The 72,089-nt window shown below is 36.5% G+C and overlaps 1 protein-coding gene and 1 pseudogene across 1 annotated transcript; one reads left to right on the forward strand and one right to left on the reverse strand.

Moving 5' to 3' along the window:
• Nucleotides 1-10,668: 10,668 nt before the first annotated feature.
• LOC105341949 (chymotrypsinogen A) lies at nt 10,669-43,837 on the reverse strand. Its single transcript, XM_034465239.2, has 7 exons — nt 43,684-43,837; nt 38,571-38,717; nt 29,798-29,886; nt 26,066-26,154; nt 23,612-23,880; nt 21,665-21,804; nt 10,669-10,923 (listed from the first exon to the last, which is right to left on the reverse strand). The coding sequence occupies exons 1-7, from the start codon at nt 43,745-43,747 to the stop codon at nt 10,711-10,713; spliced, it is 1,011 nt and encodes a 336-aa protein (XP_034321130.2). The 5' UTR covers nt 43,748-43,837; the 3' UTR covers nt 10,669-10,710.
• Nucleotides 43,838-71,777: 27,940 nt separating this feature from the next.
• Nucleotides 71,778-72,089, forward strand: part of LOC136275982 (transketolase-like protein 2) — a 3,148-nt pseudogene continuing 2,836 nt past the window's right edge.

Raw genomic sequence — 72,089 nt, forward strand, 5'->3', positions numbered from 1 at the left:
AAATGGAAGCATCCTCAGGTAGTGTAGATTCTAGTTTGTTCAAATCATGGTCCCCGGGGGTAGGGTAGGGCCACAGTAGGGGGATCAAGTTTTACAATGGAATATATAGAGAAAATCTTTAAACTTTCTTCTCAAAAACTATGACGCCAGGAAAGCTCAAATTAAAATGGAAGCATCCTCAGGTAGTGTAGATTCTAGTTTGTTCAAATCATGGTCCCCGGGGGTACGGTAGGGCCACAGTAGGGGGATCATGTTTTACATAGGAATATATAGAGAAAATCTTTAAACTTTCTTCTAAAAAACTATGACGCCAGGAAAGCTCAAATTGAAATGGAAGCATCCTCAGGTAGTGTAGATTCGAGTTTGTTCAAATCATGGTCCCCGGGGGTAGGGTAGGGTCACAGTAGGGGGATCAATTTTTACATAGGAATATATAGAGAAAATCTTTAAACTTTCTTCTTAAACGTTATTACGCCAGGAAAGCTTAAATTAAAATGGAAGGATCCTCAGGTAGTGTAGATTCTAGTTTGTTCAAATCATGGTCCCCGGGGGTAGGGTAGGGCCACAGTAGGGGTATCAAGTTTTACAATGGAATATATAGAGAAAATCTTTAAACTTTCTTCTCAAAAACTATGACGCCAAGAAAGCTCAAATTGAAATGTAAGCATCCTCAGGTAGTGTAGATTCTAGTTTGTTCAAATCATGGTCCCCGGGGGTAGGGTAGGGCCACAGTAGGGGGATCAAGTTTTACAATGGAATATATAGAGAAAATCTTTAAACTTTCTTCTTAAACATTATTACAACAGGAAAGATTAAATTAAAATGGAAGGATCCTCAGGTAGTGTAGATTCTAGTTTGTTCAAATCATGGTCCCCGGGGGTAGGGTAGGGCCACAGTAGGGGGATCAAGTTTTACAATGGAATATATAGAGAAAATCTTTAAACTTTCTTCTCAAAAACTATGACGCCAGGAAAGCTCAAATTAAAATGGAAGCATCCTCAGGTAGTGTAGATTCTAGTTTGTTCAAATCATGGTCCCCGGGGGTACGGTAGGGCCACAGTAGGGGGATCATGTTTTACAATGGAATATATAGAGAAAATCTTTAAACTTTCTTCTCAAAAACTATGACGCCAGGAAAGCTCAAATTGAAATGGAAGCATCCTCAGGTAGTGTAGATTCGAGTTTGTTCAAATCATGGTCCCCGGGGGTAGGGTAGGGCCACAGTAGGGGGATCAATTTTTACATAGGAATATAAAAAGAAAATCTTTAAAATCTGCTACTTAAAAACTATCAGGCCAGGAAAGCTCAAATTAAAATGGAAGCATCCTCAGGTAGTGTAGATTCAAGTTTGTTCAAATCATAGTCTCCAGGGGTAGGGTGGAGCCACAATAGGGGATCAAGTTTTACAAAGGAATATATAGAAAACAACTTTTAAAATCTTCTCAAAAACTATCAGCGCAGAAAAGCTAAAATTAAAATAAAATCATCCCAGGTAGTGTAGATTCAAGATTGTTCAAATCAAGGTCCCCAGAGGTAGCGTGGAGCCACTAGGGGGATCAAGTTTTACAAAGGAATATTTAGATAGCATCTTTCAAAATCTTCTCCTCAAAAACTATCAGGCCAGGAAAGCTCAAATTAAAATGGAAGCTTCCTCAGGTAGGGTAGATTCAAGTTTGTTCAAATCATGGCCCCCGGGGGTAGGATGGTGCCACAATAGGGGGATCAAGTTTAACATAGGAATTTATAAAGAAAATCATTAAAATCGTCTTCTCAGAAACAATCAGGGCAGAAAAGCTCAAATTAAAATGGAAGCGTCGTCAGGTAGTGTTGATTCAAGTTTGTTGAAACCATGGTCTCCGGGGGTAGGGTTGGCCACAATAGGGGGATCAAGTTTTACAATGGAATTTATAGAGATAATTTTTCAAAATCTTCTCCTCAAAAACTATCAGGCTAGAAAAGCTAAAATTAAAATGGAAGCATCCTCAGGTAGTGTAGATTCTAGTTTGTTCAAATCATGGTCCCCGGGGGTAGGGTAGGGCCACAGTAGGGGGATCAAGTTTTACAATGGAATATATAGAGAAAATCTGTAAACTTTCTTCTTAAACATTATTACGCCAGGAAAGCTCAAATTAAAATGGAAGCATCCTCAGGTAGTGTAAATTCTAGTTTGTTCAAATCATGGTCCCCGGGGGTAGGGTAGGGCCACAGTAGGGGGATCAAGTTTTACAATGGAATATAAAGAGAAAATCTTTAAACTTTCTTCTTAACCATTATTACGCCATGAAAGCTTAAGTTCAAATGGAAGCATCCTCAGGTAGTGTAGATTCTAGTTTGTTCAAATCATGGTCCCCGGGGGTAGGGTAGGGCCACAGTAGGGGGATCAAGTTTTACAATGGAATATATAGAGAAAATCTTTAAACTTTCTTCTAAAAAACTATGACGCCAGGAAAGCTCAAATTAAAATGGAAGCATCCTCAGGTAGTGTAGATTCTAGTTTGTTCAAATCATGGTCCCCGGGGGTAGGGTAGGGCCACAGTAGGGGGATCAAGTTTTACAATGGAATATATAGAGAAAATCTGTAAACTTTCTTATCAAAAACTATGACGCCAGGAAAGCTCAAATTAAAATGGAAGCATCCTCAGGTAGTTTAGATTCTAGTTTGTTCAAATCATGGTCCCCGGGGGTAGGGTAGGGCCACAGTAGGGGGATCAAGTTTTACAATGGAATATATAGAGAAAATCTTTAAACTTTCTTCTCAAAAACTATGACGCCAGGAAAGCTCAAATTAAAATGGAAGCATCCTCAGGTAGTGTAGATTCTAGTTTGTTCAAATCATGGTCCCCGGGGGTAGGGTAGGGCCACAGTAGGGGGATCAAGTTTTACAATGGAATATATAGAGAAAATCTTTAAACTTTCTTCTCAAGAACTATGACGACAGGAAAGCTCAAATTGAAATGGAAGCATCCTCAGGTAGTGTATATTCGAGTTTGTTCAAATCATGGTCCCCGGGGGTAGGGTAGGGCCACAGTAGGGGGATCAAGTTTTACAATGGAATATATAGAGAAAATCTGTAAACTTTCTTATCAAAAACTATGACGCCAGGAAAGCTCAAATTAAAATGGAAGCATCCTCAGGTAGTTTAGATTCTAGTTTGTTCAAATCATGGTCCCCGGGGGTAGGGTAGGGCCACAGTAGGGGGATCAAGTTTTACATAGGAATATATAGAGAAAATCTTTAAACTTTCTTCTCAAAAACTATGACGCCAGGAAAGCTCAAATTAAAAAGGAAGCATCCTCAGGTAGTGTAGATTCTAGTTTGTTCAAATCATGGTCCCCGGGGGTAGGGTAGGGCCACAGTAGGGGGATCAAGTTTTACAATGGAATATATAGAGAAAATCTTTAAACTTTCTTCTCAAGAACTATGACGACAGGAAAGCTCAAATTGAAATGGAAGCATCCTCAGGTAGTGTAGATTCTAGTTTGTTCAAATCATGGTCCCCGGGGGTAGGGTAGGGCCACAGTAGGGGGATCAAGTTTTACAATGGAATATATAGAGAAAATCTTTAAACTTTCTTCTTAAACATTATTACGCCAGGAAAGCTCAAATTAAAATGGAAGCATCCTCAGGTAGTGTAAATTCTTGTTTGTTCAAATCATGGTCCCCGGGGGTAGGGTAGGGCCACAGTAGGGGGATCAAGTTTTACAATGGAATATAAAGAGAAAATCTTTAAACTTTCTTCATAACCATTATTACGCCATGAAAGCTTAAGTTCAAATGGAAGCATCCTCAGGTAGTGTAGATTCTAGTTTGTTCAAATCATGGTCCCCGCGGGTAGGGTAGGGCCACAGTAGGGGGATCAAGTTTTACAATGGAATATATAGAGAAAATCTTTAAACTTTCTTCTCAAGAACTATGACGGCAGGAAAGCTCAAATTGAAATGGAAGCATCCTCAGGTAGTGTAGATTCTAGTTTGTTCAAATCATGGTCCCCGGGGGTAGGGTAGGGCCACAGTAGGGGGATCAAGTTTTACAATGGAATATATAGAGAAAATCTTTAAACTTTCTTCTTAAACATTATTACGCCAGGAAAGCTCAAATTAAAATGGAAGCATCCTCAGGTAGTGTAAATTCTAGTTTGTTCAAATCATGGTCCCCGGGGGTAGGGTAGGGCCACAGTAGGGGGATCAAGTTTTACAATGGAATATATAGAGAAAATCTTTAAACTTTCTTCTTAAACATTATTACGCCAGGAAAGCTCAAATTAAAATGGAAGCATCCTCAGGTAGTGTAAATTCTAGTTTGTTCAAATCATGGTCCCCGGGGGTACGGTAGGGCCACAGTAGGGGGATCATGTTTTACAATGGAATATATAGAGAAAATCTTTAAACTTTCTTCTCAAAAACTATGACGCCAGGAAAGCTCAAATTAAAATGGAAGCATCCTCAGGTAGTGTAGATTCTAGTTTGTTCAAATCATGGTCCCCGGGGGTACGGTAGGGCCACAGTAGGGGGATCATGTTTTACAATGGAATATATAGAGAAAATCTTTAAACTTTCTTCTCAAAAACTATGACGCCAGGAAAGCTCAAATTGAAATGGAAGCATCCTCAGGTAGTGTAGATTCGAGTTTGTTCAAATCATGGTCCCCGGGGGTAGGGTAGGGCCACAGTAGGGGGATCAATTTTTACATAGGAATATAAAAAGAAAATCTTTAAAATCTGCTACTTAAAAACTATCAGGCCAGGAAAGCTCAAATTAAAATGGAAGCATCCTCAGGTAGTGTAGATTCAAGTTTGTTCAAATCATAGTCTCCAGGGGTAGGGTGGAGCCACAATAGGGGATCAAGTTTTACAAAGGAATATATAGAAAACAACTTTTAAAATCTTCTCAAAAACTATCAGCGCAGAAAAGCTAAAATTAAAATAAAATCATCCCAGGTAGTGTAGATTCAAGATTGTTCAAATCAAGGTCCCCAGAGGTAGCGTGGAGCCACTAGGGGGATCAAGTTTTACAAAGGAATATTTAGATAGCATCTTTCAAAATCTTCTCCTCAAAAACTATCAGGCCAGGAAAGCTCAAATTAAAATGGAAGCTTCCTCAGGTAGGGTAGATTCAAGTTTGTTCAAATCATGGCCCCCGGGGGTAGGATGGTGCCACAATAGGGGGATCAAGTTTAACATAGGAATTTATAAAGAAAATCATTAAAATCGTCTTCTCAGAAACAATCAGGGCAGAAAAGCTCAAATTAAAATGGAAGCGTCGTCAGGTAGTGTTGATTCAAGTTTGTTGAAACCATGGTCTCCGGGGGTAGGGTTGGCCACAATAGGGGGATCAAGTTTTACAATGGAATTTATAGAGAACATTTTTCAAAATCTTCTCCTCAAAAACTATCAGGCTAGAAAAGCTAAAATTAAAATGGAAGCATCCTCAGGTAGTGTAGATTCTAGTTTGTTCAAATCATGGTCCCCGGGGGTAGGGTAGGGCCACAGTAGGGGGATCAAGTTTTACAATGGAATATATAGAGAAAATCTTTAAACTTTCTTCTTAAACATTATTACGCCAGGAAAGCTCAAATTAAAATGGAAGCATCCTCAGGTAGTGTAAATTCTAGTTTGTTCAAATCATGGTCCCCGGGGGTAGGGTAGGGCCACAGTAGGGGGATCAAGTTTTACAATGGAATATAAAGAGAAAATCTTTAAACTTTCTTCTTAACCATTATTACGCCATGAAAGCTTAAGTTCAAATGGAAGCATCCTCAGGTAGTGTAGATTCTAGTTTGTTCAAATCATGGTCCCCGGGGGTAGGGTAGGGCCACAGTAGGGGGATCAAGTTTTACAATGGAATATATAGAGAAAATCTTTAAACTTTCTTCTAAAAAACTATGACGCCAGGAAAGCTCAAATTAAAATGGAAGCATCCTCAGGTAGTGTAGATTCTAGTTTGTTCAAATCATGGTCCCCGGGGGTACGGTAGGGCCACAGTAGGGGGATCATGTTTTACATAGGAATATATAGAGAAAATCTTTAAACTTTCTTCTCAAAAACTATGACGCCAGGAAAGCTCAAATTGAAATGGAAGCATCCTCAGGTAGTGTAGATTCGAGTTTGTTCAAATCATGGTCCCCGGGGGTAGGGTAGGGTCACAGTAGGGGGATCAATTTTTACATAGGAATATATAGAGAAAATCTTTAAACTTTCTTCTTAAACGTTATTACGCCAGGAAAGCTTAAATTAAAATGGAAGGATCCTCAGGTAGTGTATATTCTAGTTTGTTCAAATCATGGTCCCCGGGGGTAGGGTAGGGCCACAGTAGGGGTATCAAGTTTTACAATGGAATATATAGAGAAAATCTTTAAACTTTTTTCTCAAAAACTATGACGCCAAGAAAGCTCAAATTAAAATGGAAGCATCCTCAGGTAGTGTAGATTCTAGTTTGTTCAAATCATGGTCCCCGGGGGTAGGGTAGGGCCACAGTAGGGGGATCAAGTTTTACAATGGAATATATAGAGAAAATCTTTAAACTTTCTTCTTAAACATTATTACAACAGGAAAGATTAAATTAAAATGGAAGGATCCTCAGGTAGTGTAGATTCTAGTTTGTTCAAATCATGGTCCCCGGGGGTAGGGTAGGGCCACAGTAGGGGGATCAAGTTTTACAATGGAATATATAGAGAAAATCTTTAAACTTTCTTCTCAAAAACTATGACGCCAGGAAAGCTCAAATTAAAATGGAAGCATCCTCAGGTAGTGTAGATTCTAGTTTGTTCAAATCATGGTCCCCGGGGGTACGGTAGGGCCACAGTAGGGGGATCAAGTTTTACAATGGAATATATAGAGAAAATCTTTAAACTTTCTTCTCAAAAACTATGACGCCAGGAAAGCTCAAATTGAAATGGAAGCATTCTCAGGTAGTGTAGATTCTAGTTTGTTCAAATCATGGTCCCCGGGGGTAGGGTAGGGCCACAGTAGGGGGATCATGTTTTACATAGGAATATATAGAGAAAATCTTTAAACTTTCTTCTCAAAAACTATGACGCCAGGAAAGCTCAAATTGAAATGGAAGCATCCTCAGGTAGTGTAGATTCGAGTTTGTTCAAATCATGGTCCCCGGGGGTAGGGTAGGGCCACAGTAGGGGGATCAATTTTTACATAGGAATATAAAAAGAAAATCTTTAAAATCTGCTACTTAAAAACTATCAGGCCAGGAAAGCTCAAATTAAAATGGAAGCATCCTCAGGTAGTGTAGATTCAAGTTTGTTCAAATCATAGTCTCCAGGGGTAGGGTGGAGCCACAATAGGGGATCAAGTTTTACAAAGGAATATATAGAAAACAACTTTTAAAATCTTCTCAAAAACTATCAGCGCAGAAAAGCTAAAATTAAAATAAAATCATCCCAGGTAGTGTAGATTCAAGATTGTTCAAATCAAGGTCCCCAGAGGTAGCGTGGAGCCACTAGGGGGATCAAGTTTTACAAAGGAATATTTAGATAGCATCTTTCAAAATCTTCTCCTCAAAAACTATCAGGCCAGGAAAGCTCAAATTAAAATGGAAGCTTCCTCAGGTAGGGTAGATTCAAGTTTTTTCAAATCATGGCCCCCGGGGGTAGGATGGGGCCACAATAGGGGGATCAAGTTTAACATAGGAATTTATAAAGAAAATCATTAAAATCGTCTTCTCAGAAACAATCAGGGCAGAAAAGCTCAAATTAAAATGGAAGCGTCGTCAGGTAGTGTTGATTCAAGTTTGTTGAAACCATGGTCTCCGGGGGTAGGGTTGGCCACAATAGGGGGATCAAGTTTTACAATGGAATTTATAGAGAACATTTTTCAAAATCTTCTCCTAAAAAACTATCAGGCTAGAAAAGCTAAAATTAAAATGGAAGCATCCTCAGGTAGTGTAGATTCTAGTTTGTTCAAATCATGGTCTTCGGAGGTTCTCAGGTAGTGTTGATATAAGTTTGTTTAAACCATGGTCTCCGGTATAGTGGAATTAAAAGACACGAAATCATGACCGATAATCAATATTGAAATGTAAAGTTTGATAAGTTCTGTTAAGCAACATGTACATTTACAGAAACGTTTGCTGATGAACTTCCAGCAGCTTTTTGTGGAATCGCCCAGATTATTAGTACCTCTCTCTTTTTCTTTTCTCGACTTCTTATTTGTCTTCTGTACGATTTAAATACGAATCTAGAGGCGTCTGCTTCTGAAAATGCAATTAAAACTTCATGATTTATTTTTATACCTAGCAAGTGGTAAAATGCCAAGTCTTATGGAGCTATACTCTAAAACCTGACATGGCCTGGCCTGACCTCATTGAAAGCAATGGGCTGAAACGTTAATTTCGAATTTTCAGTCATAGGTTTGAATACCACTGGAGATTTTATAATTTTTAACTTTCCAAATAACATATAAAACTTTTTTTTGCCATTTATTTTGTAAAATTTGAAAATTATTAACCGGAGAAAGTAATTTAATTATTATCCACGATAATATCGCCAGGTGTCCCAAACCACCTGGCTCTGCTTTTTATTTTATATTTTGTACCACAGTGCATTTTAATCTTAATTTTTATTTACTGTATTTGAATCTGTGTAAACCAGACCATGGCATGAGTCTTGTTTACATTAAAAAGAATTGTAAACCCTGTATCTTGCTTATTACTTTCCATCTGACACTCAAAGGAACTATTGCAAATAACAATAACCTATAGATATGCCAGAAAAGATCATGGGATATTGTAAAGTTTTGTCCTGCAGAAGCAGACAGTTTAGATATTTTTATTCATAAATAATGGTCAAATAAATAATGGCCATTTTTGGTTGAATCGGTAGTAAGCTAATCTGTTTGACGCGGGAGATGGGCACCAAAATGTTACAGCATATAATTAAGCAAATATCTGCTTTACCGACATGTTAACATTTACTTACAAAATTATTATTTTGCGCTATACTCCTACATTCAGGGCTAAACAGAAGAACACACTCACCAGGAGCAATGTTTTCACAAGATTTTTTTAATTAGTAAATTTTGAATAATCATGTTCAAAACTAAAAGGCGATATAAGGAAAAAACACCCGATTTTAACGTCATTGTGGACAGCATATGTAAGAATTTTACCATCGTAATTATGATCATATACGGAAATGAAGTAGAATAATCTTTTAAAAGGATATGTGCCAATGATTTAAATAGAATATAGGAAAATATGATGCATCTGAAATTGCAACACGCATATAATGTACATGTATTGAATTGTAGAATTTGTTAAGGAATAAATTCAGTATGATCTGAAACTTTCATCACATTCACTGCTCTCATCACTGCTCTCATCTTTCATAACCTTTTAGAATTATACAGGAAAATGATGATAAAGAATAAGGTAAGTATTTAGTTTTACTTATTTAATTTACAACATTAACTATATTTACAACACAAGGTAAAATAACAAAATAACAAATCTTAGTTATTAAAACCTTCTTAAATATTAAAACACCAGAAATTAAATAAAGTAAAAGTTAAAATAAAGAATACCAAAGATTTTCTATAAAAGATATAAACATTGATGACGTAAGGACTGGAAGTGGAATGACGTTTAAAGATTTAAAAGAATTGTAAACAGATTCAAAAGATAAAAAATCTAAATTTTAGTATATTTTGTTGAGTATGAATAAGAGAATATAGGAACATATGTTAATTTTATGAAATATACGCTATATTAGCTTATGCTTTCGGTTTAGAACAACACTTCCCCGTATATTTCAAAGTTTACACAAATCGATAGTTTTGATCAACGCTTGACCTAAAAAGAAAACCCCTGCTGGAATCCCGTGTTACTTTTGATGCAAGATGCCGTTCTGCGCAAACTTTATAAAAGTTGCGAAGGTTTCTAGAGAACTAAGTGAATACCTTTTTGATTGAAGAGAATATATGATACTAGCAGTATTTTTATAAAACTGAGATGTTTTTCCTTTACATGATATGTTTATTGTTTTGTGAAAACCGCGAGGTAGTGTTGTTATATCTCATTTTATATTACAAAAAGTGTCGAATATATACCACTATTTTATTGCAATGATAGCTATTTATTCGCAAATTTATAGGTTTTTTGTTCCGATTTTAAACACAAATTTATTCTTTTGATTTGGTGTTATTACAGTCAATTTAAAAAGCTAAATTGTCCATACGCTTTCTTAATACACCTGCAAAAATAAGCTACCGTAAATTCTTATTGCATTTTGCGTCAAGATAAATGCAAAAAAAAACCCAAAACCCAACGTAAATGTAATAATGGGGTTATTACATTTTGCGCTGTTTTTACATTTTACGTTGCTATGTCGTTCATACTTTTAATCTTCCATTCATTTAGTCCTCTACATTTTGTTTTAACAATTTGGTAATCTGTTTAAAAAGTTATTTAACTTAACTTTTTCTTTGCTATAAGTATACACTTATTTTCATCGACATCCAAAATCAATCCGAGAGCTCTTGGGGAAACTCAATCAAACCGGAAGTGCGTATCATATCTAGTAAGGTCAAGGTACCTAGTCACAAAAAGAGGTCAATCGCTACCTCTTGAGAGACAGATGGAAATCAGACACCCTAAGGTCTAGACAAACAAATGTGACAACTTCATATTATCAATAAATTATACTGGGTGAATTTGTGAATGAAAAAGTCATTTAAGTTTTATTTCAAACGCATTTTTAAGTCTATACATAATTGATTGTATCTCTCTTCCCGACGACTGGAGCTGAGGGTCCGCCATAGTACGCCAGGACTTGGTTTATCCAGTCTAGATAAGACTGTACCCGCGTGTAAACCCCTGGCTGGTAGGCCTCTGCACAGGAGTAGCCCCACGAGACGATTCCCACAATGTTCCACGTACCATCTTTCTTACAAACCATTGGTCCCCCGGAGTCTCCCTGGAAATATAAACGATACCAAAAATGTTTATGCTAAACATGTCTCAATCTCTTACGGAATATTATCAAAAACACAGATATTCTAAACACGATATTTTGTTTTATATCAAACTTACATAACTTGTTTTTGTTTCTGTTGTATACATATTTAAAAAATACTAAAATATTTTTACTATAAAGACTTGGCATTCAATGGAGAGGGAGTAAATAGAACACAAATCTGCACTCCTCTTGAATAATCAATTTAATTTCTATAAATATTGTTGAATCATATGTTCTTTGCATTAATTCTCTTAAATAATCCACAATTTCAACATCAAATTTTTTGTTTAAGGCATTCTGTTATTTTTCGAAGATTTTCATCATTATTTCCTTGAAATGTTACAATTTACAGTAAAAATAAGATGATTTTCTTTTTTAATTATCTTAAATGTTATTTCTTCAAATATTAAAAGAATAACGATCGTTAGTAGAAAACGCATAAAAATCCTTGAAAATACCAAATTCACCATTCTGTCATGAAATGATGACCCCATTTTCAGAGGATTTCAAAATGAGTGTTCAATAAAATGTACATATTCTAAAAGACAATGTCATCCCGAGGGAAACCAAATCAATGCTGTACGTAAAAAAAAAAATCAACAAATGAGTAAAACGCCTAGTAGTCCTATAACCTGACATGACAACAGGCATCGATCAGTGAATTTTTCAATAAGTGTAAAAACCTGATTATCGATAAACATTTTCTTTTGAAGTACTGTAGTACTCCACCACTAAAACAGAAACGTTAAATAACATAAAATTACCTCTATTCTATAGAGAAATATTTTGTTGTTTTATTGAATATAAACGTGAATTACAGTATTGAAAAAGATCATCTGATGATATTTTCAACCACCAATATGGAACATGTTGAGTATTGCAGTTCTCAAACAGATCCTTAACAATTGTTTATATATGGGATGTAAAGATACATCAAACTTTGTAAGGCCGAAGAATTGTCCTGGAGCCAAAGTCTTTAAAACTATTAAGAATCATCTCGCTGATTCAGAGAAGACGAATTATAAAGATTTACTCTACATATTCCTATGTAAAACTTTAACCCCCCCCATGTTGCCCCACCCTACTCCCAGGGGTCACAACTTTGAATTTACATTACCTGAGGATGGTTCCACACAAGTTTCAGCTTTCCTTGCTTATTAGTTTCTGAGAAGAAGATTTTTAAAAATTTAATCTATATTTTCCTATGTAAACTTTGACCCCCATTGTGGCCCCACCCTACCCCCGGGGTCATTTATTTCACAGCTGTGAATCTACACTACCTGAAAATGCTTCCTCACAAATTTCAGCTTTCCTGGCTGATTAGTTTCTGAGAAGAAGATTTTTGAAGATTAACTCTATACATTCTTATGTAAATCTTCAACCCCCCCCCATTGCTGCGCCACCCTACCCCCAGGGGTCATGATTTTCACAACTTTAAATCCACAATACTTGAGAATACTTCCATACAAGTTTCAGCTTTCCTGGCTGATTAGGTTTTGAGAAGAAGATTTTAAAGATTTTCTCTATATATCCCTATGTAAAACTTTGACCCCCCAATTGTAGTCCCACCCTACCTCCGCAGGTCATGGTTTTCTCAACTTTGAATCTACACTACCTAAGGATGCTTCCACACAAGTTTCAGCTTTCCTGGCTAAATAGTTTTTGGTAAGAAGATTTTTAAAGATTTACTCTATATAAGACTTTACTCTATGTAAGACTTTAACCCCCCAATTGTGGCCCAACCCTATTCCTGGGGGTGTCATTATTTTCACAACGTGCAATCTACACTACCTACTTCCAAACAAGTTTGGGCATTCCTTGCTGATTAGTATCTGAGATGTGGATTTTTAAAGATTTACTCTATATATTCCTATGTAAAACTTAGACCCTAAATTGTAACTCCACTCTACACTTAGATTTTCACAACTTTGAATCTACAGTACCCAAAGATGCTTCCACACAGGTTTGAGCTTTCCTTGCTGATTAGTTTTTGAGACGATTTCAAAAGATTTACTCTATATATCCATATGTAAAACCTTGACCCCCCCATTGTGGACCAACCCTACCCCCGGGGGTCATGATTTTCTCAACTTTGAATCTACACTACCTGAAGATGCTTCCACACAAGTTTCAGCTTTTCTGGCTGATTAGTTTTTGAGAAAAAGATTTTAAATATTTCCCCTTTATATTCCAATGTTAAACTTAAACCCCCGAATTGTGGCCCAACCCTACTCTTGGGGGTGTCATTTTTTTCACAACTTTGAATCTACACTACTTGAGAATACTTCCACACAAGTTTGAGCTTTCCTTGCTGATAAGTTTTTGACAAGAGGATTTCTAAAGATTAACTCTTTATATTCCTATGTAAAACTTCGACCCTCCATTGTGGCCCCACCCTTCACCAAGGGGTTATCATTTTCAAAACTTTGATTCTTCAGTACCTGAGGATGCTTCTATACAAGAAAAAGATTTTTAAAGATTTACTCTTTATATTCCATTGTAAAACTTCGACCCTCCATTGTCGCCCAACCCTACTCACAGGGGCCATGATTTTCACAATGTGAATGTACATTACCTGAGAATGGTTCCACACAAGTTTCAGCTTTTCTTGCTGATTAGATTTTTGAGAAAAAGAATTTTAAAGATTTACTCTATATATTCCTATGTAAAACTTAAACCCCCGAATTGTGGCCCCACCCTACTCTTAGGGATGTCATTATTTTTACAACTGTGAATCTACACTACTTGAGGATACTTCCACACAAGTTTGAGCTTTCATTGCTGATAAGTTTCTGAGAAGAGGATTTCTAAAGATTAACTCTATATATTCCTATATTAAATTTCGACCCTAAATTGTGGCCCCACCCTTCACCAATTGCAAGGGCTCATCATTTTTAAAACTTTGATTCTACAGTACCTGATGATGCTTCTATACAAGTATTAGCTTTCCTTGCTGATTAGTTTCTGAGAAAATGATTTTTTTGGTTTACTCTTTATATTCCTATGTAAAACTTCAACCCTCCATTGTTGCCCCACCCTACTCCCAGGGGTCATGATTTTCACAACTTTGAATCAACATTACCTGAGGATGCTTCCACACAAGTTTCAGCTTTCCTGCCTGATTAGTTTCTGAGAAGAAGATTTTTAAAGATTTACTCTATATATTCCTAAGTAAATCTTCGACCTTCCATTTTGGCCCGACACTATTCCCAGGGGTCATGATTTTCACAACTTTAAATCTACAGTACCTGAGGATGCTTCTATACAAGTTTCAGCTTTCCTGGCTGATTGGTTTTTGAGAAGAAGATTTTTTAAGGTTAACTCTATACATTCCTATTTAAAACTTCCATCCCCCATTGTGACCCAACCCTACCCCCGGGGTCATGATTTCCACAACTTAAAATCAACGGTACCTGAGGATACTTCCACACAAATTTGAGCTTTACTGGCTGATTAGGTTTTGAGAAGAAGATTTTTTAAGATTTACTCTATATATCCCTATGTAAAACTTCGACCCCCTTTGTGGCCCCACCCTACCCCCGCGGGTCATTATTTTCTCAACTTTAAATCTACACTACCTGAGGATGCTTCCACACAAGTTTGGGTTTTCCTTGCTGATAAGTTTCTGTGAAGAAGATTTTTAAATATTTACTCTTTATATTCCTTTGTAAAAACTTAAACCCCCCAATTGTGACTCCACCCTACCCCAAGGGGTCATTTTTTTTCACAGCTTTGACTCTACACTACCTGAAAATGCTTCCACACAAGTTTCAGCTTTCCTGGCTGATTAGTTTCAGAAAGGAGATTTTTTTAATGATTTACTCTATATATTCCTATGTAAAACTTCGACCCCCATTGTGGCCCCACCCTACCCCCGGGGGTCATGATTTTCTCATACTTGAATCTACACTTAGTCTAGCTGAAGATAGTTCCACACAATTTTCAATTTCTTTGCCTATTAGTTTTTGAGAAGATTTTTAATGATTCACTCTATATATACCAATGTAAAACTTCGACCCCCATTGTGGCCCCACTCTTCCCTTGGGGGTCATGATTTACTCAACTTTTAATCTAACTACATGAGGATGCTTCCACACAAGTTTCAGCTTTCCTTGCTGATTAGTTTTTGCGAAGACGATTTTTAAAGATTTCCACTTTATATTCCTTTGTAAAACTTAAACCTCCCAATTGTGCCCTCACCCTCTCCCAGGGGTCATTTTTTTCACAGCTTTGAATCTACACTTCCTGAAAATGCTTTCACACAAGTTTCAGCTTTCCTTGCTGATGAGTTTCTGAAAGGAGAATTGTAAAGATTTACTCTACATTTTCCTATGTAAAACTTCGACCCCCATTGCAGCCCCACCCTAACCCCGGGGGTCATGATTTTCTCAACTTTGAATGTATACTTAGTCTAGCAGAAGTTACTTCCACACCATTTTAAGCTTTCCTTACTTTTTGGTTTCTGAGAAGATATTTAAAGATTCACTCTATATATCCCTATGTAAAACTTCCACCCCCCACTGTGGCCCAACCCTACCCCTGGGGGTCATGATTTTCACAACTTTGAATCTACATTACCTGAGGATGCTTCCACATAAGTTTCAGCTTTCCTGCCTGATTAGTTTTTGATAAGAAAATTTTTAAAGACTTACTCTTTATATTCCAATGTAAAACTTTACACCCCAATTGTGGCCCAACCCTACTCCTTGGGGGGTCATTATTTTCACAACTTTGAACCTACACTACTTGAGGATACTTCCACACAAGTTTGGGCTTTCATTGCTGATTAGTTTCTGAGAAGAGGATTTTTAAAGATTTATTCTATATATTCCTGTCAAACTTTGACCCTCCATTGTGGCCCCGTTCTACACCCAGAGGTCATGATTTTCTCAACTTTGAATCTACAGTACCCGAGGATGCTTCCACACAAGTTTCAGCTTTCCTGGCTGATTAGTTTTCGAGAAGATTTTTAAAGATTTACTCTATATATCCCTCTGTAAAACTTAGACCCCCTAATGTGGCCCTACCCTACCCCTGGGGGGTCATGATTTTCTCAACTTTGAATCTACACTACATGAGGATGCTTCCACACAAGTTTCAGCTTTTCTGGCCAAATAGTTTTTGAGAAGAAGATTTTGAAATATTTACTAGTACACTATATATTCCAATGTATAACTTTAACCCCCCAATTGTAGCCCAACCTTACTCCTGGGGGTGTCATTATTTTCACAACTTTGAATCTACACTACTTGAGGATACTTCCACACAAGTTTGAGCTTTCCTTGCTGATTAGTTTCTGAAAGGAGATTTTTAAAGATTTACTCTATATATTCCTATGTAAAACTTCGACCCCCATTGTGGCCCCACCCTACCCCCGGGGGTCATGATTTTCTCAACTTTGAAACTACACTAGCTGAGGATGCTTCCACACAAGTTTCAGCTTTCCTTGCTGATTAGTGTTTGAGAAGAGTATTTTTAAAGACTGACTCTATATATCCCTATGTAAAACTTAGACCCCCCCCCCCCAATGTGGCCCCACCCTACCCCCGGGGGTCATAATTTTCTCAACTTTGAATCTACACTACCTGAGGATGCTTCCACACAAGTTTCAGCTTATACTTTGCTCGTGCTTATCAAAGAATATATTTTCAAAAAAGAATTCTTCAATCCGACGTGAGCAAATCCACTTTATTTCTTTACCTGACAGTAGACATAGTCCAGTGAGTCCTCTCATTAATCAGTAAGCATCGCAAATTGATTTTTGTACCAGGCATTTTCTGAACATTTCTTTAGCAATACAGTAGGTATCGCCCAGTGAATCCTTCACCACGACTGTAAGCATCGCCCAGTGAATCCATAGACACGACTTTGGGCATCACCCTATCAATTCTTTAACACGACTGTAGGCATCGCCCAGTGAATCCTTCACACAACTGCGGGCATTGCCCAGTGAATCCTACAACACGACTGTAGGCATCGCCCAGTGAATCCTTTAACACGACTGTACGCATCGCCCAGTGGATACTTCAACACGACTGTAGGCAACACCCAGCGAATCCTTCAACATGACTGTAGGCACCGCTCAATGAATCCTTCAACATGACTGTAGACATCGCCCAGTGAATCTTTCAACACGACTGTGGGCATCGCCCAATGAATCCTTTAGCACGACTGTAGGCACCACCCACTGAAACCCTCAACACTTCTCTAGGCATCGCCCAGTGGATCATTCAACACGACTGCAGGCAACGCCCAGTGAATCCTTCAACATGACTGTAGGTATCGCACAGTGAATCCTTCAACACGACTGCGGGCATCGCCCAATGAATCCTTTAGCATGACTGTAGGCATCGCCCAGTGAATCCTTCACACGACTGCGGGCATCACCCACTGAATCCCTCAACATGACTGTAGGCATCGCCGAGTGAATCCATAGACACGACTGTGGACATCAGCCAGTCAATTCTTTAACATGACTGCAGGCATCGCCAAGTGAAACCTATTACACGACTGTGGGTATCTCCAAGTGAATCCTTAAATCTTACAGCAGTCAACGCCCATTGAATCCCTAACCACGACTGTATTCATCGCCCAGTGAATCATTTAACACAACTGCGGGCATCATCCAGTGAATCCTTCGACACAACTGCAGTCATTGCCCAGTGAAACCTTTAACACGACTGTAGGCATTGCCCAGTGAATCCTTCAACACGACTGCGGACATCGCCAAATGAATCCTTTAGCACGACTGTAGGCATCGCCCAGTGAATCCTTCACACGACTGTGGGCATCACCCACTGAATCCCTCAACATGACTGTAGGCATCGCTCAGTGAATCTATAGACAGTACTTTGGGCATCACCCAATCAATTCTTTAGCACGACTGTAGGCATCGCCCAGTGAATCCTTCACACGACTGTGGGCATCACCCACTGAATCCCTCAACATGACTGTAGGCATCGCTCAGTGAATCTATAGACAGTACTTTGGGCATCACCCAATCAATTCTTTAACACGACTGCAGGCATCACCAACTGAATCCTTCAACACGATTGCGGGCATCGCCCAGTGAAACCTTTAACACTGTAGGCTTCGCCAAGTTAATCCTTTAATACGACTGTAGGTATCTCCAAGTGAATCCTTAAATCTTACAGTGGTCATCGCCCAGTGAATCCCTAACCACGACTGTATTCATTGCCCAGTGAATCATTCAACACAACTGCGGACATCATCCAGTGGATCCTTCAACTCGACTGCAGTCATTGCCAAGTGAATCCCTCAACATGACTGTAAGCATCGCGCAGTGAAACCTTAGACACGACTTTGGCATCACCCTATCAATTCTTTAACACGACTGCAGGCATCACCAAGTGAATCTTTCAACACGATTGCGGGCATCGCCCAGTGAAACCTTTTACACGACTGTAGGTATCTCCAAATGAATCCTTAAATCTTACAGTAGTCATCGCCCAGTTAATCATTCAACACAACTGCGGGCGTCATCAAGTGAATCCTTCAACACGACTGCAGTCATTGCCCAGTGAATCCTTCAACTTGACTGTAGGCATCACCCAGTGAATCCTTCACACGACTGCGGGCATCACCAAGTGAATCTTTCAACACGACTGTAGGTATCGCCCAGTGAATCTTTCAACATGACTGAAGGCATCGCCCAGTGAATCCTTCACACGACTGTGAACATCACCAAGTGAATCCTTCAACACGACTGTAGGCATCGCCCAGTGAATCCTTCACACGACTGCGGACTTCACCAAGTGAATCCTTCACCACAACTATAAGCATAGCCCAGTGAATCTATCTACACGACTGTAGGCATCGCCCAGTGAATTCTTCAACATGACTGCAGGCATCACCCAGTGAATCCTTCAACACGACTGTAGGCATCGCCCAGTGAATCCTTCAACACGATTGCAGGCATCGCCCAGTGAATCCTTCAACATGACTGTAGGCACCGCTCAATAATTCCTTGAACCTTACAATAGTTATTGATAAGTGAATTCGGACTGTATGCATCGTCGATCGCGAGTGAATCTTTTTACCAGACAGAAGGCATCACCCAGTGTTTCCTTTATCTAACAATAGATATTGCCAAGTGATATTTTTACTGACTGTAGCGATCTCCCAGTGAGTGTCTGAACCTGACAAATGGCATCGCACATGCAGTGATTACTTTAGCCGACAGTAGGCATCTCCAACTGATTCTTTTACTTGACAGTTGACATACCTATGTAATTACATAACTTGATAGTTTACATCGCCCAGTGATTTCTCAAGATGACAGTTGGCATCGCCTAGCAGTTCCTTCATCGGCTAATGAAATTTTTATCTAAGAGTTAACATCCCTAAGGAAATTCCTTAACTTGAGAGTAGGCAGCGCCTAGCAACTCCTTTGACTTGACAATACCGGTAATAATTGCTCAGTGAATTCGGACTGTAGGCATCGTCAAGTGAATTTTTTAATCAGACAATATACTTCACCCAGTGATTACTCTACCTGACAGGAGGCATTGCTTAGTGATTCCTTTACTTGACAGTTGAAATCGCCCAGTGTATCCTAAACTTGACAGTAGACATCGCACAGTTCTTCCTTTGCATGACGGTAGGCTTTGCGCGAGATTTCTTCCAGAAGATTCCTCTTCCTTACAGTAGACATTGCCCAGTGATTACTTAACATGAGTGTTGACTTCTCCTAATAAATCATTAATCTAACTATTGACATATATTTGCCGAGTGATTTTTTTACCTTACCGTAGGCATTGCCCAAAGATTCCTTTACCTGAAAGTTTACATCACCCAATGGTTCGATAACCTGACAGTAGACATCGCCTAGTGATTGCTTAACATGACAGTAGACATTACTTAGTGATTCCTTTACCTGAGAGCTTACATCGGCCAGCAATTCCTTTCTCTGACAGTACGCACCGCGTAGCGATTCCTTTACCTAACAGTAGACATAGCCCAGTGATTACTAAGTTATTTACCTGAAAGTTGACATCGGTAAATGAATCCTTTAACTAACGATTGGCATTGCCCATGCAGTGATTCCTCTTCCTGACAGTAGGCAATGCTATATGATTCCTATACCTGACATTAGGCTTTGTTCAGTGATTCCTTTATTTTAGAGTTGACATCGCCCAATGACTCATTACCTGACAGTAGACATCGCCTATTGATTCCTTTACCTGAAAGTTGACCTTTGTTAATGAATCCTTTACCTAACGATTGACATCGCCCACTTATTCCTATAACTGACAGTAGGTTTCGCCAAGTGATTTTTTACCTAACAGTGGGCATCGCCAAAAGATTCCTTTACCAGAGAGTTTACATCACCCAATGGTTCCTTACCTGACAGCAGACATTGCCCAGTGATTCCTTAATATGAGAGTAGACATCACGTAGTGAATCCTTTACCTAAGAGCTGTAATGCCTTTCTCTGACAGTAGGTAGCGCCTAGGGTTTCCTTTACCGAAAAGTAGGCATAGCCCAGTGATCACTTAACCTGAGAGTTGACCCCAGTTAATGAATCCTTTACTTAACGATTGACATCGCCAAGTGATTCCTCTACCAGACAGAAGGCATTGCTTAGTGTTTCCTTTACTTGACAGTTGAGATCGCCCAGTGAATCCTTAACTAAACATTAGACATCGCACAGTACTTCTTTTGCATGACGATTGGCTTCGCCCAGAGATTTCTTCCAGTAGATTCCTCTACCTTACAGTAGGCATCGCCCAGTGATTCCTTTACCTGAAAGTTGACCTCGGTTAGTGAATCCTTTACCTTACGATTGGCATTGTCCAGTGATTCCTTAAAGAAACAGTAGACATCATGTAGCTATTCCTTTACCTCACAGTAGACATAGCCGAGTGATAACTTTACCTGAAAGTTGGCCTTGGTAATGAATCCTTAACCTAACGATTGACATCGCTCAGTCATTCCTACATCTGACAGTATGCTTTGCCCAGTAATTTTTATCTGACAGTAGACATTGCCCATTGATTACTTAACCTGAGAGTTGACTGTGCCTAATGAATCCTTAACCTAACAATTGACTTCGCCTGATGACCTGAGAGGTGACATCACCCAGTGAATCCTTTACCTGTCTGTAGGCTTATCCCAGTAAATCCTTTACCTGACAGTATAAGATTGGCCCACTGAAGTTCTACTTGACAATAGGTTTCGCATAGTGATTTTTTTTAACCTGACTGTAGGGATCATAGAGTGATCTTACAGTTTGAATGTTACTATGAACTTTTTAGCTTGACTGTAGGCTTCGGCAGGTAAATTCTTTTCATCTTACACTCGTCCTGTTACTGTAGATTCCTTATTTTACGCGAGTACTTAATTCCGCGATTCAACGATTTACCATCAAATCGCAAGTACATAAAATCGCGATTGCCGAAATTTTATCAAAGTTTCATGTAGTTTACATGTGTCCCAAAATTAACAGCGAGATTTTAGAATTCGCGAGACGGGCTTCTCGCGATTTTAGGCGGATATTAATTCCTCGCGTTTAATTAGGAATTTACAGTATTCCATATTGGGATTTTATATCATGCCTAGTTAATCCTTTTAATTGATAATCAGCATGTGATTTGCCTTAAGACTTCAAAATTTCCTCTATGACATTAGGTTTCAAGGTTCCTGCGAATCAAGTAGGCACCCCTGTCAATCTTTTTACCTGACATGAGTCCACACCCCCATGCTTTCTTCCCGCGCACACCTCTGTGGCTGGAATTGTTCTGTCCATCAAGTAGGAACATACAGCATTTGAAATCAGAGGCACGTCAGCTTTAAGTAAACTTCTTGTCCCTACGCCACCTTCAATAGAATCAAAGTATTGATAAGGAAAGATCAACAACAGCACTTAAAATTCGACTCTTTTATTACCGTCTACTTACAGTCAAATGCATGTCATAACACAGCTAAATTCCATATTAATCTGGTAATAATGTAAATAAATTTATCTCTACAGTGGCAACACATGAAACAACGAATTTCAGTGTTTTTAAAATAACTTCTATTTTCATCTTTGTCATGTTTTTGGTTGCTTTGCTAAATTTAATCATCTATCAGCTTGCCGATGTCGAAGAATGTCGCTGTTACAACGGTCGATGTACTCTATTGTTAAATTGATTTATCTTTGGTCTTGATTTTTTTAAAGGAAGAGATTTCTTCAGTAACGTTTTTATCTAAACGTTCGAATTTTTTGTTACATTCCATCAAATAAATCAAAAATGTATTATTCTTAGCAAAATCAAACAAAAAGCGAATGGTTTACATAGCTCAATTGTGAAAAAAAAAGACTGAAAGCGAGGTGAGACCAATTTTTAAGCCATATTAAGTTAAATTTATGTTAACCACTCACCACTGTGCCTATTTGAGGTTATGTTTATCACTCACCACTGTGCCTAATTGAGGCTATGTTTATCACTCACCACTGTGCTTAATTCAAGGCAATGTTTATCACTCACATCACTTTTCCTTATTGAAGGCTATGTTTATCACTCATCACTGTGCCTAATTGAAGGCTATGTTTCTCACTCATCACTGTGCCTAATTCAAGGCTATGTTAAGCACTCACCACTGTGCCTAATTGAAGGCTATGTTTAGCACTCACCACTGTGCCTAATTGAAGGCTTTGTTTAGCACTCACCACTGTGCCTAATTGAAGGCTATGTTTATCACTCACCATTGTGCCTAATTGAAGGCTATGTGTAGCACTCACCACTGTGCCTAATTGAAGGCTTTGTTTAGCACTCACCATTGTGCCTAATTGAAGGCTATGTTTATCAATCACCACTGTGCCTAATTGAAGGCTTTGTTTAGCACTCACCACTGTGCCTAATTCAAGGCTATGTTTATCACTCACCACTGTGCCTAATTCATGGCTATGTTTATCATTCCCCACTGCGCCTATTTCAAGGCTATGTTTATCACTCATCACGGTGCTTAATTCAAGGCTATGTTTAGCACTCACCACTGTGCCTAATTCAAGGCTATGTTTAACACTCACCACTGTGCCTAATTCAAGGCTATGTTTAGCACTCACCACTGTGCCTAATTGGAGGCTTTGTTTAGCACTCACCACTGTGCCTAATTCAAGGCTATGTTTATCACTCACCATTGTGCCTAATTGAAGGCAATGTGTAGCACTCACCACTGTGCCTAATTGAAGGCTTTGTTTAGCACTCACCATTGTGCCTAATTGAAGGCTATGTTTATCAATCACCACTGTGCCTAATTGAAGGCTATGTTTATCACTCACCACTGTGCCTAATTCAAGGCTATGTTTATCACTCACCACTGTGCCTAATTCATGGCTATGTTTATCATTCCCCACTGCGCCTATTTCAAGGCTATGTTTATCACTCATCACTGTGCTTAATTCAAGGCTATGTTTAGCACTCACCACTGTGCCTAATTCATGGCTTTGTTTAACACTCACCACTGTGCCTAATTGAAGGCTATGTTTCTCACTCACCACTGTGCCTAATTCAAGGCTATGTTTATCACTCACCACTGTGCCTAATTGAAGGCTTTGTTTCTTACTCACCACTGTGCCTCATTCAAGGCTATGTTTCTTACTCACCACTGTGCCTAATTCAAGGCTATGTTTATCACTCACCACTGTGCGCTGCCCCCCAGCCTGTTACTGTACAGATCATGCCGTCATAGCTGTCATTGGCCGACGGCAGACACACGGGGCGGATGAATTCCGTGTAGGCGGGCACGGCGTTTCCCAGCTTTACTATAGCAATGTCGTTATAGTATCGACTAGGACTGTAGTGAGAATGGACGAAGAGGGTGTCAACTTTTTCCAGGATTTCGTGGCCCTCTAGCACGGCACGGTCGTGTTCTCCTACCACAACAGTCCAAGCATACGGGTTTTTGTTTCTGTAAAACCCAATGACAATGAATTTATTCTTAACTATGAACTGACATAAAGAACGTATGGATATGTTATCATTTAATGTTATGTAATCATGCCATATTGCCTATGATGATTGTTTTTGTATGATCATTTAGCAACCTTTGACGCGGAGATTGTCACGTGACTATAAAAGGTTAATATACAAGCGTATCGCGACCGCAACGTTCACTTCCCTAGCAGTATTTAAGAAGAAGCGATTGAGAGGAATTGCGTGTTTAACAAAGTGGATGCATGCGAGCCATTTTCTCTATACTAGCAACACACACTGGCGAGCGCTCGAGAGCTAAACACGCCTCTGGAAGGTGAATTGCCTTAAAAGAAAGACTTAACATATTAATACTTGTAATTTTTGACCTATCGTGTTAGTCCGACAACTAGTTTTTTGGTGTTATAGGGGCTGTCATCTTAGAAGACAACAGCCTACAAGTACTTGCTTTTCAAAAAGCTTTCCTGACTGAACAAAATGATTCCATAGGAAGCATAGATGAATTAAAAGTATCTTTTAAGAAATATTTTTTTATTTCGCTGCTGGTCATAAATTCAAAAACGGAACGCATAGATTCAATAAACGATGTTTAAGTAATTATCTTATCCAGTGCGTATACACGCATACCACTTGCAATTAACGTTTTCATTATGTTTAATTTGAACGCTTAAAAGCGATAGAAAAAGCAGTTGATTTTTAATTGTATGTTATACTTAGATGCAAAATCAAAGACCTTTTTGTCATGTTCAACCAAAGAAAAGTAATAGGAAAGGTTTTAGTTTTCAAATAAAGCAACGCTGTGCTCTGGAGTATTCTCATGGATCAAACTAGGACTCGTCCACTTACCGGTGCTTAAAATTATGGCGCGAAGTCCTGTCTCTCGCGCTACGGGTGACATCTTCGATGCCTTGAATAAACTCAGCACATGGTTAGCCGTAACCAACACGTGTTACTAAGGAAATATGCTGCACTGATATCATTAAAACAATTCAATGAATGTATGGCAACAATTATTGTTACTTAAACGAACAGACATGCTAAAAAGCTAATTTAAGAAGAAGGTTTCAATATTTAATTTTGAATGTATATCGGGATGTAAATGCGGATTGGTTACGTGATCAAATATCATAAAGCTCGAAGAAGATGGATATTTGATCACGCATTCACCCGTATGTATATCGAATATACGTTAAAATATTATACCTTACAAGTAAAAAATATTATATAACCCTTGTTGCAAATGATAACATTGGTCCATACTTGCTTTTTTGTGATGACCTAGAAAGCCGCTTCGATGAACATGACATAACGAAAAATTAATTCAACAATGTTGCAAATATTTCATTATCATAATAAATAAATATGACAACTTTTGACAAAACAAAACTTTTTTATCATAATTAAGTGAAAAAGTTAAGAAAAAACACTTGCACAATTGAATAAAAAAAAAAATTTGAGGAAAAGTACCACTTCCGTTGAAGTCGAAGATCGGTTGGAAATTGAAAACAAAGCGAATGAAAGCTGAGTTAGAGTCTACTTACGCATTTTCATAAGAAATTCTATCATAGAACCAGATTAAAGAGCGTAATGATTTTCCTCGGACACTATAGAGACAAGCTATTCTAATTTCTTTTACGGAATAAAATGGACAGAGAAGCAGAGGGAGTTAAATTTGACCTTGAATGGACTAAACACGAAAGGTCTGTGATATTGCGTTTGCGATTTTGATCGAGACTTCTTATTTACGTCTGAAATGGACTATAACTGATTTTAATTACTTTGCCAAATTGCGATTGTTATTTTCAAGAACGCTCTGTAACGATGTTAATGTGAATCTTAAGCCATGATCATGTATCGGATTTATCCTCGCAATTAATTAATGTTGTACTTCGTAAAATAATGAATAAATAAAACTTCCTATTAAGAAAATAGAGGTAATTTGTTTCTCTTTATGCCTAAACTATTTTTCCAATAAGATATTAGGTGTGTTTAGTGTACGATGTAAGTCAGTTAGTTTGATTTGGCGTACTTAGGAAAAGTAGTGATTATACACGCCCTACTTTAACCTTTGGACCCAGGCTGATGTTATGCCGAAATATTAGCTGATTGGGCAAAACTGTTATATAAGATTAAAACCTTTGCCAGGTTTGTTGGACACTTACTCATTGAAGCAGTGGGCGGCAGTGAGGACCCACTGGTCAGCGATCAGGATCCCGCCACACACATGATGTCCATTTGATCTCATCGACACCTACAAGGTAATGTACTCACTAATTATCAATCGACCTGACTTTCTCCCATGATTTTAACAATCAATCAAATTTAAACAATTTTAATTGCATTTTTGTTTATGACAGATCGGCTGGAAACAATACAAAAATTCACTGCCATGACGAGGAATAAATAAATGCTTTTTTACAATATAACGGAAGAAACTGTAAACTATCGCTATATTTTGATCATTTCGCGGCTTTTTGAACAAATTGCATAAATTTTCACATCATCATGCAGGTACATGAACTTTCATTGAAAAAAAATCTATGTTAAGGTTGAATGCTACACCAACATTTTATTTTACTGATCGTTATAGTAACATATTATAACAGGACATCGTTGTTTAAAGACGGATATATAGAGTAAATGTTTAAAAATTTTCATCTCAGAGACTAGTCAGCAAGGAAAGCTGAAACTTATGTATAATAATTATCATTCTAAGGTAGTGAAGATTAACCATTGTTAAAATCATGACCACCAGGGGTAGGGTGGGGCCACAATGGGGAGAGGAAGGTTAACGTTTACATATGAACTAGATTTTGACCTGTGCGTGCACGGGTTGACATAGTATATGATATCGGACATTTACGAAATAGATACATCGACACACCGTATATTATTGACATTTGCCTTAATCTTACCAAAAAAAAACGGCTTTAAGTCTACAACAATGCTATTAATTTCACTACATTCTGCTGAGTTGGAATAATGTAATCTGTGTCTGCCTACCAATATACCCGTAATGTAGCAGAAAATTGCAAAATCGCTCCAGAACGATTTTGAAGAAAATTAATAAAGTTGCATTGAAAATAAAAGTCAAATTGTTCATAATAAACCATTTTGAAGCTGTAAATACCTCTCTTCGAAAAGTTTAATTCTATAATTGCAGAATTCAACATTTCTTCAACAACGTTTATTACACATCAAGTTGACATTCGAAACTCTCGGGATTTTTTTTATAGTAAATGCACTGTGTTAGAGTTATCTCCCGAATTTTTTTTTTTTTTTTGATGAACAGAAAAAAAAATCCAATGCAAAGAATGTGGGCGCTTAAGATGCACATTCGGCAGGAATCTGGGCGCACAAGGAGAGTGAAAATTTTATCAATTAATTTTGAATATTTTTCTAATTATAACCGTTATTTGGTTTCTGTTGGATGTGGAATAAGTGGAAAAATATTTGAAATGCAAAAGGTTTTATTATAATATGGGTCTAAATATAGCAACACGATGCAATTCATGCAAAATCCTACTTATTTACAACTGTTTTTAAATGATTTTGTTGTCTCTGGGTCTTCTCTCCACAAATTTTAAACGTGTAAAGATAACATATTTCAACATTAAAAATATCGCTTTTTAAAAAAAGATGGAGAGATGACCCAGAGATGACTAATTATGTACTTTTTCAAATTATTTTTTAAAGGATAAAAAACAAAGTTCATTGATATGACAATGTTGTTTCAAACAGTACTTTATAGAGCTTATATTGACAAGTCTCGCATGGCTCAGTGCATGGTTTCGTCCTGGATTAGTGAATACAAACATTCAGTGTTTTGGGTTCAAATCCAACTGGTGGTCTTTTTTAAAATTAAACTTTTTTGTTTTAAATGTTTGTTATTTTAACATGATGTTGAATTATAATATACTGGTATATTTTAATTTGTTGATATTGATTTCTAGATCTGCTGTATGAACACTATAAAAAATATTCTTTTCTTATTACTAGTTTTTTAGGATATGCACAATATAACTTCATTAAAATATGTTTGCATTAACATTTCCAACTAGTTATCGGTTTACCTCTCATTGCCATTTTTTGAAAGCTTTGTGAGTTTTTTAATAACCGGAATAGCCATGTACTTCGACTCTCAACATAATATATTTTTGTTGAAACCTGTTCATAGCCTTTCGAGGTTATAGGCATTTAAATCTCAATTTATTCGTGTCGAGGATTCCTGCAAACTTACAATCTTGTGCGCTCACTTTCTTTACACGTATTTGTTTTATCATCTCTGAGTTTATCCTTGCAAATGTGATATTGTGGAAACATAAAATAAAGAGCCCCCCGTGATTTTGCGTGAATGTAATGCGCATGCACAAAATTGTAAGATCGAGAGAAAAAATTGATGATTTTTGGAATTTTTTGAGAAATTTTCGTTGATTATTAATTAGCGAAGCTTGATTGAGAAAAAATAAAAACAAATTGGTAATCTTCAAGTACCAATGATGTTTAGAATATGAAACAAAAGACAGTACTCTTCCGATTAATCGGTATTTAAGCCAAAACATCGAGTCTATAATTAAATATAGTAGCATAGATATATAAAGGATCTTAAGGAAATATTATCAGGAGTGATGATTTTCACAACCTTGAATTTAAACTACATGTACCTGAGGATGCTTTCATATAAGTTTCAGCTTTCCTGCAGGCCAAATGGTTCTCGAGAAGAAAATTTTTAAAGATTTACTCTATATATTATTATGGTAAAATTTGACCCCCCCCCCCCCCATTGTGGCCCAACCCTACCTCCGAGGGTCATGATTCACAACCTTGAATTTATGCCAGCTAAGGGTGCTTCCACACAAGTTTCAACTTTCCTTGCCAAATGGCTCTTGAGAAGAAGATTTATTCTATATATTCATATTTAAAAAGTCGACCCGTCCATTGTAGCCCCACCCTTCCCCAAGGTTCATGATTTTCACAACTTTGAATATACACTCTCAAGGATGCTTCCACAAAAGTTTCAGCTTTCTTGGCTAATTGCTTTCTGAGAAGAAGATTTTTAATGATTTACTCTATATATTCATATGTGAAAAGTCGACTCCCCCCATTGTGGCCCCACCCTACCCCGAAGGTCATGATTTTCACACCTTGAATCTACACTACCTGAGGATGCTTCCACAGAAGTTTCAGCTTTTCTGGCTTAATAGTTCATGAGAAGAAGATTTTAAAAAATTTTCGAAAATTTCCAATAATTCCTATTTATTGCAAAAAGGGCGTGGTCCTTAATTTTTACAACTTTCAATCCCCTTAGCCTAAGGATGCTTTTTGAAATAGGCCCAGTGGTTCTGGAGAAGATGTTGGAAATGTGAAAAGTTTACAGACAGACGGACAGACAGAAAGACGGACGGACAGACGGCCACAGACAAAATGTGATCAGAATATGATCAGGTGAGCCAATAGTAAACATATTCAAAACGCGTGATGACGTTTGACCTGTGCTCATGCGCCGTGATAAGACTGTGTGTACTTACAAAAAATTAAAAGTAGCAGATTATTTATAATTATATGTATTTAAACAATGAAATGCTTTCTCCAGTGATTCATGCTGGATATATTTAAGCATTGAATGTTTATTCTTGGATGGCTTCAGTCCTGTAACACACCAAGCGATACAGACAAATTATGATAATTTGTATGCACCGCTTGGTGTGATACAGGACCGACGATATCCAAAAACATTTCTTGTTCACTAATAAATATTGCTCATGGTATTACAATAATTATATTATTGTCATGATTAATGTTCGTTTGTCATCACATAATCTCTTTTAATTATTAAGTGTGTATGAGTGTGTTTTTTCTTCTTTTTAAATGACGGAGTGCACAAAAGGAAATACCTGCCACGGAAACTCTCCTGGCTGAGCTCTCGTCCCGCCCACTATCTTATACTGATGGGTTGTAACAGGTGTGCTTATTCCACACTGACCTCAAGAAGGAAGAGAAATATAATCAATCAACACCACAAACACGTGCATCATAACAAGATTCTCTGATTCTTTAGAAAGAGACATTTACATTGCAATATGAGTCACTCCAAGTAAAATACGCTAATCGCAGCTGGTTGTTTTTAATTCAACAAAGGAAAACGCGACGTCATCATTGTTGTGTCCATATGAGGCATCTGGCAAATTTTACTATCAGCGCATGCATTGCGCCTTGCACTACTTTATTTAATATGCAGTGACAGCTTCATAGGAATCTTTAATTTTATGTAAATTACTAAAAAAAACGATATTCTAATAAGTTTTTAATGTGTTAAAGTATCGATAGTAAAATATCTACACACTTACATGATGATAAAAATCAACTTTTTTCTCTACATGCGTAGGAATATTAACCGGAAGTAAAATTCGCCTACTAAAAGTAAAGTTTATTCGTCTTGCTTTATCGGAAACCGACAAAACGGTGGGTTTATCCTATTTATCATCTTTATTTCATGAAACGTGATGATTTCGCACTACAATAATTAAGAGAGCTGGCCAGTGATATATAATATAACGATTTATTTCTTTAAAAGGAGTATGTGTTCTTTATTTCAAAGTATAGTCAAACGATGCGAACTTGACGTTTTCTTCGATGTTTGATTAGAATATTTAATCTGCATGTAGTGGACTAGAGCCTTTCCAATTTAAAACAGGTAATCAAAGTTTACAGAACTTACCGAGATGATGCATTACCTTTAAATTTTGAGATCACCTATATGATATTAAAATCATAGTTATTGATCTTATTAACCTTTGCATATCAATGTGTTTGATACAATATCATATGTTGCAATGTTGTATCATAAATCTAAAGAGGATGTTGAAATTCCTACAGTATAAGATCATGAAATAAACTTGAAAATAGTTTCACAGACAAATGTAGCAGATTTCACACTTTTTGTTGTGAAAAACTACCTCCTTGAAATTTAATCACAGGTACATATAGCAAGGCAGATTAGTAGGCAATAGTCAGCACAGTAATTAGGATACCGGCTTGTGCACTCTGTATCAAACCCCGGCTATTATTAAGGCGTAGAACAGGTACGCGCACAACATAACATTATTTTATCCTCATTATGTTGAATCATATGATATCACATGACACAATATAATGAATGTATTGCATGATGGTGAAGGAGATATGACCCCCCCCCCCCCCTCCATCATATATCCAAAGGACAATGCCGGTTGGAAGTATAATATTTTGGTAGAATAAATCTTCGTATATCCCGAACGTTGACGGAGAAATACGTATAAAGTTTTAATTGCCCTGACACGTGATCGATAACGCGTTATATCAAATTGTTTTCCCTCAGACTGAAATTTCACACTTTCATTGGTTTAAACATAATATGTGACTGCTGGATATGAATTTTGGAAATCACCGCTTCTTGTGAAATAAATGTCTCACTTGATAGTCCTTGAGGAAATAAAACACTCTGTAGGTTTGTAACATATGATATGACATCGTATTGTGTTATACATTATTGTATTTGATCACATAATACAATATAATAATATATTATAATACAATATAATATTATTTGATACAATATCATATTACACAAAACATCATAATATTGTAGATATGATATTATATTGTTACAGTATAATATAGTATGATATTGCATTGTATGATACTGTATCATATTTGATACATAATATGATATTGTATCATATGGTACAATTCAATTTGATACAACACTGTATCATATCAAATGATACAATATCATTTGATAAAGTAAAATATAATATAATACAATAGCATAATCTACATATTGTATCATATGATACAATAATATATATTACAATATCATAGAATACAATTTCATGTGATATGATAATATATCATAAAAACAAACAACATATTATACAATATCGTAAGATACAATATTATATATTACAATATCATATAATACAATTTTATGTGATGTAATTCTATATTATAGAAACCAATGTCATATTAAACAATATTGTATGATACAATATTATAGAATATACAATATTGTATGAAAGAAGATATATTATATATTGCGATATCATATGTAAGAGTATCATGGGATAAAAAAATGAATCAATAATACAATGTAATATTATACAATATTGTATCATAATATACAAGACTATACATAACAATATCATGATACAATATCATATCATAAAATATTTAAAAAAATTGATACAATATTATATAGTATCATGTAACTTTTTGCAATACAACATATAATATTTTATTATATCATATAAAACAATAGTGTTTCATATCATGCAATATTTTATCAAAGGAATCATGTTATATCATTAAACAACAACCACATCCATCTATCAAGCAGGTTTTAGTGAGGTAGGAGATTTCTTTAGCATCCTTAGTAATGGAGATCAGGCTCTGCATCTGAAGCAACCTCAGCGTTTCATTTATAATATAATTAAATCAACTATGTAAGCTATCATCTAAAAAAACGTGACCTGTTCCAAAAAACTAAACCACATCGAGCACCCGAAACTTATGGCTCAGATTCAGCATTCAAGCCTGTCAGGTGCATCAGTATTATAAGACGCATCACCCATGCAAGTTTGATGAAGTTAGGACCAGTAGTAACTAAGATATAATCATCAGAGGGCACCTGCTCAAAAAACTTTAACCAGCTCTGAAAACCTTAACCTCTTCCAGCATCCGAAACCTATAGCTCAGATTCAGCACTCAAGCCTGTCTGGTGTATCAGTATTATAAGACACACCATCCATGCAAGTTTGGTGATGTTAATACCAGCAGTAACTTAAATATTGCTGTAACCTGCCCCAAAAACCTTAACCTCCTCCAGCATCTGAAATTTAGGACCAAGATTCAACATCCAAGTCTTTCAAGTCCATAAGTAGGTCCAGATGCACCATTCATACAAGTCTGGTGAAGATACGACAAGTAATAGCTTAGATACAGGACCTGCAACAAAAACTTTAACCAGGTCCGGACGCCGACGCCGGGGGTATAGCATAAGCTCCCCTTGACTTCGTCTCGGTGAGCTAAAAAGCTTTAAATCCTTTTTAGATCAGAAAAGCCGGTTAACGGTCGCTACGTTTTTTCTTTGCAATAATTGAAAACCGATGTATTCAAATTATCACCTGTCGATCGCTATAATAAACCTCTCATTACATGGACGTTCGGGAGATATGAAGATTTATTCCCACTGTAAAAGAATAAATCGTATGCATGTATAAACCGGTAGGTTGCTTTCCAATCAAGGCATTCAGGTTGTGCGTACTTCTCGTTAAATGAACTATACTTTGTAGATATATGTTTGAAAAGAGGAATGAAACTACAATCAATAAACAAGTAAGGATATTTTATTTTAGTTGAAAGAACGTGTTTATTTATACCACGTAAACTTTGATTGACAGCAATTGACACGTCCTGAAAACTACAAAATCTTCGTCCGACTACGGTCATCATGGAATACGAGGTAAAAAGGGACCCTCTAAAGGGAACACATCATCACTTTCTCGATAATTTATAAATAGTTTACTTTCAGTTCATTTTATAATGAACATACATTTGTCAAATAGCCCCCAAAGGGGCCTCACTTACAAAATGAATTTAGGTTGTAGCAACTCCTGTGATGGACACGCAAAATACATGCTCACAACTTAATAATTCTGTATAATGTAAAAAAAAAACTTTGATTAATTAGTAGAAAAGTGTGGAAAGCCATAATTATATTTTCCTATTGATTGACCAAAATAGTAAATTTTTTATTTTTCACAAAGTTTAGATTATATAATCATTTAACGAAGTTAGCATCGTTTTTGAAAGTGGGGGCCAGACTGAAAGGTACAATACTACATGTATTTTTTCTCAATATTAATTTCCCTCCTTTCCCTTTAACCTCCACCTTCACACAATGAAAGTGGGGGAACTCAAACTTTATTCAATTTTAAATACCTGAATAAGGAAAATGTTTGCTTTTTGACAGCAATACGTATTTGTTGTTTATATTTCCATCGGGTTTTGTGGATAAATTAAAGTTTCTATCACCAACAGACTACAAGTTTTGGTCAGTCTTTACATGTAAGTCTTACTAATATCAACTTTGTGTTATCACCTGCATGAACTGTTTTTGTTATATCATGCTAATTTTAATATATCTCAAAATTGTTACAGTATTATTGTTAAATAATAACATTTATGTAAACTTTATGAGATTTCTTATAAGGAGGTTGGCACCTGAAATGATTGTAATATTAATGTCAATCATCCGAAAACCACTTGGATATAAAGATGAGGACCCATGTCACATGCCATTTTTTGGAAATATAGGGCCCCAAACAGAAATGATAAGTTTCCTGAAATTTTTGCTATTTGACATGGAAATTGATAAGTTCAAGATATCAAACAAATATTTATCGTTAGAACTATTATTTAGCTATGATTTTAATAGCAGTAAAATCTAAGTCAAAGTTTAAAAATTCTTGCTTTATTGGTGGCTTCAAATGCCAGTACATACTGAACACAACAACAGATGTAACAAAATTTTGTAGTAATCAAATTATAACGCAAATAACAAAATGTAGTAATGTCATCTTTCCAAAACTTTGCATACAAATAGACTTGCATTTAATGTCTCATTAAAAAGTAAGACAGGCAGGGGTCACATTTAAAAAAATTGAGATTTTTTTCTTAGAAGTTTTATGAAATATAAGCTAAATATGGCAAAATATATCGATAGAAATTTCAAAATATTGTTTAAATATGTTTTTTAGACCAGAGGTGACCCAAAATGGCCAAAATCCTAAGAAGTGAACCTCTTTAATGTGATTTATTAGTAAGTAGAGTTCCAAAATGACCGCCGTAACATATTTGTTTTTCGGTAGCGTAGATTTTAAAAATAAAATAAAGCCCATTTCTTACGATAACAAGAATTAAATCAAAGGCCTGAAGGGCCACAATGGCGTCGAGTTAAAGTTAATTTGAAGAGTAAAAACCTAAATAATTTTTTTAACAAGTGAAAAGCTGTCAATGTGACAGCTAACCGGGTTTTCTTTTTATATGCGAACTGTAACCATAATCCATGTCAACCCATACTGGTACTGTACCAGTTATCGGCTAAGACCAGTTATCGGCTAAACTGAGGGTTCGGGTTTATAGCATGTGACTATCCGAGATTTTTTAATTCAGTCGTCTGTTTCGAATGAAGAAAAGTAAGTTTGCTTGAAAACTTTCTTGAATATGTTTTAAACATAAGCTTTAACGATCATTGTTTACCGCTGATTTACATCTTTGCACTTTCAGCTACGGGGAAAGTGACGTAATAAGTTAAAAATAGAATATGACCTCTTTGTAATACGTTATTATATCCCTTCTTTAATTTGACATATAATATCAATACATATAAAATTTCTAAACAAAAGAAATTCTCTAAATTCTGAGAGATTCATGGTGCAGTTGAACGCCTGATTGCAAAATTATGTATTGAACAGCATACGTTTTTATGTATTAACGTATGATGATAAACGGATAATTTTATGAGTTTTGTTTATGTATAGTAACCCCTATGACCTATAGGCTGACCCCGCAAGGAACATAATTCAATTTAAACTTTGAAGAATATAAAATCAACATATGTAAAGGGATATTACTGTGTTATTATCACGAAGCCGATAACTGGTACAGTAAATGGTAAAAACTCGGCAAATTCGGAGCGTGCTAAATAGCACAAAAACAATATGTTTGGGTTCTAAATGATGATATAATCTAACAGATTGATAAATTAGGAGTTCACCATTTAAAATATGTCGAGTTTTAGTCAAATATATCAAGAAATAAGGAAACACGAAAAGAAAACGTAAAATTATAGCCGATAACTGGTACAGTGCCAGTATCCAGTGAAATAAAGTACCCCATATGCAATATTTTGCTAAAAAGACTTAGTTCAAAAGCTGGTATTTTTTTATAAATAATCAGAAATAAAAATCCTAGAAATATTCACACCTCTGATACATGTACAATTAATCTGCAAAAGAACAACTTTTTATCTATAAAACTGTAGGAATAGTTATCTGTACAATGAGGTTACTCTATATGCAATATTTTGCTAAAAATTGACTATCTTCAAAAGCTGGTATTTTTTTCACAAATTATCAGTAATCAAAATCCTAGCAATATGCACACCTCTGATATATGTATAATTGATCTGCAAAAGAACAACTTCTTATCTTGAAAACTGTAAGAGGAGCTATCCGTACAATGAGGGTACGCTATATGCAATACTTTGCCCAAAAATGACTAAATATTTTGATTTTTTTTTTCATAAATTATCAGTAACCAAAATCCAAGCAATTTTTTTTCATAAATTATCAGTAACCAAACTCCTAGCAATAAGCACACCTCTGATATATATATAACTGATCTGCAAAAGAAAAATTCCTATCTTGAGAACTGTAGGAGGAGTTATCCGTACAATGAGGGTACCCTATATGCAATATTTTGCCAAAAAATGACCAAGTTCAAAAGCTGGTATTTTTTTTCATAAATTATCGAAAATCAAAATCCTTGCAGTATGCATACCTCTGATATATGTATAATTGATCTGCAAAAGAACAACTTCCTATTTTGAAAACTGTAGGAGGACTTATCCGTACAATGAGGGTACCCTATATGCAATATTTTGCCCAAAAAAATGACCAAGTTCAAAAGCTGGTATTTTTTTCATAAATTATCGAAAATAAAAAAAAAATTAAAAATAGAAAATGTTATTTATCACATAACTAATAAAATTACAACTCATTACAAATTTGCTCACCTAATTCTTAAAAAGTTTTGAATTTCAATTGAAAATTTAAGTTTATAGAAATATCTTAGGAGTTAAAAACTTTTTAGATTTTTTTTCTCTATTTATATGAAAATAAATATTAAAATTATTATTGTGTTTAATCTTATATATTGTATACTGCTGATAACCACTCTGTCTCTCATTATCAATTTCATCTAAAATTCACAAGGATCCAAATGACACGGGCCGAAAAGATCAGGGGTAGATAAAAGAAAGCACCCATTCACGTTGTTTACAAAGTGAAAGTAGTTCACTAGTTGGTTTAAAATAACTTTTGGTTGTAGATGTACTTATCGCTCGATTAGGAAGTTTTGTTTCTACAAGATCAAACATTTGTGCATTGTCAATTTTCGATATGGATACAAAATAATCTATTTTGCAGGCTAGTACATTTCATAACCAAATTGAGTATGTAAGCCCAGCTATCGCATGTGTCTCGATGCTAGTGTATTCATCCGCTGAAACCGAGACGTATTGTTTTCAATAAAATGTGAACATTTTTAAAGACGGCAACCATTTCGAATCTGCAAACTTGTTTTGTTGACGTACAGTTCTGCTCGAAATTGAAGTATGTCATCTATTTTTCTTCAAACACATACGAAAACTTTGCACTCATTTGAGTTGTTTGGTTCCTAAAAATGTAGCTTCCGGACGTACGATCCCTAGATGGCTTTCGAGCTTCGCTCGACGCCATAAAAATCATCTGATGATTCTCCGTCTGGTTTTTTTTTTGTCTTACGCCGATGTTATTTTTTAGTTATTCCTCTTTAGTAAACAATAATCGTCTGCAAACCAAGATGGCATCCAACCGGGAAAAAAAATATGGGGAGGCAGAAACAAGTCGTCATAGATATGTCAGAGGTTGAATTTTACATGTATAAAACTGGAAGGATGATCGGAATAAATAGCAAAAACTGTGAGGTAACGTTTAAAATACTATACTGAACACCGGAGTAATTCTAAATTTACTGCAAGATCAGAGTCGAATGTGTTGAATAAGACCATAATTAAACTGCTTCTTATCACCGATAGATTGTTAAAAAAAAAGATAACACGAATTCAAACGTAAACGTCGGCCATCTTGCGAAGTCATTTGTGGTCAACTACTGTGTACTGTACCAATGACATTTCCTTAATTTTTAAAAATCAACATGATTATTGTGACATTACTGCCTCGCAGTCATATAACTACAGTATTTAAAGTCTGTGTTTTAGTTTTTGTATTTATATTGTAAAAACCGGCACGTAGCATCGTTTTTGAAAGACTCATCCAAAAATTCTTGACAAGCAAAAGAAAAAAGGAAAAGGGTTACTTTCCCAAATCCTGAAAATCAACGGCGGTGGGGGGGGGGGGGGTGGGGTGTGTAGGAGGGTATACCTTTATGCCTTTAACTTCAATTTCACTGATTAATTCCTTGTTTTCATTTCGATTTTTTACATGATCCCATAAAAGTGGTGGGGAGGGGGGACAACTACATGTTAATTCAATTTTTTGCATGTAAATTTAAGAAAAATCTTTGTTGCGCAAAAAAGTGGGGGGGGGGGGCAGCCTCCCCCCCCCCCCCCCCAAGCTACGTGCCTGTTAATTAAATGATTCTGAAGTTTAAAGTGCAAAATAATTCTACAAATGTACTATAATATGATACATAAATAATAGTTGCGCAAAATAGGGAGTAGGGAGGCCAGCCCCCCCCCCCCCCCCCCCCCCCCCAATGCAACGTGCCTGAAAAATCATTTCATGCAATATAAAGGTTAAACCTATGAAGAGTACGGTTCTTGGTAATAAACAATGTAATACTCACCGGCGTGGATTGGCGGAGTCAACTGGAATTTGGGAGGAATACAGCACATCTCCTGGAATCCACAGCCGGTTCGTGCATACGACGATCCAGACAGGCACGAGTTGAAGTAGTAGTTAACGCACGTCCCGCCATAGCTGGTGTGACAAACTGCATGTGGACAGAGCGTTATATGAGAGGATGAAGTGAGGTTTGGATTTTTATGACAGATTAAAACAATGTAACCAAGGATATGATCGATGCACTAGGAGAGTCAAGAACTACGATGTATTAAAGCAAGAAAATAACTTAGAAAAGAACCAAAATATTAAACTGTGACTGTAAGTAAAAAAAAAAACGAGGACCATGGGCTACATTGCTCACCTGAGTAACAATAGGTATAATCAGCTTAATGGAGTCACATGCATACAAACTATCAGGACAATGTACAAAGATGCATGAAGATCCTGTATAAATAAAGTCCATTCCCCCTGCATATTCTTATGTTTATAATCATTAGTCCCTTTTCTAACAGGATGATTTTATACTCATATCACATGTTGAGTATTGCAGTTCTCAAATTGTTTATATTTGGGATATAAACCTACATTAGACTCTGAGCCTTCTTGTGAGGCCGAAGAATTGTCCTGAGGCCAGTCTTAACAATTATAAAGAGTCTTTTGGCTGATTAGCTTCTGATAAGAAGATTTTTAAAAATTTACTCTACATAATCCTATGTAAAACTTTGAACCCCCCACCCCATTGTGGCCCCACCCTACTCCCGGGGGTGTCATTATTTTCACAACTTTGAATCTACACTACCTGAGGATGCTTCCACACAAATTTCAGCTTTCCTGGCTGATTAGTTACTGAGAAGAAGATTTCAAAGGATTTACTCTATATATTCCTATGTAAAACTTCGACACCCCCCTCCACCCATTTGTGCCCTCTTCCACCGGGGGTCATGATTTTCACAACTTTAAATCTACACTACCTGAGGATGCTGCCACACAAGTTTCAGCTTTACTGGCTGATTAGTATTTGAGAAGAAGATTTTTAAAGATTGGCTCCTATGTAAAACTTTGATTCCCCATTGTGGCCCCATCCTACCCCCAGGGATCATGATTTTCACAACTTTGAATTAACACTTACTAAGGATGCTCCCACACAAGTTTCAGCTTTCCTGGCTGATAAGTTTCTGAGAAGAAGATTTTTATACCCCCCGCAAACAAAGTTTGGGGGGGGGGTATATAGGAATCACCTTGTCCGTCCGTCCGTCTGTCTGTGCAGTCGTGTCCGGTCCATATCTTTCTTATGGAGAAACAATGGAAGTGAAGTAAGAACTTATGGAAGTTCTTACTTCACACAAAGATTGCTTATGGCCTAAGGGTGTGTCATGACCTTAACCCAAGGTCATCTGGTCAAGGTCACTGGCAGAAAAAATGCAAAATTCTTTTCCAGTCCATATCTTTCTTTCTGGCCTAATAGTTTTTGAGAAGATTTTAAAAGATTTTCTCTATATATTCCTTTGTAAAAATTCATTCCCCAATTGTGGCCCCACCGTACCCCCAAGGACCATGATTTGAACAAACTTGAATAAAAACTATCTGAGGATGCTTCCATTTTAATTTGAGCTTTTCTGGCCAAATGGTTTTTGAAAGATGCTCTCTATATATTACTATGTTAAACTTGATCCCCCCTTGTGGCCTCACCGTACCCCCTGGGACCATGATTTGAACAAATTTGAATCTACACTACCCAAGGATGCTTCCATTTTAATTTGAGCTTTTCTAGTCTAATAGTTTTTTAGAAGATTTTAAAAGATTTTCTCTACGCAGCAATGTTAAGGCGTCCCGATGCTAAAATACGGCTGAAAAACGATATTATTTTAATCATCGCAAAAATACTTTGACCGGGAGTATTTCTTAAAATCTATGTTACATTTATTCACACCGATGTTAAACATTATATTTGATGCATTTTTGTGACGTCATATGTACTTTGTAATCACGTGACGGGCGATTCCTTATATTGCAAATGATCTATATAAATCGCATCGGCGCAGGTGATTAACGACATTTAATCATACGTATTTTTAAGAAAAATCCTTTGTTAAGTCATATACTTTAAAGTTCTTGCTTGGGAAAGAAATAGATATTTCGTTTATGGAAGATATTGTTGAAACATTCCACAAAATCATCAAAATAATGCACATTTTTACTAATCAATAGCGATTTGAAAAAAATTGGGGTAAATCCGTAGGTTTCCGCAGCACGATTCACATTGGTACTTATATCCTCTACCAATTTTACGTAATATATTCTAAAATTGTGATGATCTTTCACCTGCGCCAAGCTGGTTTTACATGCATTAAAATTTCTTCATTCAGTCGTTTACACGTAGCAGGGAGAGTCTCCAAACCAATAGTTTATAAATAGTCTTTTACTTAAAACGAAGCTTTAAAACTGCCGATTATTATGATACTGGTTTTCAATATGAATAAATTCTGTGCGTCTAGCATTAACGGCAGCATCTATGTAAAGGAAACATCCGGTATTATACTGGTTTGATATAATTCACTTTTAACGTTAAGATACATTCCCTGAGAACTATCGACAGGAATGCAGATCGTGACGTCAAAGTTAATTATGACGTCATATCGTATGAAGTACAGACAAGTGTCTACATATCGCTGTAAAATCCATCGGAAAACATGCCCGCGTATATATTCCTATGTAAAACTTGATCCCCCCATTGTGGCCACACCATACCCCCTGGGACCATGATTTGAACATATTTGAATCTACACTACCTGAGGTTGATTCCATTATATTTTGAGCTTTTCTGGTCTAATAGTTGTTGAGAAGAAGATTTGTAAAGATTTTCTCTATATATTCCTTTATAATTTAATTCTGGTTGTAACGCGCTTTCTGATTGGCTAAAAAATTATTTTATATCGTATAAAGAATGTTGCCTACGTCATAGTAAGACTAACGTCAAAAACGTATCAATACGCCTGACGTTACGTTTGAATTTTGTACAAATGTACGTCATTTTAAAGGTCAAATGACCGTTTTTATCTACAATGAAGAGTAAAAAAATGAAATTATAAGCAATGAATTCAATATTTATTAGTTTTATACGATATAAAATGGTTTGAAACAGTTTACGCTTTTTTATAAACCGCTTCGCGGTTTATAAAGCGTAAACTGCCCCAAACCATTTTATATCGTATAAAACAAATAAATATTGAATTCATTCCTTAAGTAAAAATTCATTCCCCAATTGTGGCCCCACCGTACCCCCAAGGACCATGATTTGAACAAACTTGAATCTATACTACCTGAGGATGCTTCATACAAGATACAGCTTTTCTGGCCTAATACTTTTTGAGAGGAAGATTTTTTTTAAAATACCAACAAATTTTCAATAATTCTAAATTATCTCCCCTTTAAAGAGGGCGTTGCCCTTCATTTGAAAAAACTTGAATCCCCTTTACTCAGTGATGCTTTGTGCCAAGTTTGGTTTAAATCTGCCCAGTGGTTCTGGAGAAGAAGAAAATGTGAAAAGTTTACAACGACAACGCCGCCGACGCCAACGCCGACGACAGACAACGGACAAATTTTGATTAGAAAAGCTCACTTGAGCTTTCAGCGCAGATGAGCTAAAAAATATCGTCCATTACTCATACTGCTCGGACAACGACAGTGAATTTTTTTTCAATCACTATACATTATGAGAACTAGAACTCAAGAGTTTACTGTGTATGGCCTAAAATCAAGAAGTTGAACAGTATACAATTATTTAATGCTTGAACAGTCAATAGACCAGAATATTTTTCCCGAGGTGCAGGGAACAGCTCAGTATGATCTATTGCCCGAGGCCAACGGCCGAGGGCAATAGATCATACTGAGCTGTTCCCTGTACCAAGGGAAAAAATTATGGTCTATTGACTGTTCAAGCATTAAATAATTGTTTTATTACCTAATTCCTTTTTTAGTTTTCGGGGTTTACAATTTGCATATTGCAGATGGTTTTCGTGCCATTATGTAATATACTAAGTTTTTTTTTTCATCTTTTACATGCACACAACCTGTTGCATGCATTACAACATCTCAATTTAATATTAGTTTACACAAAGAAGGGGGAGTCTTTAACCCATAAGATTTTAAATAGTCTTTTACCTTATATGAGGCTTTAAAACTGTTGATTATTTGATACTCTATTTTGATAATATTGAATTTGGTTTCACCAAGTACTAAAAACAGCATCTATATGTAAAGGAATATTCATTCCCTGAGAACTATCGAAAGAATGTAACATTAACATACCCGCGTTCTGAAATACGTTGCCGGTCCAATAGATCGCAGTCTATTGACCGGCGGTCTAATAGATCGCAGTCTATTGACCGGCAGTTCAAAATAGACGCAAATATTTAATTTGTAATAAAACAACAAAATCCCTTTGATTAGGTAATAAAAATCGATATGCTATTTGTAAAGACAGAAACCAATACCGGCCCTATGGGTCGATTCAATTGTATCGATTGAATTCGGTATGTTACATTTTATCTGTGTTATTGATGAGAAGACATATTAGTTACGAAATGTTGAAAATTTCATATCATTTTATTTCGTAATTTCAAAATTACTCTATTTATCAGGATGAACACTTAGAAAAGTTGGAACTTGTATGGACGGATCCTCAAGTAATGTAGATTTAGGTTTGTTCAAATCATGGTCCTCGGGGATAGGGTGGGGCAACAATGGGGGGATGAATTTTTACAAAGGAATTTATAGAGGAAATCTTTAAAATTCTTTTTCTCAAAAACTATTAGGCCAGAAAAGCTCAAATTTGTGTGGGCCTTAATGGAAGGATCAAATTTTACATAAGAACATTTTGAGAAAATGTTTTAAAATCTTCTTTTCAAAAAACATTTGGTTAGAAAAGCTTAAAAGTATATGGATGTTTAAAATCGTCCGGGTATTTTCTTTTTATATAAAGAGCCGTTACGTATATTCTTGACTTTCTTGGGCAGCGCATAACAATCCCCGATTTTTATTGAACGTTTATTTGTAAAATAACACAATGATGAGTCTTTTTGCGTTATTTTGTTAACTGTTGCTATGGTACTCACCATCCTGTAAAGCCACACCCTGTACCAGCAGCAGTAGGGCTGCTATCAGTGAGGTCCTGGGCATTCCTGTTGAATTGACACAGATCGATAAGTTCAAAGACGCGCCCCTATCCTACACCTTCACATATAGCTCCAACGTGACATTACACAGGGCCTGCAAAACGATAAGAAGGACTGTATTATTATTGGTCACACATTTCCCGCACAACATGTTATCTATAAGAACAAATTTTTGTTGATACTATGACGGATTCTACATGTGCTTCGGAATAGATCAGCGTTTAAAGTAGTTAACTTATTACATTCATCTTATACCAATAACATGTGAATTAAAGGTTGTTTTTTTGTAAGAATACTGTCGTGAAATAATTCAATATAGAGGAATAATGGACGTTACCCCCCCCCCCCCCAAACAAACAAACAAACCATGAGGGGGGGGGGGGGGGAGTAATGTTGGGTATCTTTTTTCTATATCACATAAAGAGATTTAAAGTTTTTATTTTTTATAAGTAATAATTTTGAAAATATTTTGGCCGTTGTGTTGTGTATTACCTTAACAACACTGAGCCGCCAAATTAGTTCTCTTAAGTACTGGAGCTCTATCAATCCGTCTGTAAAGTTTTAACATCTTAAGTTCTACATGTTCTCCCGTCAAATTTCTTTAAAAAAAAATATGTTTAGAACATCAAAACCTTTCTCGATCATGCAGCAGACTTTCTAATGGATATTTTATAAGGTTTTTTATCCAAACAGATTTCAATGTACAACATGTACCAGACGCACATCCGATTACATATACCATTTTCCTCCCGCTTAGTTGAGAAAGGTCTATTAAATTAACTACACCTTAAATAACTTTTTATTAGGCAGTCAATTAATGTAAGAGATGTTTGTTGAAATCAATGATAAAACGATGATCTCTAAAATATTGACTTTTGAAACACAAGAATGTCGGGGGCCTATAAATCTGTACTGTCTGGAATCCCGGGGGGGGGGGGGGGGGGGGGGGCGTTTCACAAAACATACTTGGGAATAAGTAATATCTTACGAAAAAACTTTTTTCTAAAGAGGGGAAGCCTCGGCTTTTATATTTCTAAACAACATTTCGAGAGCTCTGAGGTTATTCTGCAACAATCACGAACAAGAACTTGATTTCTATCCTACTAACAGCGACGACAATCAGCTGACCGGTTTATCTACAGTATAGAGAGTGGAAGTAGGTCATTTTTCAAGCGAGATGAATCTGATTGGTTGAGACGGCTGTTCCGCGTAACCCCAATGGTTTTGTCAGTAATACCATCGGCATGTTTGTTTACAAGTTCATCGATTGCAGACTATCGATCGGAATCGAATGCAGACGATATATTTTTTGATAAATGAAATACACACTTAAATTATTTATGTTTTTTTTTTATTAATTTAGATTAATTAATTCGATAATTAACCTATTAATTTGGTTTTTTTTTTATTTGGAACAAGCAGTGAAAATGTGTTGGGGAGGGTCTTGGCACAGCCGCGATTAGCTCTTTGAAATAAACAATAAGGTATTCATGGAGTAATGAAGGGATATTGAACAGTTTGAATCATTTTAAACCAGTTAAAAATATATTGCTGGATAACAATGAAAGTGAAATGAACCAATTGTGAACTGACAATATATAAGAAGCCGGTCATTTAGCACCTTAAAATTTTTAGAGTTATCTCCCCTTGTTGAAAAAAAGAAAAATTTTAATTTCGTCAAAATATCTGCGGTAAATTATTAATTTTATTTCATATTCTAATAAAGAGAAAGTTTATGCATGTATTAACGAAGAGAGTTTTACAAATTTAAAGTTACTTTTTACAATATCTTATCAAAACATTTGTTGCCCATTGACTTCTATGCAAAATTCAAGGTGTATTTAGTTGGACCATAATTAATATTTTGAAAATTCCTTTGGTGGTGTATTTTTATTTGATAACACCTTTAAAATGATATCATGATTAAGAATATCGGACCATGCATTCATCTATAAGGTAAAGGGAATACAAATCGCTCTAAAGGACATTATCTCGTGTTATCAATGTTGTTTTTTTTAATAAAGAGCGAGTTTTTTTAAAGTTATAAACTCATGATCGACTCGAGTTTAGTATTTGTTAAAGATCTGATAATTTACTGATGACGTTCGTGGTATATTGGAGACGAATAATGTCCGCGGCATCTCTTTGATCTCGATAATAACTGCAGTAGAATTTAGAAATAAACTTTACCGTATATATCAATAAGCTTAAGGGCTATATATTATGTATTAACTAGACAAAAACATGCACTCTATCATTAATAAAGATAAATAACAGAAAATCTAGTAGTGACCATGCAATGTTATCAATTGATTCATGCGGCCATATTAAAATATTATAAATATATATACATATAGCAAAATATAGATACTACGATCAATGCATTTTCTCAAATTTAAAAACCGTTTTCAAGGCTAAAGTATAGGTTTCATTACGTAATTCCCTGCCTCCCATCCCCCAGCCTCCCACCCCGATGCTACGTGCATGCTTCCTTAGTTATAACTTAGGCATATCTTAAGTTCTATTTTAGGAAACATCTTAGGAAATCTTTGTGAAACGTGCTCCTGGTCAATAAATCTTACTGAGATGGGTCATTTGTTTTTCTAGAACATATTGTTCAAAAGTATTCACCCGATCGCGTCATTTTTTGAACGCGTTTTTCGCCTATTGTACAATTCGGGTTGTCTTTCTTTGCATAATCACCGAAGATATACTAAGAAAGTCAATCTAGGTCATTATCAGTGACGTATTATTATCTATTTTTGTCTGCTTCTTTGTACGAGAGTTGAAGAGAGGGAAATTTAATGGGTCGAAAATCAACTGAGCTTAATCAGAGCTGTAAAGAAAACATCGTAACATTGTTACAGGGTGGTAAAAGCTTTGGTGAAGTTGCATGTTTGTTGGAAATATCTAAATAAACTGTATATAGTGTGTGAAAAATATTTAGCATACACAGTAGAGACTCAACCAGTAGACATATAACGACTAAACACAGGAGTGGACACAGAAAATTAGTGGATGAGCGTGCAGCACGGAGACTTGTTAGACAGACTCGGGTGGATAGGAAACGGTCTTTATCAGATGTGACAAGTAAGTGTAACGAGAACAACAATGCCAATGTGTTAACAAAAGCAATCTGGCGTAGTTTGAAACGTTACAGAATGATTACAGAAGATAAATAAGAAAATACCTATCCGGGTGGCAAATCGTGAGAAACGAGGGCGTTTGGGGTATAATAAAAGAACTTGGACCGTTATAAATGACTGGAAAAAAGTAATTTTCTCTGATGAAAGTCAAATTGTCATTGGAAATGACTGTGGGGTTTACTATAGCATTGAATGATTTATTTTTGACGTCGTCGTGTCAATAACTGCCGTCAGGTGAGCAGACAAATTGAATAACGCGCGTTAGAACTATTTATGTATATTACTCGTAAATTCATACGCAGTGAATAGGTGTTGCATTTAGAGGCATTTAAACATCACGGAATTTAATGGAAAAACACAGTAGAATGTAAATATATATGGAAAAGGAGTGACGATTGCTGGCTGCCAGACTAATTTTGGGATGTGTATTGAAACCCGAAGCGGTAGAGGGGGTGTTTCAAAACAAATAATCTGGACATTTTTTCATATAAGAGAATGAACGTAGTTTGAGCACAAAGGTATTTATGATTATCGAAATATCAAGCGAAAAGTAGTGGAAGCAAAAACTCGGAACAGAGTATACTCAGTCTAGATACTGATAGTAATAACCTGTGGCCTGTGGTAGCAAAACATTTCCCCGATAATTACTATTTATTTACGGATGATAATTATAGTCTGTCTCAGGTTATTGCTTCCATCACTTTTTGATGATTTTTATTAAAAATATACATACCTGTAAAAGAAATACAGTTGAAATCGATGAAAGGGAATATATCCAAGATATCTTCATTGAACAATTAATCATTTTTCACTCATAAAAGTTCACAGGAGCGAAAACAAATTTCTTACTGAGATTTATGATGGAAATCGTTTACATCTTTCTCCATTCGGAAGTACTCGGGATACCTCGCGCAATTTTTCAACGTTATCGTCCGGGCTTATTAATGGCTGATGCTATGCAAAATTCCCGTAGACTTTTTATTTTGGGGCTGGCTGCCAGACTAATTTTGGGATGTGTATTGAAACCCGAAGCGGTAGAGGGGGCGTTTCAAAACAAATAATCTGGACATTTTTTCATATAAGAGAATGAACGTAGTTTGAGCACAAAGGTATTTATGATAATCGAAATATCAAGCAAAAGTGGTGGAAGCAAAAACTCGGGACAGACTCTGTCATCATGGATAATACACCTGTTCATCGGTCTCATCTTTCCTGCAGTCTAACAATGACTTACAAAAGTAACAACAACATCCCAACGCTGGAGTGGCAGCACAGTCCCCCGATTTAAACCCCATAGTCTAAAATGTTTGGTTAGTAATTCAAAGAAAACTTCAAAGACATTGTTTGTCCAAAGTTATTTATGCAGCACATTTCGACAATTTTTGATAAAAATACACAGACCTGTGAAAGAAGTGTAATTGAAATAGTTCAAAGGGATAATTTCCAAGATAGTTTCATTGACACATTATCATCTTTTACTCGGAAACGTTATCATCCGGGCTTGATGCAATACAAAATCCCCGTAGACATCACATTTTTTAGCATTGTATTATCTATTGTTTATAAATTTCAAGCAATTAAGGCAAATGTGAATCCAGGATATCTTGGGACAGAGTATTGCCTGTCCCAAGTTATAGACCCGTTCACGGTTATTACAGTACTGCTCTTTTGCAGGGCAAAATGACATAGATTGGTGAGAATTACGTCGTTTAATTATCTACCTACTGAAACTTCGGAAAAGTATAATATAAATTTGCCCTGCAAGAGAGCAGTACCGCAGTTATCATGAAAGCCTTAGGTTCTATTGCTTCCATCATTTTTTGATGATTTTTAGTTAAAATTAACAAATACCTGTCAATGAAGTACTATTCAAATCGATAAAAGATATAAAAAAAAAATCCAAGGTTTCTTCATTGATAAATCATCTGTTTTTATCCGGAAAATTTCAACAAAATCAAACATCGTACGGAGATTCAAAAATGGGAAATGTTAACATCTTTTCTCTACTCGGAATTACTCGGGATACCTCGCACAATTGTAACGTCATAATTTTGGTACTTTCACGTCTTTTGCAATGCAAAATACCCGTAGACTTTTTTTCTTCTGTTTATTAAATCCTGAAGCGGTAGAGAGGGCGTTTCAACACAGGTAATCTGGAGATTTTTATGATTATCGAAATATTGCGCAAAAAGTGGTGAAAGCAGAATCTTGGAAATCATGGTTGGGGGAATTATCGATTATTTTAAAACAACGATTTTACTAGAAGATAGTTTTGAGGACTGAAATAAATTTAAAAAAAATTAATTCCAGATGGACGAATTATTCACGTTTTTTTTACTTGTACCTATGTGTAAGTGGCACATTGGCTCCAATAAGGTATTTTACATTTTGATTTACACAACGGAAATGCGAAGGATTATATGAAATTAAAAATACGTGTGGTTTTACCAAACATCAAACATGGGTAGAAGCCAATATCATGCCAAATGTCAAGATGTAGTATTTACTTTTTTTATCTGTGCTCTCCGCGTCATGAGGCGAAAGAAAGTGTTGGACAAAACAATATTTTTTCTTTTGAGTTTTGATTAATATCACCTTTAATTTACAGTTAATCGAAATTTTTCAAAACTGACTTTTTATTTGAGAAATAAAATATGTTGAAATCGTGTAAAATTCGATAGTAAATAAACTTTTGCTATACACACTATGATTTGCGTCAATTTTGAATGACAGTGAAAACACAAGCGTTTGTCTACTTATAGAAGTTATCTGTAAATTACAATGATGAGCTCCATCTTGTTACAGAGACACATATTTTTATTTGTTTATTTTTGTTTATTTTTCTGCCAGGAAAGTAATGCCTTTTCATGAATATTGATGAAGGAAGAGCGAAACCGACCCCATTGCGTATGTCCGCGGGAAATTGGGTGGCCAATATTGATTGCCTAATGACATACTTAGTATTTGTCTTGATTTTGAATATGCTTAAGAGTTGTTAATTTTAATCATATACATGTATATTTTTCCTTATCTTAATCCTTTAGAATTTAGATTAAAAAAAAAACTGCATTGATGGATATTTAGAGGAGCGGGCAGGAAAGAAAAAACTAAACTGAAATGGATAATATACACATGTACATGTACCTGGCCTTAATCTGGTTTGTTGCAGCTGACTTAAAAAAATTTTTATTCTACGTGTATTTATTTCAAAACAGTGAATAAGTATTTAGTGTATCTCTCTCTAAATTGGGTTCTTTAGGTCAATTTTCAATATAATTTCTATAACTGTCGCAAATAAGAATTACAGATAAAAAAAACAATCTGGAGGGGGGCATCCGCATCAAACTTTCCCGTTTTATGCATGCATCATTTATCCATACAGTATAACAATCGCAACTTCCCGAGAAGTTGCGATTGACAGTATATAGACGTAGAATACATTTATCTGTTCATTAATGTTTAAGGTGTTCAACCAATCTGCCGTGGTATGAAATTGTATGAATTCAAATTAAAACACGCTAGGTTATGCATTATTATCCATTTGCATGCATATTTCAATCCAAAGTTGTCAGCTTCAAAGTAGCTGGTCAAATGCCCTACACTTTCTGCCATGATGTCAATTAGTCAATCCGTTTTTAGGCACCCCCGGAAAATTCTTTCCATTAATACTAAAATCATATTAATTGTTCCATTTTACTTATTAACTTTCTGTATTAATCGAAGTCCCATCCAAGGTATCTGCCCGCGATGCATGATGAACTCGTCCTACACTTTTCGTTAATTAGTCAATCCGCGTTCTTGGTTACCCCGTTCTGTAAAGTTCTATTCCATTCTCTCTCCAGAGGTCGTGATTCACAAGCGAATAAGTATCAAAACTAAAAACGCCAACTAAAGAAAAGAATTGATTTATTTCATTCAATATTAACATTTTCCAGTGCCTTTGCCTGTGATAACACTACGTATCGATTTTGTACGGGGTTTGCTTATTTATCATGATACAAATATTTAGGCCTAATTGTACGATGGGCGTGATCAAATCTATCGTAAAGCCCTTCGGGCGTTATTGGATTTGATTACTCCCCGACCGAAATTATCACTTCATAATTCTCAAAGAATGATTCCTTATTCCTTAATTCAACATTTGTCAAATCTAACTTTTATATATTCTCTAAATAGGCTCACAGTAAATATATTCACTCTATACTTAATCATTCAATATTAATATTATTTCATTGCAAGTATGTATTTTGATCGAGACTGTTCCTGACTTGGATCCGCCAAAGCGTGTCCACCACCTTACTCTCAGTTTTGCTATTTCGGGCTTGTTTATCGAAAATGAAAGTAGGTTTCTGATAAATTTCACAATTATAACTTATGAGATAAAATTCAATTATACCTTTCGGACATCATCTCACATGTGTTGAAATACCAAAGGCAAGTACTCTGGTGCAGGCATTTTGCAATTTACTTGCATAATCTTCTTCTCTATTCCCACACGTGAAGAAAAAACTAGTTGCATGGTTATCATCCCTGCGAATGTGTTCGGAATGTTTTCTTTTTCGTTGCTAAGTACATAATAAATCCAGAGGTGCTCGGATGAAAGTTCTGGAGACTTCACCGAGATTTGTTCAGTTCCTGTGAAATTTCGAGCGGAAGTATAAGTGTTCGGATAATATTCTCAAAATACGTAAGTAATAGTCGTTTTCATATCATATCCTATTGTGATTTATGTTAAAACATGAAAATCGTGTTGGATGTATGTTTTATTTCACCATCTAGCGGTTATTTAAATTAAACGATGATATTCAGAACAGAGTTATCGTTCGTGTTCAACCACGTGTAGAGTGGTTAAAAATATAAACATTGGTTGCTTAATAAAATCATAGCCATGTTTGATGCTTGTTGTGTGCAAAACCATGTTTTTAAAAAAAATAATGCGTTTCTGTTTTGTATAAAAACTTAGTATATCGAGCCAAGGAACATTCTGCATAAAATAGTATAGTCTGTTTCACTATTGATGCTATTAGTAGGTCAGGCGCGGATAAAAAAATAAACCCTTAGGGGGATCTCTAATAAGCATGATAATTGTTGCAACAGCAGAAAAAACTATTTTTTTGTATTGTCACTGACACATTCATTTCTAGAACACATTTTATCCACCAATTAATGAAGATCAAGTTTAAAATCAATAAACGTCTAGATTTTATATTTGACTACAAGTACCTAGATTCTATGAAAAAGACTATGAACACGAGGAACAATTTTTACTGCGAAACTGAAAGGGTCAAATAAAACCACATGGTCTAAAATATAAATGACAATAACATTCGCAGGGGTGGTTATGATGTCCATGAAGCCGTAAACCAGAATTGTGAAATTCATGGCCCCTGGGTCAGGGGTCCTGGCTCTAGGGTGGGGCCAATATGGCCATATAGTAAAAATGTATTTAATCTTAGAAAATATTCTTCTCTACTCCCATATATATTTGTTAAAAACTAAATGCATGATTATGAAATTGTGAAACTCATGGCCCCAAGGTCAGGGGATCTGGCTCTAAGGTGGGGCAAATATGGCCATATAGTTAAATGTATCAAATCTTAGAAAATCTTCTTCTCTACTCCCATTTATATTTGTTAAAAACTAAATGCATGATTATAATGTCCATGAAGCCCTCTACCAAAATTATGAAATTCATGGCCCCTGGGTTAGGGGTTCTGGCTTTGGGGTGGGACCAATATGGCAATATAGTTACTGTTAAATGTATTGAAATTTTAGAAAATATTCTTCTCTACTCCCATATATATTTGTTAAAAACTAAATGCATGATTACGTTGTCCATGAAGTCGTCAACCAAAATTGTGAAATTCATGGCCCCTGTGTCACGGGTTCGGGCTATAGGGTGGGGCCAATATGGCCATATAGTAAAAAATGTATTAAATCTTCGAAAATCTTCTTCTCTGCTCCCATACATATTTGTTAAACACTGGATACATGATAATGATGTCCATGAAGCCGTAAACCAGAATTGTGAAATTCATTACCTCTTTGTCAGGGGTTCAGGCTTTAGGGTGGGGCCAATATGGCCATATAGTAAAAATGTAAATATCTATAAAAAATCTTCTTCTCTTCTCCCTATATATTTGTTTAAACTAAATACATTATTATGATGTCCATTAAGCTCTCTACCAAAATTGTGAATTCATAACCCCTGTGTCACGGGTTCGGGCTCTAGGGTGGGGCCAATATGGCCATATAGTAAAAATGTATTTAATCTTAGAAAATCTTCTTCTTTACTCTTATATATATTTGTTAAAAACTAAATGCATGATTACCTTGTCCATGAAGCCGTCAACCAAAACTGTGAAATTCATGGCCCCTGTGTCACGGGTTCGGGCTATAGGGTGGGGCCAATATGGCCATATAGTAAAAATTTATTAAATCTTAGAAAATCTTCTTTATTTGTTAAAAACTGAATACATGATAATGATGTCCATGAACATCATCCCCACAGCCACCATGACAGCCGGAGCACCCACAATTACCATGACAACCAGAATCCCTACAGCCACCATGACAACTGGAACACCCACAGCCAACATGTCAACCAGAATCCCTATAGCCACCATGACATCTGGAACACCCACAGCAACCATGACAGCTGGCCAGCTACAACCACTATGACACCTGGATCACCCACAGCTACCATGACTACCAGAGTCCCCATAGCCACCATGACAGCTGGACCACACACAGCCACCATGACAGCTGGACCACCAACAGCCGCCATGACAACCAGAAGCCCCACAGCCACCATAACAGCTTAAACACCCACCTCCAACATGACAACCAGAATCCCTACAGCCGCCATGACAACTGGACCACCCACATCCACCATGACAGCTGGACCACCAACAGCCGCCATGACAACCAGAATCCCCACAGCCACCGTGACAGCTTGACCATGGACCTCCAACATGACAACCAGAATATATATAGAGTTGAGTTAACTTCTGTGGGGATATACAATAAAGTCAGACATGTCCTCGATGTAAATGGGTACTACTAGTATACCATTGTTGGAGAGACTCTGAGATGGCCTGCTTGCAAAAAAAGAATGGTTAGCTGGAACCAGAGGATTATCCAACAGTTGGACATCAGCTGCAGTTTCCATGCATCCTTACTTACTTTTATGCTTGTGACCTTAAAATTATTCACATTTTTAGACAGCATGGGATCGGCAATAGTGCCAGCCAGATAAGAGCCAAAATTCAGGAGCAGCACAGTGAAGTCTGGTAACAGAAATGCATCCAGTACATGACAGACTGCCAAGGATTTTCACTTGCAGCTGCAATTGTTCTAATCTTGCCACCAATACATGAAGAGCCACCCACCCTAGCTCCTGTATCACAGTATTGCTGGCTGATGCAAGTGTATGCCCAGGATGTGATGCAGCAGATTAAAGAAGTAAAATTATACATCACCTCCCTGCTTTGAAACATTCGGAAAATAAATTCCCCCAAGAATGTCGTTTAAAAACTGGCAGGCGAACGTTCAAAGACAGCTATGTGGACCACCAATGTTGGGAATGTATGGTCAAGTAATTTTGTCTGTACTTACAACTGGTGAAGACTTTGGACTGAGTCCAATGATTCATGGGTTGATCAGACGTTATAAAGAGGCAGAGGTTCCATCCCTCATCTCCTCTATGTTGACAGAGACTGCTGTGTGAATAATTAACTTAGAAAAATGTTTCCGGACTGGCCGGAGCTGTCAATATGGTTGGACATCTGGCACTTAATAAGACGTTTGTCTGTTGGCTACGCAACAGATGCCAATGCACTGTATGCCACTTTTATGTCTCGGCTGAACCATTGCATATACAAATGGGATCTCGAAGATGTAGAAGCTTTGATAGCTGCGAAGAAGTATAAGTTGGAAGCAATGCATGTCGAAAACCAGACGAATTCAATGATGTTTTTTGCCACATCAAGAGCAGTGAATTGGCCATGCGCTGTAGGAGAACGACTCGAGGTGTTGAGGAGACCACCCGCCTCATCTCCCAATTGATCCAGTCTCTAGATGGTGACAATGGGCGAGCCCAAAGAGTGCCCGTTATCAACAGTGAGCGGATGGCAGAGATCTGGAAACAGCAGCAGAAGCATGTGCAATGTATCCAGGATCCTCCCAATGTCCAGTTATACACTCAAACTGGTGTAAGCAAGAAAGGAGGAGGCCCCCTTCCTGTATATCTCATTGTGTGAGGGGAGCTACATCTTTGGAATGTTTCCATCTGCACTTGGCTAGGTTCATCCCAGGTAATAATCTTCCAATGTTATCATCACATAGATTTATTTAAAAGTAACATTACAAGTTAATATTGTAATGTATTTTTATGTTGCATTTATTTATGCCACCCTGTTTCAAGCATATCTGTTAGATAGCCTTAACAGGTGGAATCAAGACAGAGGATCAGCTGCCACTACAACTTCACCTTCTGAACCACAAACATGCAGTGGTCCTCTCTACCATACTGCAAACTCTCTTGGAGAAACTTCTTTGGGAAAAAGATGGTTCTATCATATGCTGCCCGTAACAAACACTGTAAACGTATTGTATTTGGCGTGCATGATATTTGGCGGAAAACTGTTTTTGAACAAGTTTGCATGGATTTAAATTAGCGTATTCCTGAATGTGACTATTCTTGTACATATATTCATTTCATTTAGCGATGTCCTTGAATTAACGGAAGCCACATTCCACCAAAACCGCCAAAAATAATACACAGCCAAATGTAATACGTTTACAATATACTGGTAAGCAGCACAATTCAGTACTCTGGCTTTATTGCCCAAGTAAATGAAATTATGAAAATCATATTTCTTTTCTCATTTTAAATGAGACAAAAAATCAAGACATCAACACTTAAGAAAATTAATGTTGTTGAGTTTTATACTTTTTAATTTTCCTTTTAATTTTTAATTTAATCCTCAAAATAATGATATTTTCACATACTACAGAAAGATAATTCTTTATTTTTATGTTAAGGTGAACTCCTTGGAGTAGAATATCTCTATACAGCCAGACAGGGAAGGTGCTGCAAGATGTTGACCATGATGATATGGAGGAAGAGGTAGAGAAGAAGCAGGAGGAGGAAGTAGAGGAAGAAGAAGAGGACGACGAAGGATTTGGGGATGTTGAAGATTTCATTGATTTCACGACTCCACCTTTAGAAGTCCCTCCCCCATCTTCTACTGAGCAGCACTCCTCAGCCTCACTGACAGTCCAGAGGCAGCGAGAGCCTATCCTCCACATACCTACAGTGGAGGAATATCGACAAGCTGCTATGTCAGGTATGTTTCTTTCTCTCTTAGATTGATACCAACTGACACAAACACCCACTGTTTGTCTAACTTTTGTCTCTTATTTCTGTTCAATTTAAATTTGACCAATTCTCTCTCTCTCTCTCTCTCTCTCTCTCTCTCTCTCTGCTTATGTTTTTAACCAGGTTTTCTAACCAAAAAAAATCTGGTTATTAAAATGGCAGGGGGGTGGGTGGGCGTGCGGCTGCCAAAAGGGTACCCTTATTGTACGGATAACTCCTCCTACAGTTTTCAAGATGGGAAGTTGTTCTCTTGCAGATCAATCGTACATATATCAGAGGTGTGCATATTTTTAGGATTATGATTTCTGATTATTTATGGAAAAAAATAGCTTTTGAACTTAGTTTTTTTTGGGCAAAATATTGCATGCAGGGTACCCTCATTGTATGAATAACTCCTCCTACAGTTTTCAAGATAGGCCATTGTTCTTTTGCAGATCAATTGTGTATACATCAGAGGTGTGCATATTTCTAGTACATGTATTTTGTTTTCTGATAAGTGAATTTAACTGCCCGGTGTGGTAAGTTCCAATTATCGAAGAAGAATGCACATCTGGTGGCAAGCGAGATAACTCTCCCAACTGTAATAATCCTGCTTCACCCAATCATTGCGAGCACTTGCGCATGTCAAAAATAGCATCTTCCTCTTTTTCATCAAGACAACAAAAGGAACGGCAGTACCAAGCACCCAGAGACAATTTTTCACAGGATTTGTATATTATAATTCCGTATTGACTGTATCATTTATGCAAATCGTAAGTATGCATTATGGTGGTTCGTTTAGACAGATTGGGCATCTAAATCTTACCCCAAAGCATCCGATGGCATTGGATGTTTGTAACATTCATGAAGGATGCCAGTCCCATCTCACGGGCACAGCAATAGTTAATATCGTTTTATAAAATAATCAAGTCAAGTTAACATTTTATATTGTTATACTTTCATGTTAAATACTGAAATCTGATTGGTTAAGACGCAGTTCATAATCCTTTCTATTACTCCAGCGTTAGCAACGCACTTAGCAACGGGTAACATTAATAATGTTACATGCGCGAAAATTATGCGCGTACGGTTTGCTGTAGAATTCACGTTATTCCTATATAAAAGCAGTAAAATTTTCCCAAAATTAAGACATTCAGTATAACAAAATAAATAGTGCCTGTTTGGGAGGATAACAGTTGAAATTGACACTTCGCTTTTCGTCGGTTGACAATGGTTTTCTCGGGGTGTCAATTTCAATTGTTACCCTCCCAAACAGGCACTATTTATATAATATTATATAATCTGTAACAATTAGTTTATCACTATTATCAGTCAACTACTAACTGTCTCGTTTAATTTTATCCGGCATTATTGAATCACATGTCTATTTATAGAACACCCTGATATTCGCATGATTTATAAGTCCACTATAATGTACTTCTAATCCCGAAGGGTCATCATGTTGAGAGCCGTGAAGTCAAGGGCAAGTAAGGCAAAATCACCTTATATGCGGTCCAGAGCAGGCCCCTCCACTAGCGCCGCTGATGTTGCCAGGGTCCAACCAGGGGCCCCCCTTCCAGGTCAAGTACCTACTGTCACCCCTCCCCAGACGGCATCCTTGGACCAAGCCACCAACACCCAAGCTTCTTTTGACCCAGGTACGGATGTATTTCCTACAAATCCCGCAACATTGTGTAGAGTCACTGACGCCTTAGGCTCTCACTTACCAGTAAATATAAGGCAAGCTATTTATAGCAATGAATTTATTCATCTACATAAGCTATTGCCTACCAAAGCTAGCGAATAGCCTCAGCAACAATTGACGTTAGTTAATGGTGAAATAGTTATTAAGCCGAAACAAAAGGAAGCTAAGATCACCAATGTTGAAACTTGGACCAATGCATTCCTCAACTTTACCAGTGTTTTCATGGCCAAATTCCCTGACCAAACCCAACAGCTCCTTAGATATATAAACATTGTCCGTAATGCAGCTTCTAGGTCCTCCAGCAGCAGCTGGTTGGACTACGACATCAAGTTTAGGCTCAAGCGCTCCCGCAACCCGTTACCCCCTTGGGACACTGTAGATGCAGAACTCTGGCTGTTGTATGTGGTCCAGTCCCCACAAATGCAAGCAAATCCCACTCAGAAGTCTCTTAAATGCTTTGCCTACAATTACAACGGAACTTGCATTAGACCCTATTGTTCATATATTGTTCGTACCAGCACAGTTGCATTAAGTACAGTAACCCCCACCCAGTTCAATCTTGTAAATATTCGCCCCACCTATCAAACTCGCCCTACCGTTACGAAAAACCCAGACCCAACCCCCAACCACTACTTGCCCCTGTACGTCATCAAAGGGCACAACAAAATTTTTGTCTCAGACCTGTGGGACTTAGCGCCTACACCGGTTAAACCTGGTGTATTGCAAGACATGTTTAAATTATATCCTGATCAGTTACACCAAAAAATATTTCAAGAAGTTCAGTTGGGTCGTATTGCTGGCCCTTTCAAAAATATTCCGATTTCAAACCTTCGCTGCAGTCCAATCGGGGTAGTACCAAAAAAAACAAGGGTTGGCGAATGATTTGCAACTTGTCTGCACCACAGGGCCAAAGTGTCAATGATTTTATCAACCCTGAACAATGCTCGGTTCAGTTCACGTCATTTGACGATACAACTGCAATGATAAGCAAGTTAGGCCGTGGTGCTTTGCTGGGCAAAAAAGACATAGGTAATGTATTCCGACTACTTCCCATTTGCCTCGAAGACTTCCCATTATTAGGCTTTCATTTTAAACACAATTTCTAATGTGCTAGGTTGGGATTTCGTTTATATTTATTATTAGTAGTATTTCGATCCCGATGTAATTTATTCTGTTACTTTGGTAACGCCCACTTTATACGATAGCCAATAACTTTAATGACAGTTGTCTTTGTTCTCTTTTCCATATATAAACCCGTGTAAGTCCTTATTTGACGAGGGAGACAGCTGGTTTCGCTAGCTACTTTTCTCCTGAGTCCCCGTCTCGTCTGTCTATTTGAGGTCCCTGTTAAAGTTAGGTTTTAGGGTTGGGGAATTTTAAGTACTTGCTATTGACTTGTGTTCTTATTTTGTTATAATAAATTTATAAAGGGTTGCTAATCTTGGTTTTCATTTACTTTGAGTTTGATTTATTATATCTGGTTTATCTATATTTAGAGTAAAGTCGTTTTCATACCTTATCTATAATTTAGTAAAGTTCAATTCTTAATGTAGAGGTCAAATTCAGTCTCAAAACAAAAATAAACACAACGCGAAGTACTGATAAAAACCTATACAGCACTGACCTGCTACATCTACATAGATAAATGTTTGCCTTTCAGTTGCTCCATTGCATGTTCAACCTTCGAAAAATTTTCCAAATCATTGCATTGGATTATTCAAACTACAGCAAATGTCGATACAATGGTCCACTACCTCAATGATTTTTTGTTTGCGGGCCCAGCAAATACCAATACCTGCCTCCACTTAATGAAAACATTCGATCATGTATGCCAGCAACTGGGGGTACCTATTTTGCACGAGAAGTTCGAGGGCCCTACTACTAGCATTACATTTTTAGGCCTTGGCATCGACACTATCAGTCAGTCAATATTTGTGCCCCCTGACAAAGTCAAAGCCAGGCCTCCATGTTTTGTTATCTAGTTCCATTTCTAAACATAAAATCACCCTTAAACAAATGCAATCGTTAGCGGGGTCTTTAGCTTTCATAACCAAAGCCATTCCATCAGGTAGAGCTTTTTGCAGGAGAATGTATAATAGCAGTTAAACCGTATCATTATATCAGAGGAACAAAAACTCTAAAGCAAGATATGCAGGTTTGGCTCGAATTTCTAGCAAATTTCAATGGCTCAACCCCATTGTCAGACCCTGATTGGTTGGATAAAGATACCCTACTTATGGCATCCGACAGCTCAGGCTCCTTGGGTTGCGGTGTCATCTTTGGTAGTCATTGGGCCTACATTCAGTGGCCCCAGCACTGGTCATCAGACATAAGAAGAGGCATAACCTACCTCGAGCTGATTCCCGTAGTTTTAGCCATATTCACATGGGGTCATACTTAAATCTAAAAAGCTTATTCTGAACATTGACAACCAAGCAGTGGTCCATATTCTAAATCAAAAGTCATCAAAGTCCGAAAGGGTCATGTCTCTTGTGAGACCCTTGCTGATCAGGATTTATGCAATTAAATATTCAGATCAAATGCGTTCATGTACCTGGCTGCACAAATAACATACGTATTTTTTTCATTAATTATAAGAAATCAAACCAGATATGGCATATCTCGTTTGATTTCTGATAATTAATGAAAAAAATACATTGTACCAGCATTTTGCACTAAGTCATTATTTGGCAAAATATTTCAAATAGGGTACCCTTGTTGTATGGATAAATCCTCCTACAATTTTCAAGATAGGAAGTTGTTGTTTGGCAGATCAGTTGTACATATATCAGAGTTGTGCATATTGCAAGGATTTTGATTTCTGATAATTTATGAAAAAAATACCAGCTTTGGAACTTAATCAATTTTATGCAAAATATTTATCAATTCAGGGTTGACATTGATTATGGATATAGTTCACATAAAAGAAAACCCAGTTTGCTGTCACATTGACAGCTTTTCACTTGTTAATATGTTTAATGTTATGAAACATGTTTTTTAAATCTCTTAATCTCTCCTTATGTTTTTAATTTTTGATATTGTTAAACATGTTTTAAAGGTTTACTGGAAAATCCTGTCCCCAGCTCACCTCATTCTATTCAAAAGGAACACCAGAGGGAGATCTCTGAAACTGATGGTGACGTAGCTCAAGTGAGCGCTGTCAGACGCATCAATAGGTACAGTACATTTTTAGAATGGGATACATTTATTTAGTGACCTGATTGTGTATGTGATATCCTTTAATATTGTTCTTTGTAAATGCAGTCCATGAAATAATCTGATTGTTGTCTAATAAATTAAATATGAATATATATAGATTCATGCAATTGACTCGACCAGTATATAACAAGACATCACCCAAATTCAATAAACAAAAACAAAAAAAAACATTACATGTATATAAATGTAAAGAATAGAAAAAAATAGAAGAGAATAGAATTTATTTTAAACTGAGACCTCATGGGACATTACATGTAACAATAAAGATTACATATATAAATGTACGTGGTAGTGGGTTGCCCCAAAGATAAACAAGTCCACTTAAGGGTTCCTCATTTATTCAGATGATAAAGGGATTACCCTTAGAGAAAAGAACTGGCTTTTTTCCATTGAAATTCCATTGAACTTTCATTGATTTTCCAGTTTTCATTGAAACACCATTGATTGTGCATTTATTTTTCTTGTGTGATTCATCTGACCAGTTTTATACCTACCAGTTAAATAGCAGTTTTCAGATAACTGCATTTTAAATGACCTGCAACTCTCAGTGAAACACCAGTTTTCCATTTCACTTAAACTTCAATGTTACTGTTTCCCAGTAAAATACCATTTATTTTCAGGAGCAGTTAAATGGAATTCTGATACACATTTCTAGATTTACATGGTATTTCAAGCTGAGTTGCCAATCTGGGTCACTGGCCTCTGCCAAATAAACTGACCACTAAGAATTAAGATTACTGCATAACAGGAAGTTGGGTTGCAAATTTTTGAATGTTCATCTTGGAGCCAAAATGTGATGTACATTGTAAGGAAAATGTGTAATTGTTGGGCATCCTGCTCTTTTGTGGCATATATATACAGTGAATTTATGGAACTTTTTGGGGGGATATATTCTTGATCACTTGAGGTAATAATTTTGATATTAAATTCCTACACTTGTATGATTTGATACAAATTTGTGTAAAGACTATAACATTTACACACTATCAAGTGATTTAAGTGTTGCAAGCAGCTAGTGCATGGATGTATTGAAAAAAAAGAGTTATGTAATATAGCTTCATGTCTACCATTTTAGATTGTATTTGGAAGTCAATAAACTAGTAAATAATTTAATCATGCATGTCAGTATGCATGTGCATGCATGAGAACATTTAGATAATATTTACCTTTTTTATATCAAGTACAATTAAGTTGTCCTTAATTATTGCTCATATGAATTATGTAGAGTTACATGTATAACAAGCATTATGGGGAGATTTGAATTGATCTATATTGAGATTTCTCTGGGTCAGTATTCTGCAAAATGTTCAGGGTTATCTTATGATGCAACTTGATCTTGACCTACGTATCTTCTATAAAGCAATCAAATAATAATCAATGGGTTTTCAATGCATTTGTGTAAACCGTCCTTTCTCCATTAATTTAGCATTGAAAGATGACATCATTTAAATGGTGCAAACTAATTTGCATAAGTATTCATTTTCAATGGTGTTTCAATGGATTTTCACCGAGTTTTCACTGTGTTTTAACTGGAAACTGGAAATTCAATGGTTTTTCTTGGTAGACAGTATATAATGCCATTTTATGTGACATCTTGGTAACTGGAAAACCAATGGGGTTTTAATGGCCAGAAATAAACTGCAGAAATAATGGAAGTTCAATGGCATTCTTTTCTGTAAGGGTAAAGGATTAAACCCTGTAATATAATCAATAGATATCAGCATAAAAATGATCAATGTTTACAATAAGTTTCAGCACAAAAATATACAACCATATTCAATATATTTATGAAATACATTACTTTTCAGAGTTCACTAATCCAACTATTTGTAAAGAAGGATAACTCTGATTATAATGCATCATTCTTTCAGTGTCAAGAAGAGTAATTGCCCTTGAACACAATTTACAAAAATATAGAAATATGCTTTATATCATTATCAATATCAATATTTATTAAATAAAAACATTAACTTTCAATGTAGCTCCTTTGTAGAGTACATTATATAAAGATACATATAATAAATATAAAAATGTTACAATAACTAACCTTTCACATTTATTAAAAATGAAAAAATATAACTTAGATATCAAAACTATGAATTACTGGGATACTTTATATAATACATTCTTTCATAAATAAGGTATTATATGTACCAATTAACAGAAAATATAATTATTATCTATTAAATTATTTATTAAAGTTCAAGAATACCCAAAAAAAAATAGAACACTTACTATAACTGACTGCTTCAAATATGTTGATCAAATAAATAAATAAATTAAATCGTCTCTTGAAGAAAACAGGTCTTACTCCTAAGAATCATAACTAGCCTCAATGGTCTGTCACAAAGGCTACTCATTTAGAGTGGGAAAAATTATAAAAAAAACATACTATTGGCTAAGGAAACCACCTGATCCTGTCCACATGTATGTAAGTGACCATACAGGTGAAATGACTTAAGGCTATAAAATATCAGAAGCCACTAGAATAGGTAATTAAATAATGATTACTTGATAGGTGCATAAAAGACAGGGAGTTATAGGGATAGTAGTCTGTTTCTAAATATGTACATGTAAAATATGGAATATAGAATAATGATGATGATGTTGATGATGATATAATAATTAAATAATACGCATTAATGTAACTATCATAAAATGCACCCTATTACATAAACAGAATAAATACACATACAGTAGGACAGTGTTGTATAATGCAATGTTATCATGCACAAAATTGTACTCAATGGTTAAAATAAAATTGTACATGCAGGCTCATCTATATATTTTTAGCCTGGCTTTGCTGAACTGTAGGCAGGCAAATTGCCAATGATACTTTAAATAGCACAACTTCAAAAGTAAACAAAAAACCAAGCAGTGTCAAAGTAAAATTAAGCTTCCGCTATACCAAATAGTTACACAGAGAGCCATATGAAACGCCATAGCTGCCTTACAGGGGCATGGTCATGATTTTGGTCAAATTTTTTTTTTCTGTTTTTATTATTCCCTACCGGTTTTCACCGGAGGGGACTATAGCTTTCCTCTGCGTCCTTCAGTCCGTCTGTCCATCTGTCCGTCTGTCTGTCTGTAAACTTTTCACATTTTCAAAATCTTCTCAAGAACCACTGGGCAAATTTCAACCAAACTTGACACAAAGCATCTTTAGGCTAAGGGGATTCAAGGTTGTGAAAATTAAGGACCACGCCCTTTTGCAAAGGGAGATAATTAGGAATTAGTGAAAATTTTCGAGAGCCATATGAAACGCCACAGCTGCCTTACAGGGGCATGGTCATGATTTTGGTCAAATTTTTTTTTTCTGTTTTTATTATTAGTCCCCTACCGGTTTTCACCGGAGGGGACTATAGCTTTCCTCTGCGTCCGTCAGTCCGTCTGTCCATCTGTCCGTCTGTCTGTCTGTAAACTTTTCACATTTTCAAAATCTTCTCAAGAACCACTGGGCAAATTTCAACCAAACTTGACACAAAGCATCTTTAGGCTAAGGGGATTCAAGGTTGTGAAAATTAAGGACCACGCCCTTTTGCAAAGGGAGATAATTAGGAATTAGTGAAAATTTTCGAGAAATTTTCAAAATTCAAAATTCTCACGAACCATTAGGCCAGGAAAGCTGAAACTTTTGTGGAAGCATTCTCGGGTAGTGTAGATTCAAAGTTGTGAAAATCATGACCCTCTGGGGTAGGGTGGGGCCACAATGGGGGGGGTCGACTTTTTACATAGGAATATATGAAGTAAACCTTTAAAAATCCTCTTCTTAAGAACCATTTGGATAGGAAAGCTTAAACTTGTTTGGAAGCATCCTCGGGTAGTGAGATTTAAAGTTTTCCCTGGGGGGAGGTTAGGCTGGGGTCAAAAGGGGGGGGGGGAGAAAATTTTTACATAGGAATGTATAGAAAAATATCTTTTTATCTTTTTCTAAAAAAAAACATTTGCCTAGAAAACCTGTAACTTTAGTGAAAGCAACTTCAGATAGTGTAGATTCAAATTTGTTCAAATCACAATCTTTAGGAGTAGTGTGGGGCCACATTGGGGATTCAGTTGTACAAAGGAAAAGATTTTAATTATTCACAAAAACTGAAATGTTATTATATATGCTTTTACTTAATATATGCAAGCATTTTTATATATACTGATTCTTTATAAAAGTTGTTTAAACTTTGGCCCCTGGATGATTATTGGGCCTTACAAGGGGTTCAGGATTTAACGTCATTAATCGCTAGGTGGCGCGCATGCACTAGAGGTTATAGAAAAATTAAAATGGCGGACAAATATAAACAGTGGTCGGTGCAACGTCTAAAATGCGAGCTTGCTCAAAGAGGTGCCGCATGTGGGGGAAGGAAGATCGATCTGATCGAAAGGTAGGTATCTAATATAGAAATAAAGACATAGTTTTCATTCATGGAAATTATGAGATCGTTTAAAAAGAGTACATTTAATCGTCGTTTTACAACACAAGACTTGGCAGTTTAGAACCATTTTAGAATGTAACTAGCTGTTTCTTGGGTCAAAAAATGAAGCTGGTTTTAAGGCAAATATGTATACACCGAAGAGCTCAAAAGCCAGACAAATCTTGTTGATTCCAAAGAGTCATGGCTGAGAAACAGCTAGGCCTACGTCACATTACTGTTTGATACAAGTACCCAATATTTTCATTTAACAATATGGTATAATATATGAAAAAAATATCAACGAGCTTTGTGAGCTTAGCGAATTCGCTTGCAAAGCTCATATTTGTTTTCATTTAAAAAAAAATGCCAAGTCCTGTTTTACAACAATATAGGAATCTACCAAAATCGATCTTAAAATGTAGTCCAGTGAAACATTTTTCACGTGTCTTTTATTTATATACAATTATTTGATATATAGTTTAATCATCATATCTGTATTTTGAACTGTTGAATTGAAACATACCTCATCATTGTTTTATCAGTAAATTATTTAACTGTTCAATAATTTACACTTGATAATTAGACTTAACTCACTATGCGTAATTAAGTCCCTTTATGGAGACAACAGAGTAAACCAGTCCAGGAAAGATAACTCATGTTTTTAGGGCCCTTGTTATATCCCATGTAAACCCCTATTGCCCATATTAGGAAATTTTGGTAAGAACATGCGCAAATAATCCGCGTTACGACCTCCTTTTGCTGCTGACACTGGCTGGGATAAGACGCATAAACTGATTGCTCATCCATTATACAGGAATCATCATCGGAAGCATATTAAGTTAAGTTCAATTTCTAAGTTTATATTACTTTTTCTTATATTTTCAATAAGCTGTCTTTATTTGCCTTACCTATAGAGTAAGCTTTACAAAAAACCTCCATGTAACATTTGCGTATTTATGGCCTAATTCAATTTTCGAAATCTCGGCCGACCACGTGGTCAATTAAATAATCGCTCATTTACTTACATTTAATGACATTTTCTCTACAAAAAATCCATAATTCTTGATAATTCATCAATATTAGAAAAGGATGGATGATATAAATAAATTGAATTAACAGCTTAAGTACGTGGAAAATATTTTATTTTCCGTTTTTTGTTTTCCCTCAAGACATCATGTTGAGAGCTAAACGTAAGTCCACGTCGACATATGTCCGCCCGTCCAGAGTGCGTGGTACCCGGCCCACTTCCAGCAATGCAACAGTAACAATGCCCAACGTTCCCACAGCCAGCTCAGTGTCAGCGACGCAAACAGGGCCCACCAGTGTTGACTCTGGCTCTCGCCATGCAGTTGCCTTGGGATCCGCGCCCTCCTTTGACCTTGCAGCCAATGTAGTTCCAATGCCGCAATCCTCGCTGTCAAGCGTTGCCTCAGGATCCGCACATGTTCCTGCCTCCTGGATCCCATCAATTTCTGCTTCTCGGTCATCAATATCCAACCCACCCGGGAATGCATCTCCATCCACGTCAGGTATGCTAACGCTTGCCAATTCCTTTCCAAATTATTTTCATGCTGCATATCCCCACTTGGCTTCGGGCATTCCCACATCTATCCCAGCGGTTCCTTTAGGTTTCAATACCAGTAATCCATCTTCGCTAGCCAAGGGTTTTCGGTCCACTTTGCTCCCCATGAACCCTTGGCGGATTTCATTGCGAAAACTCGGTGACGAGCTCCGTTTTATGATTGGCTGCAGCTGCGAGTGGCTGATCCAATCGCAGTGCTTGTAAATATAAACTTTAAAAGAAAACACGTGTGTGATCATAGGTAAATCATTCGGTGCTTTTAACAAATTGAGACACAAGTTCTCGAGTGCAGTGCCTCGCCAACGATGGTCTAACCAGATCGCTTAAAAAACCTATATATTTTACTGGGATTGAACATAGTTCTACAAACTTGTCAAGGTTCGCGTGATAGCATGGGAAGTAAACATGGCGAATGTAGAAGCTGCCCATCCCGTTAGTATATACGTTCCTGCTTATGGTTATTGCTTTTAAAGGTTCAATGAGATTTATTTTATTTAATTTCTTTGGTTCAGAATATTTACGACGACGATACCTGGTTTTATGACATGAAAGCTTTGATATAAATCGCGACTTTTTCACTCCTTGTACAGGTCCTTACAAAACACTATGAATAAAACATCCCATGCTTTCCCTAGTTTATAACTTAATTCGTATTTAATAGCATCGTTAATTATGTTCCGATATTCGGTAGTCAACATGTTTTCAAGTTGTATTAATGCCGTAGTGTGTATATAACCCGTTGTTTAATTCGATTAAAATGTAAATATGCAAGGGGCGCAACTCAAGTTGCTCGCTAGATAGCGCCACCACATCACCGAGTTTTCGCAATGAAATCCGCCAAGGGTTTATGGGGAGCAAAGTGGACCGAAAACCCTTGGCTAGCGAAGATGCAGTAATCCTACTCCCCTTGTAAGTGTATCTGATAACCTTGGCCTTCATGTTCTGCAAACAACTAAGGACAAAATATGGGAAAAACAATACATCGACTTGATTAAAGTTGTACAATCTGATATTGATACGGGGGATCAACAAAAAATTGCTTTAGTTCAAGGTCAGTTGGTTCTTCAACCGAAGTCCAATCAAAACAAAATCACTTCAGTTCAATCATGGACCGATGCATTCTTAATATTCGCCAGTATCTATCTTGCAAAGTATCCTAATGATGCCCAGGGCATTCTCAAGTACATGCAAATTATACGTTTGGGGGCCAATACCAGTCCTTCTTCAAACTGGATTGAGTATGACAGGCAATTCAGATTGAAAATGTCCAAGTATACGTCCACCCACTGGGGCTCAGTCGATGCTGAACTCTGGCTGTTATATATGTCATCACAAGCACCAATGACCACTCAGCCTCCTTCCACTTTAAAATGTTACGATTATAACTTCAGGGGCTCTTGCGCAAAGTACCCATGTTTATATCAACATTCATGCATGTACTGCCACAAAACTCACCCTTGTATTTATTGCAGGCTGGAAAGACCTCCGCAGACCAATATATATTACACAGCCGAACTTACAATTCAATTCATGTCAACAGTGTAATCCCTCTCAAAGTCCCGTCAGACCTAGATTCCTACCACAACTCCCTAGACAGAGATATATGGGACCTATAGGTCATTCCCCAATTAATATTTACAACCTTAGAAAATGTCTGGTGGATTATCCCTGTAAAAATATTGCTACCTCTTTGCTTAATGGGTTTCAAAAAGGGTTTTACCTGCATTTCACAGGTGAAAGGATTCCATTATTACAAAAAAACTTAAAATCAGTAGTTTCTCATAAACCTCAACTGCTAAGTATTATTCAGAAAGAAGTTCATCTTCGGCGAATGTCAGGACCATTTTTAAATCCGCCTATGGCTTTGTGATGTATCTTCACCACACCCGAAACAAAAACATGCAACCACAAAGCATCATTTTCTTAAAATTAATTGATGATGAAAAAACAAGTTAAAAATAAGTTTTCTAATGATTATACTTTTTAAGTACACGTACAGATTACATATAAATCAATTCCATTCACAGTGAGTGAGTGTGCATATTACATTGGGACATAGGAGCTTTCCGTGTAAGAGAACTAGCTCAGGCAAGAGTATTATGCTACTGTACATGTACTTCCCGATAATCAAAAGAAAGTTATTTGTTGATTAAAAATACAAAATCCAAGATTCCTCTGACAATAAATAGTGGTATAAGTGTCAATGCTTTTACTATTGAAATCAGTTTAACATGTTTAACAAGCATTGGAATGTAGTGCGACGTTTTTCTGAGGAATTTCGTATTAAATGAATGCACGTATGTAATTATGCAGATGTATTGAAATGTAGCAAAAAGATAAGAAATGTCAAACCTTAAACATAAACAAAATTAAATCACTGAATTTTTTACTAACCCAATAAAGTGCTCTTGAAGTCCAACGGCACAAAGTGAGCCTTACATACAACATCATTAGGTCCAGGTTTCCAAAGTTGTTTTGATTTTGGATCAGTGCGTTTTATCGCTATTCTCCACTTTTTTGAGTGGATTTTGTCATGAGGAAACTTGTGTCCACCATATCCCGTGCACCCAGGCACACAGCAATACTGAGGCATTGAAGATTGAAGTTACGTCAACTTACCGTCTTATGATACGAAGTAAATATAGCCTATAGTCACGAGATCTGTTTACACCCGCTACTACACGCGCTCCACATAGCAACAAAAAAATATACGGCGGAAACCATTGTTAAGGGTCTTTTTGAGAACTGCAATGCTGAATGTAATATGACCACAAAATCATCTTGTAAAAAAAGGGACCTGATTATAAATAAAAGAATATCCAGGGGGAAACAGTTTTTTTGTATAGGATCTACATGTATTATACCACATTGTCCAGATGTTTTGTATTATGACTCCAATTGAAGCTGATTTTATCATATTAACTATTGTTGCTCAGGTGAGCGATGTGGCCTGTGGGCCTCGTTTTGGTACCAGTACAGTGTGTATCTGCCATTACTGTTTTGGCCTCACTTTTGGCTTGCAACTATCATGAAAATAATGTTCATTAATGAAGTCTTTGATATGATTGACAGGGTTATGCCTCCCCCATCCTTTACGCTGCCTGGGCAGAGGTGGGACTATTTCCTGTGTCCGATCTGCTTAAGCTCAGTAAGATCGATTCCGACCTGGAGGGACATCCCACTCCTGTAAGTTATGATATAATTATATAGTGTTTTCGTATATTGTATATACTATAGTATTTAGTGTTAGTGTACATATAGTGTATATAGAGCATATTTCTATATTTTTGTAAATTGTGTTCAAGGGCAGTAACTCTTCTTGACCCTGAAATTATGATGCATTATAATCAGAGTTATCCTTCTTTACAAATACAGTAAAACACGGTTATAACGAACACGCATATAATGAATTGACGCTTACAGCGAATTGAATTTCATTCCACAAGTCTCTATTTCATGTTGTAAACCTTACGGATATAACGAATTATGCTTATAACGTCGTTATAAGCGTGTTTTACTGTAGTTTGATTAGTGAACTCTGAGCAGTAATGTATTTCATGAATATGCATTTGAATATGATTGTATATTTTTATGCTGAAACTTATTGTAAACATTGATCATTTTTATGCTGATATCTATTGATTATATTACAGGGTTTAATCCTTTAAATCCATGTATCTGCATGAATAAATGAAGAACCCTAAATAAGTGGACTTGTTTATCTTTGGGACATTTAACCCACTACCACAAAATCAACACAAATTACTAAAAAAAAAAGGTGGTTTGGAATTCTAATAAGTATACACTTATAAAGTATTTTTACCTTTTTCTTGGTTATGTGGAGTTTAAGTTAATGATGTTAGACTGTAATCAGACATTTCTTGAAATGCATCTAAATCTTTTTACTTGGTTGATCCCTGTTGCATATTTTTTTTAAACTTAATTAGTACATGTATTTATATAGGTCAAATTGTTTAACCAACTTAATCGTGTTAACAGCTAAAATGATGTGTTGAATAATGGCTGTCCATAAGAGGTTCATTAAATTTGTCTCAAATTTTGTCCTGTTGTCAATGTGTGATCAATCATGCCTTGAGTACCCGGTACACTAATAGGTAGTGGCATTCATTGGTATCTTTTTCCCGGTTGTTGTGGTCAGACTTTGAAGACTATTGGTACAATGTATGATTTCTTTACAGAGACTGAACTTCGTTGATGTGGCCACTGGGTCCCTGGATCAGGGTCTGAGATGTGCTGGTGGCATGGCCTACACCGGGAAATTACTTGACAAGACTGAGTATATGCATGTAACATCACTTTTCAAATGTATAAACTTTTTTGTTTATAATAACTTTAAAAATGTGTTCTTTGGTAATTTTTTAGCTACCATGTGTTTTACACTGTTATTAATGAATCAATTTTCTGTATACATGTACATGCTGAAGCCTTTATTTCACTTTGTCTTCTGTGTTCATGCTTCGATCCATACTTTCATTGGTAGTATAATGTGGAGGGGGTCTGTCTCCCTTATATTTTGTGTTTATAGTACCCTTTCAGTTTCTGAGTGCTTTGTGTCATCGGTGATGGGGAAAGTGCTAAGCCCAAGGGGCCTGTGTGCATGGGAAACCATGGCCTTCAGCAGCTACTACAAGCTGGACAACCTGGCCGGGAGCCCTCTTTGACGTAAATCGGCTGGGTCAGAGCAAGCCCACCAGCCTGCAGCATGACAGTGAGGATGTCTAAAGGAAGAGAGCTGAGGCTTTTGGATAAAATAACACAGATTTATATCTTAATTTGGTTCAGAAAGAAAATCATTGAATGATTCTCTCAGGGGGGGTTTTATCATTTGAGAAAATAATTTAGCTTGCTTTCCATTTCTACTGTCTCCCTTCTATATATTTGTATGATTTGTAAAATAGTCAAAGATTGG

Source organism: Magallana gigas, chromosome 1 (assembly GCF_963853765.1).
Source record: "Magallana gigas chromosome 1, xbMagGiga1.1, whole genome shotgun sequence".
In the NCBI taxonomy this organism is placed as follows: domain Eukaryota; kingdom Metazoa; phylum Mollusca; class Bivalvia; order Ostreida; family Ostreidae; genus Magallana; species Magallana gigas.

Bases quoted from the DNA above. Each gene is read 5' to 3' on its own strand.
- LOC105341949 (XM_034465239.2), bottom strand. From the start codon at position 43,747: ATGCCCAGGACCTCACTGATAGCAGCCCTACTGCTGCTGGTACAGGGT. The intron at 38,718-43,683 runs GTGAGTACCATA...GTCCACATGCAG, and splicing joins GGGTGTGGCTTTACAGGATG to TTTGTCACACCAGCTATGGC. The intron at 23,881-26,065 runs GTAAGTGTCCAA...TGGGTTTTACAG, and splicing joins GCCGCCCACTGCTTCAATGA to AAACAAAAACCCGTATGCTT.